This window comes from Manacus candei, unplaced genomic scaffold (assembly GCF_025592945.1).
Source record: "Manacus candei isolate 608988 ecotype Guabito, Panama unplaced genomic scaffold, ASM2559294v1 h1tg000043l, whole genome shotgun sequence".
NCBI lineage: Eukaryota > Metazoa > Chordata > Aves > Passeriformes > Pipridae > Manacus > Manacus candei.
Genome location: NW_026138091.1, coordinates 21,142,937 through 21,215,025, shown reverse-complemented (window position 1 = coordinate 21,215,025; position 72,089 = coordinate 21,142,937). Strand labels below are relative to the sequence as shown.

The 72,089-nt window shown below is 38.0% G+C and overlaps 1 protein-coding gene across 1 annotated transcript; it reads right to left on the bottom strand.

Moving 5' to 3' along the window:
• Positions 1-44,491: 44,491 nt before the first annotated feature.
• Positions 44,492-71,549, bottom strand: LOC127474606 (uncharacterized). The gene is made up of 2 exons (XM_051795617.1): positions 70,742-71,549; positions 44,492-44,795 (listed from the first exon to the last, which is right to left on the bottom strand). Exon 1 carries the CDS (start codon positions 71,523-71,525, stop codon positions 70,986-70,988), a length of 540 nt encoding a protein of 179 aa, XP_051651577.1. The 5' UTR covers positions 71,526-71,549; the 3' UTR covers positions 44,492-44,795; positions 70,742-70,985.
• Between the last annotated feature and the right edge of the window lie 540 nt (positions 71,550-72,089).

Below are 72,089 nucleotides of genomic sequence, written 5' to 3'. Positions count from 1 at the left end.
TTAAAACTTTTTTTTCTGAACTGGAGAATTTGAGACATTTAGTTATGATATCCAGTCTTAGGTTTAAAATTGCAGCTGAAAACGCAATATATATATATAATTTCATTTTTTTCTTGAAAAATAAAAATGTAAATAATAGATATCTTTCTGTATTTTGAGTACATAGTAAGACATGGAATTTACAAGGTATGCATAAGTATTTCTAGAAACAGGAATAGAAGTAACTTTTCAAATGGAGGTCGTGGAATCCTAGATTGGGTAAGATTGGAAGGGACTACAGTGGATCATCTGGTTCAAGTCCTAGTATTAATATAGAGATATTTAAGCATCAAATATATATGAATGCAAAGTCATTTTAAAAACTAAAGAACTCATTATATGGTCTTAGTTATGTACAAAACTTCTAATCAGTGATACCTAAATGAGTAGCATCTGAAAATAATTTTGTATTCCTTGTCTTCTAGGAGCACATTATTATATTTGCATAGTTATGGAAATGGCACTTGCAAATTGATTACTCATTTTAAGAAAATGAACAATATGATAGTACCATATTGGAATAATAAATCTAGAAATGCATAAATCAAGAATATGCATGAATTTTCAAGGATTTACATTAACTGCTCATCTTCCTACTTATATCAGATTTCAGTCATTAAGGCATGTGTTAGGTGCACAAGTGGTTCAAGTCAATAGCATCCACCTGTGGCCCTATAAATAATGCTGCTCAAACTTTAGAGATATTCCAATGGTAACTTGAAACAAGTTTTTAAGGTAAGCTCTATTTAACTAAAATGGCCACCTTTACTTAGCAAGCATTACAGAGTTTGTATTTCCCTATGCACTCTCCCTCAGTGCTGACTAATGCTGGTGGGAATCCCCACCCCCTGTGGGCTGATGTGTAGGTGCAGCATGTTTCTCAGGCCGGTAGCTGACTGGGGGCTGCTATAGTGCAATCACACTGAACACAGCAGAGAACTAAGACAAGACTCAGGATGTGTTAGAGCTTTAAAAGCTCTTGTAGAGATGGATCCTGCTCTCTCCAATGTCATAACTATCCCTGCTTACACCTTTCAAATATTTAGATTCCTTGTTCTGAATTTCTCACTCTGAATTACTCTTAATAATAAGATTTCCTTCTGAAAGTATTACAGTTTTCTTACAGTGTTTATATCCTAAAATTTTCAATGTATATTCTAATATTTAAGATCAGCTTTACAAGTTGCATCTGGAAATACAATATGCAATGCATAAATGAAATATCTACACAGAGGTGAGCATAAGAATATATGCTTAATAATGTTAAAGAAACTCCTCCAAATTAAAGTTTTATCTAACTGAACAGATTTAGGGCTAATGGCATTTCATTTTCATGGCTTCACTTCAAGAGTATCAGGTGTATTACACTACATTCCTGATGGAGTGTATTATCCATTCAACTTGCAATTTGCACAGCACAGGGTAGCTTTTGATTGAAAACTGCATGAAGGCATTCAAGAAAATAATTTGTCAAGTCAAATATCAAAAATAACATTTTGTGTCCCAAAAATGAAGAAAGGCATAGCACTAGCAATCTGCTGTAGCAGAACCTTGCTGAAGGTAGCAATTCATACTACAGTGAAATTAAGAATGTATTTCCAAATTGTGTTCATTCTAAATGTATGTATGTTTATATGATAATCACTATAAAATTCACAGAAAAAAACAAAGAGTTTAGAATTTATGTTTCTTAATTAAAAACCTTTTTGAGGAAAAAAATTTTTAATGAGCTAATAAGTATATGACAGTTATAAATATGTATATGATAGTTATAATAAGATCAGTTCTTTCCCAAATAAAACTTCCATCATCTCTTTAGAAATAATTTAATGTTAAATAAGCTCACATTTCACATATGTCATATTAGAAAGTTAAGGTTGTAGCTTATAAGGAGACAACGCATTTTCTCAGTATTATGAATTTTTATATTTATATCTCTAATTTCTCTTTTATGCTTTGAAATATTTTTGTTACTTCACCTCTGAAATTATTAGCCTTAAAAGAAAGAAAATTAAACATTCAGGACCTTTTAACTGTTTTGCCATAAAAAGGGGGGATAAAGGCATGAAAACCCAAATAGGGTCTGTAGGTTTTGCATAATCACGTAGGTACCTATAGGAAAAAATATTGGAATATCCTGAGCCTGTGTAATTATATTGGTGTACTTGTGAAGAGATCACCTTACAAGACATCCATCCAACACAAGAGATATAAATACTAGTACAAAGAAACCAGTTCCATTCTAATTCAGCTCTGCCCCGGCAGAACTCAGTATTCAGAGAGTAATATAAGATTTCTTCCTCAGTAACAAACTCTTAATTGTGGAGGAACGAAGACTCATGGTGCATACCCAGAAGGGTCAGAAGCAAACAGCCTGAACGGGTTCTCAAAATATTTATTTCATCTGCCTATGTCAAGTCAATGCCTCCACTAAATGGAACTTCAAGTAAATCCCACTTTAGTTGCTAGAGTGAAGTCAGACATTCTGTATGAAAAGTATTTAATTTCTAAACATTACTGATGCTTTCCTGAGTAAGTGGCAGAACAGAACATCTTCCTACAATATGCTCTATTGTTTGTGTAAATCAATTTTGGTATAAGAGCCAAGGGAACTATTTTCAGTGAATTATTTATTCAGCTAATTCAGCTCCTTTTTGTTCATGAACAGGCTTATTTTTGTAAATCTGCTTCACTTAGGCATTTATGCAGCTTCATTACAATAGTATCAGAGCAATTCCCAGTCTTTTAATATACATTTAGTGTCATAACACACTGGTCTACAAAGCACTATGTTTGAAATACCTTAATACATTACCATTATTACTAGTATGTAGTATCCAGAGTGGTGGACAACAATCCCTGGGCCATTCATAGTCTCTCCTTGCATCATACTAACTAGACGCTAAATTCAGATACCCAGATGTAGGACTATATATCCATCTAGATGGCCCAAGTTATTCTGCCCAGCCTCTAGCAGCCACTCCACAAGAGTGCAGCTTTTTTCATGCAACATCTGAACATGACTTAAGTGGTTCAAATGGCCCAAGCACCTGTGATCTCATCTGCATTGACTGTAACAGGAGTTCAACACCCTGGTTACAGACAGCCTCTAAAGGGAGATGTGGCATCTTAATCATAACTCCTCTGTCCTAATTGGGTTTGGGGCACATTTCCACACACACATGGCTAGCCAGTTACTGACCTTAGTGAAGTGTTTCCTTATACTTACATGTTTAAGAAACTGCTGTTTTTATTGTCTGAAAATTAAGCCATTAAGGGAGTCTAAAAAGAGGAACATCTAAAATCAAACTTTTAAGATACAACTGTGTTATCTCCTACTCATGCTGAGAAACTGGTTACCTAAATCACATTATTTCCATTTAAACCAGGCTAGTATGGACATCTTACACAAATGAAATAAAGGCTTACTCTATTTTCCTTCTTTCCAAATTGTTTAAAATATTTTTAGACTGCTGAAGACATTTTCAAATTTTGTATGGCTGTAATACATTTGAAATATCAACGTCTGATTTTTTATCCAATTTAAGGTAATTAGTAAATAAGTTAAAAACAATAATTTTTGAATGCTTTGCCAAGTCTAAAGTTGGATTTCTTTCCAGATCTGTTTTTAGTCACCCAAGCCTGAGTGCCAGTATCCATAAAATATCATGGGTAAAATTACAGTAGTTGACAGAGTGAAATAAATCCAGGGGTTTGGGCACATTACAAGACACAGAAAAGGATTTGGGAAAGTGTAAAATTTTAGGAGGGCAAGTCCCATTAAAATCCTTGACAAATTTCTTTCTAAATCCTTCTGAGTTTTTCCTGATTTTCTACCCAATATTGCCATCAATAGACTCAAATTTCTATTCACAACCTGTGCAAGAGGGCAAAATAATAAAATCAAGAAATAAATTTGAAGACTGTGAATTCATGGTAGAAAATGCCATGCTAATGTGTCAGAGACTGAAATGGTTGATGATTTATGCATTCTCAGGCTTTTGACACATAGGTGTGAAGTCCTGAAAAGGCAAGAACTGACCTTGGCCTATTGACACATCTGATGGGCAATTAGGAGGTGTGAAGTCCTGAAAAGGCAAGAACTGACCTTGCAGGCTTTTGCCTATTGATACACCTGATGGGCAATCAGGACCCGCCCTCCCTCTGCTAAACTTGAAAGGCGGGAACCAGGCGAAACACAAAAAGACACAGCACAATGTGCCTCTGGTGGACTAAGCCCAAAAAAGGAAAAACAACCCCTCATGCCAGGGAGGCGCCAGAGCATGCTGAGGGTATATAAACTGACTGGTGACTTTGAGAATTTGGGAGTTCTCCTTCTCCCCCACCGCCTGCGAATCAAGACCATCGCTCTCAAGCATCGCTGGATCCAGTGGGCGGTGACTATGTCCATCTCTTTTATACTCTCAGCTTCTCTTTTCCCTTACTCTCATCCTGGTTTTCCTCTCCCCTAAACAGTTTCTCCCCCCCCCCAAAAGGGGTTCTTTTCTTTTCTCTTACTCTCCCTGGCTCTTATCCTGCCTTTCTCTCCCCTATGTATTTTTCTCCTCCCCAGAAAGGTTATGACAGCACCCAAAAGTGTTAGCTTACCTATTGATTATGACAGCACCCAAAAATGTTAACTTACCTGTTGATTCAAAATTGTTAAAATAAATCTTATATATTTTCATACACCGATTATTTAGTGTCGTTTCGCTTTAATCCACCCCAAAGGAATTTTTGATAAAACCTGGGTTACCCCCCCCCTCTTTTCCTGGGGCGGGTCGTAACATAATGAAACATCATGAAGGAAAACAGAACCTGAAGGTTTAATAATGAATAACAGTCATAGACAAAATAAAATAATTTATCTGCAAGAATCCTGAACAAAGCGTAAGCTCACTGACATTTTCTATGTGTTTCCATGGAGTTTATGCTTCACTCAGTCTATAATTTTGTGCCATGCAATTAGGAATGATCTGTCCTTTATGACTTATTTTAGATGTGGTGTCCTTGCCTTGGAGATAAATGAAATGCCCCACCATTTGCAGGACTTTAAGAAGATACAAGGTACACCCACTGCATCCTGCAGACCAGAGGTCTTCAAAACTCACCTCGAAAAAAAATGGAAGAAACAGTTTGGGAAAAAAGCTTTCAAGAAGAGCTGAGAAGAGTGTCCTGGTCTAAAATGGGCTCAGCTTAACTCCACTTCAAAATACATGTTCTTAAACCAGTCCAGAAAAAAAAAGAGTCCACTGCTTTATCTGTAGTTGACTAGTGGATTCTGTTGTGAATAGCTGAGGGTTAATACTGTGCATCTTTTAAGATTGTTACCAGTGAAAAGAAAATAAGGACATTACTAGGAGATAAAATAGTAGGAAAATGAAATATCTTTTGTACAAAGATTCCATTGACAACCATTAGTATTATTATCCATGCAAACCAGGAAATGACTATCATTTTAGATACTATTTGACAGCTCTGATTTATTCCTGGAGAGCTCAACTTCATTCTCACCAATTAACATAGCAGATCCATAACCAGCCTTAGACATGCCACATCTATTCACAGGGAATTATCTATAAGCCATTTATTCCACGTCTGTCCATTCAAAGTAGCTGTATTTTCTGCAAAATTACAGCCTCTCAACATTATTCTAAGACCAGTTACCAAATACTAAAGGTATTCTGCTGAAAAACTTGTAGAAAAGAGAAAAATACCATTTATTTAGCAAATGTACATTTCATGGGCTGCAAACATATTTTCTGTACAGTAAATAGTCTTAGATCTCTTAAGGAAAGCTATTTTCCTTCTCTCTTTCTCCTTCCCTCCCTGCCTCTCTCTTCTCCCTCCATCTCTCTCTGTCTTCCCTCTAGCCCCCACAACACACACACACACACCCCAAGAGCAGCACCAAAGTAATTTATGGACATGAACAGAAAAATCTGAACTACTGCAATTACCAATACTGATTTGTGTTTGTAGCATCTGTCTGCCAAAAAAAGTCTACAATACTTTAAAAGCCCTTTTTCTATATTAATGAATTATCTCACCTAAAAAGACCTACTGTGAGATGGTTCTTGGCAGGCATATACCAGGATTCAGTGATATTATTCAACTCATTTCAGACTGAAATTGGAGAACATGATAGTCCATCTGCTTGAAACCTTAGGTAGATAGATTTTTTAGACCTTCATTGTCATCTGGAAAAGTCATTTATAAGATTGTAAGATATTCAGTGCCCATGGTCTTTGGCTGTTGCATCATAACTCCAAAGCACCTTCGGCAATGGTCCAGTATATCTCTGTTCCTTAAAACTCCCTACAGAGCAAATGATGATACCCTACATTGTTCCCCATGCAGCAAACTTTTCCTGAAAATTCATTTAGAACTGTTTAGCAAAGTTGGACAAAAGTGTAGTTCCCCTGGGCTCCTTTGTGTTTATGGAGATGAGCCTTTCTTTTTTAATCATATAGCATAGCATACAGGAATAGGATAATTCCTCTTGGCTGATATAAGGAGCTTTGTTAGAACAAAGATTTTAGTTTTTAGTTTCTTATAGTTTTCGGTTACTGTTATTTTTAAGTAAATCCAAATGTCATTTTGAAATACAGTCTGCACACAGTGGTTCTTTGACACGGGAAATCTAAAGGAGTCCGGGCTAATTTGCATATTTGAAGCCCAGTGGACCCAAAACTAAGTAACAACTCTTTAGAAACAGAAAGGCAGGGCTAGCAATGCTCTTTCGTAGGTGCTTATAATGGCTTGTGAATTGTTTGGTTCTTCCTACATACCAGAGTTATTGCACTGTCATTACAAGCACAATACAGCCCCATTTCTGCCTCACACATTATTATCACATTATAATCACTATACATGCGCCTATAGATGCTATATTTTGATGTTATATTTTGGTGCAAAGTAGCCATTTGACTCCCTTCATACTCAAACAACTAATATTCTTGCTCTGATATACTTGGAATTGTGTCCAGTGTGTGTGCTGAAGTAGGACTTGTACTCACATTATCAACAGAGAGTAAAAAGTTATTTACCTGTGTGCATCTAAATGCTATTAGCATGCAACTTCCAAAGTGTGTAAAGGAAGGTGTATAACAAAAACACAGCCCTGAGTCCTTTCATATGTGCAGAGATGATGGTAGCATACCTGACTACAGCAGAAAAAAAGGACAGAAGTTTGTTGAACCCATATAGACCAATGATCTCAAAGAGCTGTTTATAAAAAAAGCAAACAAATTCTCTTTGCTCTTCAAGTGCTTGCTTTTATGGTTTTTTTCTAGTTACTAAAAATGCACTTCCTAAAAGACTGCAGGCATGGGCTCACAGTCTAATTGGGAAAGGAATGCATTCATTCTAAATCAAGCATCCAAACAAGCTGTCCTAAAACCTTCTTCATATTTAATAAATGTCCCTATGAGACAGGTGTCTGTTGTTTGGGGGTTTTCTTAATCCTTTCTTTTAAAGGTAAATCAAAAGTGTCTGTTTTAACTTCCTTTCTATTTAAAAATGCTCATTTAGGAGCCTTTATACATCAGCTCATTGTGGTCCCATGAGATGAGCAAGGTCTGGACAGGTGTCTTTGTTTTGAACCTGATCTGTGTGCAGCCACAACATCCCTTCCAAACTTATTTTAATTCACAAATGACAAAATGTGTAACCGTTCACCCTTTCATCACCATCACACCTGATCACAAATTATCAATTCACTTTAAAAATTATCTTAAAATATAATCATATCTTGACTTCACTTGCTAATAAAATCCGTATTAAAAGATTTAGAGCACTTACAAAATTTCAGCTTACAGGGTAACACCAGCACTTCAGGTACTATAGGAACTTACAGTGTTTAAGATTGCATCAGAGCACATTAATTGAGCTCTACAGCACTTTTACCCAGTTATTAAAACACATAATAAATCCATTAGGAAAATACTGCATCTTCTTGACAAAATCATAAACATCAATTATACAACTCTCTATTATAAAAATGGCAAAAGATTATTAAACAAAATTGTTTAGTGAAAAGAAATTGAACCTCTCTGTTGAAGTTATTATTGCTTCGAGTCAAACTCTAGAGCAGACAAAAGAATTGCAAGTTTGTTTTTAACAATCTCAGCCAAGTGTCAAAGTGGAACAACCTCAGTAACCCTTTTAAAAGTAAAATCTTATATATAACACTAGTAAAAGCTAATATTCTCGAATTATCAAAGAAGATTGCTAACTTAACCCATAAAAAGACTCCTGACTAAGTACATACAAATGCCACTCTAAAGAGGAAGGCACTGCAGATTATCATGTGAGTAGCTCTGTTTTCTTAAAGGGGACTATTCCAGGGTTCAGAATTATTTAAGAAAATCTAAATATGTTGTATCTAAATTTTCATGGGATTTTAAACAGAAATTAATAATAAATCACAAAGGTTTTACCAGGATTGAAGTTTGTTTCTAATTCATTGATTCTCTTAAGAGTCTTAAAACTGCCTCCTAGTGAATTCAGGTGATCTTAATAGGTATTGCTGAGAGGTGAAAAACACTCAACTGTCTAAAATAGATTTCCCACTGCACTTCCACTTCTTTGGTGAATAGTAACATACAGAGCAACTTTCTGTTTGCTTACTTACCTCTCCTGCTTTATGAGTTGGGATCAATGCAGGGAAGAGGACTGATACAACAACAGGCATGATCCACTAGTAATCCTCGATCACAGTGGAAACTGCACATATTGTTAAGCCTTGGAGCATCCCCGTGTGTAGTCCAGGGCAGCATTCCTCAAAGCAGATGGCTGCCTTGGTTCTTGCAACCACTGTCAGGATTTCAAAGGTGGCAGCAAAATGAAAAGTACATACAGCTATGTGGAGTCACTTCCACAGAAACTCAGTGAGAACTGAAGAATTTAAAATCTGCATTCCCCTATTGTGTATTTGTACAAACCTCCACTCATAGTTACCCTTGGAGAAATGATCCTATGAAGGAATATGGTGAGAGAGTCTGTGCAAAAAAAAAAAAAAAAAAAAAAAAAAGAATAAAGAATTAAAAAAATTGTAAACCTTTCTTTACCAGTCAGAGCATCTAAATCTGAGGCTAAATCAAAGATGTAATGATCTGAAAAGCATGAATGGAACAGCGGCTGGTAGCTTTTCTGATTCCAACAAGTGGAGCATAGGCAATGCTCTATACAGAGAGCTGCTCCAAATCACACAGGCAATGCTCCATGAAACCCACCAAACTGAGGTTTCATACCTTCAGGTGATATGTTAGAACCATCATACATAGTATATAACTCAATCCTCCTGGGTAAAGTGTAAAAATACAAACTCTACTCTCCAGAAAAGCTATTAGAAAGGTTTGTTTAAACTTCTATCTAAATTCTGATCCAGAGCTCCCTTAGCATTGAATGTATGGATGTTAGATACACATGTGGTTTAGTGAAAAGCAAAGCTGTTATTATTTATTGCACCAAGAGACATACATTAAAGGTTATATCTTTTTCCACATGGAACACAGTTACATTTTGGAACTCTTTGTCACAAGATGTCTGAAAACACAAGGGGACTCCTCATTATGGAAAAAATCTAGAGCAGACAGCGCTATCAGCTGTTTTTAAGTTCAGAGTTTCAGAGGCAGCCCTTGGTCCAAGAAGAACCTACACTGCCTCTGGACCAGAGTCAGAGTCCCTTGGCTACTTCTTTTGAACTTGTACAAACATTGCTGATTATTAAACCCTGGGAAATATTTCTATAAAATTCAAGCAGATTTTTAAAACTACTCTGGTGTCATGTACATTTACTTATGAAAGTGTTTCCGGAACTGTAAGTAAGGAAAATGACCAAAAATAAAAAAGAAAATATTGTAAAAAAACCCAAACAACATTTTGTAACAATCACAGTGCATGAGAGAATATAGAAGTGTGGTGTGATGATGACTTTTCATTACTGTAATACCATAGTATCTCCAATGAAATTGTCTTACGAAAATGGATTAAAGAGAGTTTTGTAAACCAATTCTGAAGCCAAATGTCATTACCTGGGGGGGCGGAGGGGAGGAAGAGGTTGATTGATTGATTTAGGTATTTAAACTGTAAGTTTAAAGTAAACAGCAATTATCATCCTTTTTGAGCATTGTGAAGTTTCTTCTGTAAAGTTCTTTTCCTTTACATTTCTCCAAGACTTCACATAAACCTAGAGAAAAGTGAAAGTTTCAATTTCAAAAGATTGGTGTGATAAAGATTTGGTGTTCAGACAGGGGACAAAATTTTACAGAAGAGGAAGAATTTCAGATAATTTAAATTATTTCAGTGAAAGAGTTCTTCCTTAAAACAATTGTCTTCATAAATGATAAAATTCTGTAATGTTTAACATAATCTTTGAATATGCAACAAAACAATAAGAACGCCTGAGCCAAGAAGTCTACAGCAAATGTATCGTTGACTCACAGATTTAGTAAAATTGGTTATAATATCAAGATAAATAGAAAATTAAAATTAAAATTTTTAATTAAAATTAAAAAGAAGTCCAGCAGTAGCCTAGTCCTTGACTTAGCAAGATTGCTTAAACAACCTGCCACATCCCAAATGCAGAAGTGTTCCTAGAACTATGACAGTTCATCACTTTTCCACTTCAATACTTCACAGGGCAGTGTGAAAGTATGAGTAGTATGAGCATTTTTGTAAGCCAAGAATGGTAGAACAATTTAGTTCCTCACAGCAGTCTGGAAACTGTTTTAGAAAAAAAAATTCCATTAAATGCTTATTTGATCAAATTCTCTATTTATTTTTGCAATATTCATTATCCATTGTGCCACAATTATACACACTCAGACTACTTTCTTATGACACTATTGACCACTGTGCTTGTAAGATGTAGCAAACAATTTGTTTACTCTCCAACTCATTTTGAGCAAGCTACAGTAATTCAGTGTTATAAATCATGCTGTAATGTTCTGAATGTATAAAGCCCATGTACTTCAGAAGACAGCTTATACTTTACCTAAGTTACACTTGATTTATTCAGTAATTATAAAAAGGAAATATCCATCACATCAGTGATCATGTGTTGAACATCAGGTGCATCAGTGCATTTTTTTCTGAGGGAAATATTCCAAAATATGATAGCGGAGATTTCCAGAACTTATATTGAAATACTCTTTTCAATAGGAAAAAAAGTTAGTTAAATTCTGGGTGAAGGGTAAAGTATGCCTGGTTGTCTCCTTCCACAGATATACAGAGAGTTGCTCTCTGCAAACAGTAGTCATCTGACTGAACCGACTGTTTTGACCGGAACTCAGAAACAAAAAAGGAGAGTTTACAACCTTTGGAAGAAGGGGCAGGCAACCCAGGAGAGCTACAAGAATATTGTGAGGTTATTCAGGGAGAAAATCAAAAGGGCCAAAGCTGAGCTAGAACTTAATCTGGCCATGCCATAAAAGACAATAAGACATCAGCAACAAAAGGAGGGTTGATGAGAATCTCCATCCTTTATTGGATACAGGAAGAAACATAATGACAAAGGATGAAGAAAAGGTTGAGGTACTTAATGCCATCTTTGCATCTTTGCCTCAGTCTTTACAACCACTTGTTCTGGGGGAACCCAGCCCCCTGAGCTGAAAGACAGCAATGGGGAGCAGACTGAAGCCCCCATATTACAAGGGAAAACAAGCAGTGATCTGCTACGCCACTCAGACACAAATCTCTGGGGCTGGAAGGAACCCACCCCAGCATACTGAGGGAGCTGGTAGAAGTGCTTGCCAAGCTACTTTCTATCATTTACCAGCAACCCTACCTAATTGGAGAGATCACAGTTGACTGGAGATTAGAAAATGCGATGCCCATCTAAAAGAGTGATCTGAAAGGAGGATTCAGGGAGCTACAGACCTGTCAGTCTGAACTCAGCACAGGGGAAAGTCATGGAGCAGATCACCTTGAGTGTGATCAGACACCATATGCAGGCCCAGAGAGTGGTGGTGATGCAGTTACATTCAGCTGGTAGCCAGTCACTCGTGATGTTCCCCAGGGCTCAGTACTGGGTTCAATGGGTGATCTGGATGAAGGAATCAAGGGAAACTTCAGTCAGTTTGCAAGCAACATCAAGCTGGGCAGGAGTGTTTATGCGCTGGAGGGCAGGAAGATTTTAAAGAGGGATCTGGACAGCTGGATCAATGGGCCAAGGCCAATTTTATGAGGTTTAACAAGGCCGAGTGCTGCATCCTGCACATCATTCACAGAGACCCCATGCAGTGCTTCAGGCTGGAAGAAGAGTGGCTGGAAAGTTTCCCAGTGAAAAAGTACCTGGGCATGCTGTTTGACAGCTGGCTGAACATGAGCTAACAGTGTGCCCAGGTGGTCAAGGTGGCCAGTGGAATCCTGGCTTGTATCAGAAATAGTGTGGCCAGCAGGGCCAGGGCAATGATCACCCCCCTCTACTCAGCAATGTTGAGGCCATGCTTCAAATCCTGTTTTTAGTTTTGGGCCACCCACTACAATAAAGACACTGAGGTGCTGGAGTGGGTCCATAGAAGAGCAAAGGACCTGGTGAAGGGTCTGGAGCACAAGACTGATGAGGAACAGCTGAGGAAGCTGGGGTTGTTTAGCCTGGAGAAAAGGAGGCTCAGGGGCCACCTTATCACTCTCTACAACTACCTGAAAGGAGGTTGTGGTGAGATGGAGATGGTCTTTTCTCCCAAGAAACAAGTTATAGGACAAGAGAAAATGGCCTCAAGTTGCACCAGGGGAGGTTTAGATTGGATACTCAGAAAAATTTCTTCACTGAAATGGAGTACTGGAACAGGCTGCCCAGAGAAGTAGTTGAGTCACCACCCCTGGGAGTATTTAAAAGGCATGTGGATGTGTTGCTTAGGGCCATGGGTTAGTGGTGGACTTGGCAGTGCTGGGTTAATGGTTGGACTGGATGATCTTAAAGGTCTTCTGCAACCTAAACAATTCTATGATTCTAAAAGGTTGCACTCATCAAAATGCACTCATCAAAAAAGAAGACAGTCCATCAGAACTGTTGTTTTAAACTATTTAAATTAGCCTAGCCCTTTTTTTTTTTCTGGGAAAAAATGAGAGTGCTCACATAAGCAGTGTGCAGGCAGATTTAAAAGGGCAATCATCTTTGACAGCAAAACAAGGAGCTGAGGGCAGTAACCTTTACCACGAGCAAAGCCAGGTGGTTTGTCCATGCCACAAGCCTACAGAAACCTCTAGCGCTCCAGGAATGCTGACCTTCAATGAGGACAAATTTTGAGCAGTCAGGAGAAAAAAAAAAACAAATACCGCCACTGCTACTGACAAGAAGTAGACATAATTCATCCTAGCATCAAAGAGGCAGATGGTTCATCTAACAAGAAAAATCAATAGTATTTGTCATACTTAATGCTGACATATTTTAAACTTCTCTGTATTTACAGGGCAAAGGCCAGCCAAGCTATGCATATTTCATCTGCTGGAAGAAATTCTGACCTTACCATATTGCCCTTTTTCAACCTTGACCTTTTAAAACTACAGTGAAGAAGTAATCATCATTAAAGTGGGAGTAGATATTCACATAAACCATAACATAGTTTTAGTCCAATTTGTTACTTAATTCTTCTGTTTAGGAGTACTATGCTTTTGGCTCAGATTCCAACACCTAAAAAAAAAGTTCATGTTTGCTTGATTTTTTTAGGAATTTGCCTACTTGTCAACCTAGATTGTATGACTTCAGAAGATCAAGGTTATTTCTGGAAAGTGGGATCATTCCCTAATATTTATCCTGGCCACATCAGGTCTGGAAGTTCCAGCTGAGGGAGGGGTATGGAGCACTGGAGATTGTCAGGAAGAACATGCTGACCTGAGGTGATACATCATGAACAAGGCCAGATAATTTTCTTTTGAGAATATTTTTTTCAGTGGTTGTAACAGGGCATGTCAACAAAAGTCATGTATCTCTCCTTTGCCAAATGAATTACAATTTTGTTTTGGTGCAAGTTATCATAAAACAATAATCTCCATCAGCTGCTAGAAGACTTAGTCCTTTCGCTTCACTTCCTAGTTCTTCATTTTTTATTTGCAATACACGAGCTACAGATTTCCTCATTCCATTTTGCCTCTATTCTTGCAATCACTTCTGTCTCATTCAACAAATCGCTTCTGCTTTCCTTAATTTTCCTTCTTTGAGTTACTTTCCCCACTAATTTCACTCAGCTGCTGACCACTTAATCCCCCATCCCCCTTAATGTGTTCCAGATAAAAGGGGTGAAAACCAAAATAAAGTCTTCAGTTTGCCTCTTCTTTTGTTTATAATGCGTTCCTATGACCTATTGGAAATTCTGGATTTCATTTCACATATATGCAGCACAAAACAAGGTTTTGTGATAGTTGTTGCCATGTGATTTTTTTTGATGTCTGGGGACTGGTTCTATTAAATATATCCACAATACTGTTTACTCACATTAACCTTGGAGTGATAAGAAACTCTCAGCATCCAAAGGCTCAAGTACTGAAATTACAGGAGCAAAGGAAAAGGCAAAACCAAAATACTAAAATCAATAACTTCGATTGTCTTTTCAACTAAAGCTCACTCAAAATCTTTATTTGCTGAGAAAGTCTCATCTGCTGTATAAATCCTGACATGAAGGAGGAGCATGACTTAAACTGTTGTTGACTTTTACATAATCATGGTTACTGAACTACAGATCAGTAAAGAGATATCCATAGAAAATGAGCTGCTTTATTACCAAATGCTTTATTACTGAAGGTCATACTCAGTAAGAGATTTAGCATGTTTACCTTAAGTATCCTATTAAGATTAACTTACTAATTCACATTTTGACAATTTAAAAAGAGTAAACACAGTACCATATTTTGATAGTCAGGTAGCAGAAAGATTTTTAAATGCTTTTCAACAGTGAACACAATACCTATTTGTACCAGTGTAAGTTCTTTTGTCATACTGATTGGGTTCACAATAGATCCAAATTTCCTTCAGTTTTGGGCTTTTTTTTCTATGTGGCATGTTCTGAAAAAATTAATTCATAAAATTTATTTTCTAAAAATCATCATCAAATTTATGAAGGTGATCATTCCTGTAATAATTACTGGGGAAAATAACCGAACTGATCATGACTTGAGATCAGTTATAATACATTCCCCTTGTGAAACAATGCATTAATCTTATTCTTTATTTTGCTTATTTGTCACAAGAAGGCTGTATAAAAATGAGATAATGACCACGAAAATTTCAGGTATCAGTTTATTTACAATTATTTCATTATTACAAACAAGGACACTCAGAAGTTAATAACTTTGTAGCCAATGTAAGCTAGTAAAGCAATGCTTAGACTGCTCCAGAATGCATATAATAAGACATGAGTTTACCTTTCGTCGATTCTCGGATTACTGTTTTACTGTGTTTTAGAGCACAGAGCAATAAAAAAATGCACTAAGTATGATTCATTTTAATAAATCTCAAAATTACGAAGAAGAAAAATGACAAAGACTTATGATAGCTAATACAAATTTCAATCTATACACTTCATTTTAAACAATATTCTAAGCTGTTAACTAAGGGTAAAAAGGTGTTTCAGTAACGAGAACTCCTCTCTGAAAAGGACGAAGGCAAATAAAGACTGATGCTATGTGAAATACACAGGTCAAACTGACACAAAGGTACCCTCAATTCACTAAAAATGACAATGAAAACTGATAAAGGGCATAAAGCACACTTGTTTATACACATCCCTAAGCTTTCTCAATGTTTAGTTAAATATCAAAAAAAATCAAAAATATTTGCTTTAATAAGATTAATTTATTGATAGCAAGAGTGGAACTTTTGGATGGAACTCTAACTTAATGCTTTTTAAAAGGTTTGAAAGAAACTGATCCCTCTGGAGAGTGCTTTGCACCTTCCTAGTTTGGATGTCTAAGCCCAGTAGGATGAATTACGCTAGGGAGGTACTAATGTACATCTCCATTGACTACTGAAGGAGACCAAACAACAACCTTTGCTAAGGCAGCTAACTCTCAGAGAACACATTAGTAGAAATTAATGTCTCCCAGTAAAGATTTGTCTGCGTTGCATGTGAGGCTGCATTTGAACACAGGAAGACATAACTGCTCCAAGTTTAAGTTTACTAGCATGAGATAGCAGTAATGAAAATTTGCCAGCACAGACTCCAGCAAGAGGAACACTCTTGCTGGTCGCTAGCCTACATTCAAGGCAAGGCACCACATGAGCACTCTGCTAATGAGAATAAAATCAGAGCAGAGATATTTACCTGTCATATGATTATACCTCTGTTCCAAAAACTTGCCTGAAGTCTAGAGATGATGTTTTCACCTCAGATTAACATACATACAAAAATTTCTTCACAGATAAAGTGGTAACTCTTTCTACCTCCTAGAAAGAGAGAAGTACAACCTATAGGAAATCCTGTATTTTAACATTTAGAGGATAAAAAATTATCAGAATAAACCAACATTACCTAGTAGCTAGGTGGGATAAGCTAGCTGGGGTGTTGAATTAATCTAGTGGTCCTATACAATGGAGTGACTGCATCAGTGGAAAAAGGGAGAGCTATGGATGTCACCTACCTGGACTTCCGTAAGGTCTTTGATAGCTGCCCACAACATTCTTGAGGCTAAATTCAAGAGATATGGGTTTGACAGATGGACTGTTAGATGGATGAAGAATTGTGTTGGTGGACACATCCAAAGAGCTATAGTCAGTGGCTCAATGTTCAAGTGGAAACCAATAACAAGTGGTATTCTTCAAGGGTCAACACTGGGACAAATACTATTTATTATCTTCATCAATGACATGGTGGAATTGAGTGTGCAGTCAGCAAGTTTGTAGATGACACCAACTGAGAGCAGTCAATTCAGTTGAGGGAAGGGATGTCATCATGACAGACACAGGACACATGGACAGGCTTGAGGAGTCAACCCGTATAAACCTCAGGGTGCTGCAGCTGGATTGGAGTAATCCCCAGTATGAATACAGACTGGGGGATAAATGGATTGACAGCAGCCCTGAGGAGAAGGGCCTGGGGACACTGATGAATGAACAATTGGACATGAGCCAGCAATGTGCACTCACAGCCCAGGAAGCCAATCATATCCTGGGCTGAATCAAAAGAAGTGTGGATGGCAGGTTGGGGGAGATTATTCTTCCCGTCTGCTCTCCTGTCATGAGATTCCACCTGTAGTACTATCTCCAGCTTTGGTGTCCCCAGTACAAGAAAAGCATAGACCTGTTAGAGTGGCTTCAGAGGAGGGACATGAAAATCGTCAGAGGACTGGAACACTTCTGCTATAGAGAAAGAGCTGGTGGTGTTCAGTCTGGAGAATGGAAGGCTCCAGGGAGACCTTACCACAGCCTTTCAATATATTAAGGGGATTTACGAGAAAAACAAACTTTTTACTGGGGCCTGCAGGGACAGGACAAGGGGCAATGTTTTAAACTAACAAAGGGTATGTTTAGACAGAATATAAGGAAGAAATTTTTTACAATGAGGGTAGTGAGACACTGGAACAAGTTACCCACACAAGTTGTGGAGGTCCCATCCCTGGAAGTATTCAAAACCAGTTTGGATGGGGCTTTGAGCAACCTGGTCTAGTGGAAGCTGTCCCTGCCCAAGGACTTGGGTTGGACTACATGATTGTTAAAGGTTCCTTCCAACTCAAACCATTCTATGATTCCATGATAAGGGAACTCTGTGAGACATTGTTTGGACTAACCCTATCTCATGATTTAAGCCTAGCTGTAAATTAAGCACCACGCAGCCACTCACTCAATTCCCCGTTCTCCCCCTACCACAACCCAATGGAATGGGGAGGAGAATAAAAGTAAAACTTGTAGGTTGAGACAACAGTTTAATAATTGAAAAAAAAAGTAAAAATACAGTAATAATTGTAAATTATAATAATGATGATAATAAAAAGGGAAAAAACAAGTGATGCACAGAACAATTGCTCACTACCTGCTGATCGATGCCAGACCACACTTCCCAAACCCTGAATGACCCCCCCTTCTGGGCAACTTCCCCCAGTTTATATACTGGACAGGAAGTTCTATGGTGTGGAATATCCCCTTGCTCAATTCAGGTCACCTGTCCCAGCTATGCTCCTTCCTAGTTTCTCTGAATTGAAAACATGGTGTTGTAACAGCTACTGAGAAGTTAACTCTCTTCTAGTTGAAAGCAGAACACCCTGCTAGGGATATATAATAACTTTGTCGAAGAATTCTTGCTTATAAATAATGTAAGATATGAAATTACTGAAGTTAATATGTGCAATACAACAGGGGACAAGAGATCTGTCTATTTAAACTTTGCTCCTGAAACAATACAGCTACAATACACTTACATATTTTGTTGCACTTCAGAAGTAGAAGGGATTATTCAAGTCTGCTGTAATGGTCCTGTACATATCACTGTGATGGGTAAGAAGACAGTAACTAAGAGCTGTCTGGAGGAATCTGCAGCTGGAATATAAACAACATTCTTTGCTATATGTTTTTCCTCTATCATCAAGCTAAGAATCATATTTTCCTGCAGCTTGATATAAGTAAATAATCTTGTCTCAAGGAAATGAAGAGCAGACCATTCATATGTATTTCACTTCTATTCTTCCTATTTTAAATCATTCACAGTTACTGCCTGTTGATTTCTTCTTTTAGTAAGAATTTCTTATCTGTCTAATCTCTGACTGGCATGTATGTAGGTCAAATCAATTCCTTTGTTAAGCAAACTAGCTTGAAAAAAAAAAGGAAGACATATCCCTATTATGTAGCCTAAAGTACAAATAAGCCATTCAAGCAGAAATATTCCCTGAAGAAAGACCAAAAAAGGAAGACACAAATTATGTATGTAGAAAGACTAAAAGCAACATGAAAATCCAAGAAATTATTGTGAATAATTTTCCTAGAATGAGTTGGAGAAAGGCTAGAAATAAAGTATCATAATTCAGAGCTGTGTGTTGGGATTGGGATTTCTGAATAAAAATAATTGCTATTCCTTTATTCCTACTGCCTCAGCAGAAAGAGAGCTTCATTTGCATTCTTTGTTTGGCAACAGGATTTCACTAAGTGCTGGATCCAGAGTGTGACCATTACCATTTAGGGTGGTATGAAGGGGGGTAGGTTTGGTGGTTGATTTGCTGCTATCCACTGGTTCTAGGCCCTTATGTCCACATTGCATATTAACCAAAAAAGAAGTTTACTCCAGTTGATGGTCTTAGATAGACCTCATGCATAGGCAGGGAGCTAAGCACTCTGTAGAGGACCTTACCTCCACACTGCTCTAGCACTCTCTGGGGTGCTCTAGACAATGCCTTGGCACCAGACTTAGTCTCTTTAGAAGAGAAAGCAATGGGTGCTTGAGTATCTATCACAAAACGCTAAGTATATACAATAGGAATTGCCAGACAGGCATTTCGCTGGCTTCATTTTCACGCACACTCATTTCTAAACTCAGATCATTTGCTGAATTGCTGTAGGTTAGATTGTTGGTAGGAGGCCTCACTCCACCAACTTCATGTCATTAAGAGATTTCCCAGTAAGAAAAAATTCTGGCAGACAACCCCAACCCAACTGTGAATTTATGATTCTATAAATATGTATTTTTATATAGCTGTGTCCTCACTTTCATCTTGATTACTAATGTACTAGGAGCAGGCGTCCAGGTGTTGGGGCAAAGATTCTACTACAGCTGTGACAGAGACCACAAGGGAGCAGATATTTCCTTGTTGCCCACAAAGTGACCACAGTGTAACAGGTATCCACACTGCAGGCCGTGGAGGACCCCAAAGCAGAGAAGGTGGATATTTGCTGAAGGACTGAAGCCTTTGGAGAGGACCTATGCTAGAACAGGGAAAACTGTGAGAGGGAAGGAGAAGCTAAAAGGAGCTGTTAGGGATTGACCACAGCTCCCATACCCCATCCACCCTGTGACACTCGAGGGAGGAAAGAGATCAAGGATTCAGGAACAAAGGAGTGTACTCGATCCTGGGAAAAAATCAGAGAGGAGAAGGAAGGTGTTTTAATTTCAGGTTTTATTTCTTACCATCCCAATTTATTTTAAATGGCAATAAATGAAATTGCTTTTCCCCAAGTAAAGTGTGTTTTGCAGTGAGTGTAATTGGTAAGTGATTTCCTTGTCTTTATTTCAACCCACAAGCTTTTTTATCCAATTTTCTCCCTCTGTTCTTTTGACAAGGAGGGGAGAAGAGGGGGAATGAGATAGCAACTATATGGTCATCTGGCAGCTAGCCAAGGTCAAACCACTACAACCAGGCAGTTTCTTAAATTGAAATAATACTTTGAGAAACCCTCTATCTAATTCAAATTAATAATCAGTCTTACACACTCCCTCATACATGACAATGACCATCTGATTTGATTAGAGGTTCCTATTGTTTCAAATACTTTTTTCCCATAAAGGATGTTAATGGTTTTAAAATTAGCTTAAAACAAAAACAACAAAAATCATATTTTTTTAAAAGTGTTTTCTAAGGTGTGCACTGACCTTCTTTCTCCTGTCTTTACATATAGTTTAAAACCACAACTTATGCAGTAATTACTTCAAATAGCCTTTAGTAATCCTATAGTTCTAAAACCTTTTTCAGTAACACAGTGACTCTTATCCAATGCCTGATTTCAGAATAACAGTTAGGCATTTTAAGACTACAATTCTCACATCCTGGATACATTCAGTTTCCTAGAAAGCACTGCTTTCTCTCAAAATGGAGCTGCTGGAGCAGTGATGGTACTCCAGTTATAAGGAGCAAGACCGGTGACCTACTGCTCCTCTACTATAGGACTTTATTGACAACTGAATTACTCCTTAGCACAAGCACTCAATTTATTCCTCTACTTGTCTTCCTGTCCCTGGAATCTTACCTTTTTTTTTCAAATACTTTCTTAATTCCAAGAAGAGATGTGGAGGCTGCCAGCTCTGCGAACAGATTGCAGCATGATGTTTTGAGTTGACTCTTAAAAGACAGGGGAGTAGGTTTGACCTCTTTAGGGCAAAAAGATCAAATATGAGTTCACAATTTCTGCATGTGTATTTTGAGAACAAAGCCATCATATACAGAAGTTGTACCCCACAGGCCATTGGTGACTATGTTATGAACTTGAAAAAACTGAATTTTGAACTGTATAATTTTTGAAAGAAATCCTCATTCCCCTGATCAGGATTTTTATTCCAAATAACTATACCTATACTTTCTGTATTTCAAGTTCTGGTAAACTGCAATGGAGCAGCTCTTGGTTTTCAAAAAAATGAGGAATTGAAAATAAAGAATTCTCTCTCATAGGTTCCATTTTATGCAAGGTTTATATAAATGTGCAATTCTACTGTTTGTAGACTTATATTACGCCAGTGCAAAACTTTAGACTCTTTACAGGTGTTTCAGTGGACATGTTTTTACAGAATTACAGACATACCAAAATGCCAGACACATCAAGTGCTGCAAAAACTGCTTTGATCTGTACTCTGTTTCACATACCATACCAAAGTGCAAAACCAGCAAAGCCACAGTAATGGCACTTGACACTATGATCCCAAGTGAATTTACAGAAAACAGCAAACCACATAGCAATGCTGCTACTACAGACTGCTATATATCATTGTGAAAAAATGTCATTAACATCATTCTACGTTTGAATGTTATCATTTCATCATGGAATCAAGCAAGTTGCAAAATGAATCTGTCTCTTTTTAAAGACATCAATTTGATGCCTTTTCCAGATTCTGTTTCAATAATGTTGACATTTCTAACCTCTGCATAAGAGAGCAGATGTGTTCTGGGTTGGACCTCAAATACCCCGTGGAGGGAGACCTAAATAGGTATGGTTTTTTGAAAGTTAATTTATTGCTTTTATGTTGCTTCTTGTCGAGGTTTAGGAACTGTATTCCCCAATTTAGTGCTCCCACTGAGGCTCTTCAAACCATGTGCCTCTCCCTCGCTCCTGCTTCCCCTCCCCCTGTGGTAGCACACAGAGGAGAATTGGAAGCACAAAAGATAAAGATCACAGGCTGAGATAAGAACAATTTACTGGAAACTTCAATGAGATAAGAAAATAAATGGTAATAGCAACAATAGTAATGACAGAGGGTAAAAGAAACAAACAATTCACATGGAAACCTGCCAACAATAGACTATATCCAACTGCTCCCTCCGCCACACTGCCAACCCGGAAGAGATTCCCTTCCCCTCATCACTGGCAATGACATGAGGTGGTACAGAACAACTTCCAGGTCCTGCCCATGCCCCCTCCTGGCTACTGCCAAAATTAACACTGTCATGGCTGGAACCAGGACACTTCTAAAGATGAAGAGTCTGAGTGAGCATCTTGACAGATTAAACAGATGGACAGGTCCACAGAGTAAACAGTTCCCAGATGAATGTTCCTTGCTTTCCAGTTTACTCCACAGTTATGAAGCAGTATTCATTCAGCTAAGTGATAAATATTAAATGCCATACAAATGAATGACAATACAGAATTTTGAGAGCGTGTTCAGGCAGTCAAACTGCCTTCAAATACTAACAAAAGTTGATCAAGAGTTTACATTCAATATGTACAGATTTGGTTTCTGAGTGAAAAATAGGGATGATATTGCTTTGTTGACTACATTGTACATACACATTACATATCAAAAGATCCAATGGTCTTTACTATTTGCGTGCATTGAAGTGCCTAATTATTCAGTTGTATTCATCTAGACACTTCTGTATGCCTCTGTAGGCAAAGAGATAAAAACAATGATGTTTGTTTCAAAGTGTATCTACACTAAAAATACTAAAATCACATTTTCTTTATCACATCAATGACATATAAATTTACTGAAAATACTTTAAATGGAGATATGGAGTTTGAAACAGCTCCAGATTCTCCCAGAATGATATTTACTCTTTAAAAGTTGCATACATCTGAAAATGGACAAATCTCTGCTAGCTGACAGACACACTCTACTTTGCCAGGCCCCATATCATGACTTGTATGAGAGCTTCTTAACCTATATATATTTCAGAATCACAGAATATTCTGAGTTGGAAGGACCTACAAGGATCACTGCGTCCAACTCTTAAATTAATCGCCTATATAGGGATCAAACCCGTGACCTTGGAGTTAGCACCATGTTCTAACCAACTCAGGGTCCATTTGCATAAGCACTCTAAAATACAGCAAAGTCTCTGCCCCAAAATCTTTGGTATACAAGAAAAATACTGTGACAACGAAGTGTTAATAGCCTTAATTATAGTTAATTGTAGTCAGATGTAACTCAAGCAATTTCTTGAGGGAGCAGTATAAAATGCTTTCCTTTAGGAACACGTATAGATCAAATTAAAATTATTGTGAATTGCTTAGAAAATTAACATACAAAAACCCCTAAAGATTCAGTTGAATAATAAAAATGATCAATGCATTACTGGCCAATGTATGTGACTCCCTTTCTCATCAGAAGGCAAAGAATAAACTGATATCTAGGCTACCTGAGGCAAATATGGTCAGTCTTCACAGTCAAATATTAAGTGAAGTGTAAATTCCAAGAAATTGATTAAACTTGCACTAATATTTTTGGTACTGAGGAATACTTTGCAAACTGAATTTCAACATTTCATTTATTTGTATATCCACATTCTTGGTTGGCATTTTGGGGTGAAAGAGGTGATTTAAAACCTAATATAAAAATGCTGATAATATTTCAGATATACAGTAGTATATATTAACCAATGTTTTTCACACAACATGTGGAAAGACTAGGCCAGTGAAGAGAGCACAAGTTGGAAGTTTTACTATGCATGTCTTTAACCTACCAGTAACTCAGTATGTCAATAAAGAACTGTCACAGGACCTCTGGGCCAATTTCTTCTGATGCCTTCACTGAGAGAGACAGTGGGGCAGATGGCTCACAGGTGTTAAAAATCTTATAGGAAAATCACGTATGATCATAAAGTGCTTATATTTATTCTCCTACCTCGTACACGGCATGAGAAGAACTCGGGCAACTCCTCCTTCACTTCTGTAGAATCCTGCAAAGGACAGTAGTAGGGAATTCCTTCATTTCATGCACACACCACACTTCTATGAATCCACACTCAGCTTACAGCTAGACTGCCACAGCAGAATATCCATAGGAGTCTGTAAAGAACTTGTTCTCTTTGAGAAAATCTAATTGTTTCCATACAGCTCCAAGGCAGACACTTTTTCACAACCATAAATTTTACCCTCTCTGCCTCACCAGAAACTTGGAACTGGGGCAATTAAAATATGAATCTCCTTCAGTGATTTCCTGTTGTGGTGCCCTGGGTTGAAACAGTTTATGTCGCTTTGCCAGAAATAATCAAAGGCTTTAGTCTGCTCATGCTCTCTCTCCATTGGAATCTACATGGTTAACCATTCCTTGCCTCAACCAGTTATTCCAACTAGGATATATTCAACTGGGACAACAGGCACTGGAATGCCTCACTCTATGTAGCAACTCCAAATAACTCAATTTCCAACAGCTATTTGTGTCTGCTCTCCAAAACAAGATGCAGCCCTAGGCGGGTCTCATAATAACACAGAATATTCAATGTTCAGCATGAAGTCTAAAATAAAGGAAAAAGATCAATCAACCAACTACCGCAACTGCAGGACATGACATGTATTTGTTGAATAAATAGATCAAGATTTTAAAATAGATCAAGCTCTTAAAAATAAGGGGGAATGTGGAGGGGGGTCCTGGGAGAGGGAGGTGGCAAGGGAGTAGTTAACTTGCCAACTATTTCTCATTTCTTAATTTTTGTCTGTTCTGAATCCACAGTACTGAAGAGAATTCATAGGTATGGGAGAATCATACTGTTTGGTTCTCCTTGCCCCCCTTCCTATTCATTTTGGTGATAAAATTCAAAAGCTAATAAAATCAGACAGATTATAGCAGCATTGATGAATGGCCATGTCTGGATTTCCTGTCTGGAGACTGGAACAGGCAGTGTCTGAGAAAGAAGACAAGGCAGTCACTGCATAGAGAGAAAAGGAATATCCAGTAGATGGATTATGTCTGGCTGCTCCCTATATTAATACTGATCTGTATCAGGCAGTGATGAATACATAGAAGCACTCAGAAATACTAATAGTCTCACCCTTTAAGTTCTAATTTCTATCCTTCTATTTAACATTAAAAATGCTCTGTGATCTTGTCATTGATGGAAATGGTTATAATGAAGAGGCAGAGCTCTTGGGAAGAAAGAATATACTAAATTTAATGAAAAATATTAAAATCAGCTTGAAAGGTAGACAAGTCATAAACTACAATCACAGAATATCAGAGAAAACTCTTTCCCCCTGAACAATTTATATTCTTATTAAAATGTAATGTTTAAATCCTAAACCTAAGGATATTTTTAGTTATCAAGGCTATAGAATAAATATATTCTAAGCTATTAAAAATACTAAGGAAGACAGGACATACTAGATAATGTGTAGACAGTAATGTAATCAATTAAACAACATTCATGCTGCACCAGAGTTAAGCTCAGTGTTACAAAATCTCTAAATCTCCATTTTCCTGGATATTTAACTCTTTCAGAAGTCTCTTCTGAGAAATCAAAGAATGTATATGCAGTGGCTGGCAAACAGGTCAAAAAAATCTCACCCTAAGCCCTGATAGTGTCTAAATATCCACTAAATCAAACTGGAAATAGCAGCACCCCTCCAACAACCTGGAGGGATCAACCAGTCTGTAGCACCCACCAGTAACACCTATCCAGGATGAAGTAGGGGAAATCATTTGGATTGCAGGGGTTTGGGTTTTGACTCTCAGACTTCACAGTTCTTGTTGACTATTCTGTTGATTATCTTATTTGGAGTGATAGAGGGCAACAGAATAGGCTCTAGCCTAGCTCCACGTTTCCTTGTGAGTTCAGCTGCTTCGTGATACTCAAGCCATTTTCTCTTTTGGCATGAAAAGAAGTAGGGTGACATTTCCTCCTGAGGCACACCAAGATCTGTGCAATAGTGATTAAGGTATCAGGGCAGGCTTTTAAGATCTGGCTGCTGAAAAAGTGTTGTTAAGTGGCACTTCAAGCTTGACTTGGTGGCTAAGGAGAGCAGGCAAGAATGTAAGTGGCCACAAATGTAATGTAAGTGGTATCTATCAGCCAAGACAGTGACATATATTAACATAACTGAGTAACATAACTACATAACATAACTGAGAGTGACAATAAAATTACTCATAGTGGCTAGATCTGAGGATTGTAGCCACCAGGTGGCTGAAATCTGCATGTCATGGATCTGCATTGTCATTGCCGCACCATCATCTGCATCCACCAAGATCTGCATTAATCAAGAAACTACTTCTTGGCCAAACTTTCCATTATTCTGAAATAATCCACAGACAGTTGTATAAGGGGGTAATGGGAAAAGAGAGTTCTTTCATTTGTCCTCTCTCCTCTTTTTTCTGGAAATACACGTAAGCTTTCGTCTAGGTCACGCAATAAAGAGGAATAGAAGAGGCTCCCACATCTTCCCTGGTTCCTGCCCATGTCAGCAACTCAATGTTGCCTGGATGCTTTCGCTGAGCCTGAGATCCTATCCCTCACCTAAGGGTGTTTATAAACATTGTTGTGGGCTAAGAGACGACATAAAAATGTGGAGGTAGGTCACCAACTTTATAAAGCAGATAGTTTTGTTGCAGTTTGACTCTTCCTGTTAAGAGAAAAAGGTATGGTCTTACAAATCTATATCTCGAATGCAGGATAATCTTCTAGGCTACTTTATTCACAAAGAGTCATATGGACTATTTTATTCAAAGCAAATTCCAGCAACTCAAGGATTGTTTTGAACACAGTGTCACAAATTCAGTGTCCCAAGAGCCCCCTAAAAAAGACTACTCTAATCACAAAATACAACTTTTAAACATAAATTTTCACTGAAGTAAGGCTTCATTATCTTGAAATACAAACGACATTTATTTTTTCTTCATTCCATCTGTCATTTGCCACTTTTAACGTCAGATTTCAATCACACTGGAGAAGTTAGAATTTCATGCCTAAAAACAAGGAAAAGAAATTAATATTTTTAGCTATTTCCATTACTCTGACAGTGATTTTGTATGTAACACCAGGAAAATCAGTGTCTGCTCTGTTATTCTCTCATCTCGCTGTAAAGTAGTGGTATCAATACACACTTGTTTTTTTCAATGTTTATTTGCAAGTTTACATTACATGAGCATATGCAAAATGCTTTGACGTTTCTGGAAAAAACATCGAAGTCTGTAGATGCCATCTTCATATATGTAGATATCCAAATGAATCATTCTTCCCTTTATTTTCTTTTAATGCTAAAAATAAGAGGTTTATACTTCTCTTGTTAGCAGAGCTTCACTTTTACATTGAAATCATTATTATTACACACATGAACTCCCAAAAAAACATTCAAGTGTTTTAAGAAAGTTTATCTCCTTTCCTACAATCCACACAAAAGTTTTTTTAATTTTTCAATTTTGAGGGGAAACAAAGAGGATTTTCATTAAGATTTCAGGATACTCAGAGCTCTTTCTAATTTTCTGAAGAAGGAACATTGTAAGCCTTTTTCTCATTTGAACAGACTTCAGGTATGAAATATGTTTTATACAATAACTGGAGAAAACTTTGATACTTTTATTAATAATGCTTCAGTAGAAAATATAGTTCAACATAATATTCTGAATAAGTAAAGTTGTTAGTGTCAGAAATTTTTATGAAGCCTTTCCAAAATAATTTATCTGAAAATGTTTTTAAATCTAGACATTAAAAAAAAAAATCAAAACAAGGCACAATATTAATTCCAAAGGAAAAAAAAATGTGGGGTTACATCTCTGTTTTAATGTCTTATGGATAGTATCATATCATTGCATGCACAGTTTTTATCTTCTGCATTTCATCCTGATTTTAAAAGCATTATATTTTATGTATCCATAAATTTAGAAGCATAGCATTAGAAAATTTGAGTATGAAATTTTTTGAAGTAAACTGAATAATTTGATAAGGGAGACCATATTTTTCAATACATAGCACAAGTTATTTGTTAATTTGTATTTTAAAAACAGCTCTGCCAGTGTGGATAGAATTTGTTTTAATAGCCCTGAAAAGCCCATGATTTATGATCTCTGCCAAAAAGAATTATGCATTTTTACAGTTCCTATTCAGATCAGCATATTTCTAATCTCATAATGGACTATGGAAATTAATTGCTTGGATTTCTCCATTTTGCATTTCTATTTGCAAACCAACACATTTCTTTAGGAACATGAAGTTCCATATGTGTCTCTTCATTATGTCAACAGTAAGACAGAACTTTGTTTGTCTAAAGCCCTTTACAGCTGTCTTCTATTTCCAGATGTTTGTACTGTTGGGTATTATATAGTCTCTGAAGAATGAGGTCTCTAAACAGTTATTTCAGGTGTGTATGCCATCAAAAACAACACCTATCCTAAATATTCAGAAAGGTCAAGGCAAAAACTAAATTAATTTCTGCAGGGTTTGACACATTCAACTGTAAATCAAAATCAAACACTTAAAGGTAGTTCTTATCTGCAGTTTATCCTAATAGATCAATAACATCCTTCTTGTTGTAGCTGAAAACTAGAGTTGAAGTTCCAAGTTTTCTCAAGTCAATATCAAGCTCCCTGACAACTTTACACAGAACTGTGTTTAGCAGAAACCATTAATTCCAGCATTTCAGAGAGGTCCAATATTTGAATGTCTGTAGAGCTAACAAATCTAAAACAGCCACCCACATATACTTATCAAGGAGGAGGGGCTTTATGAAGGTTTTTTGTATTTCCTACAAATAGTTCAATTTTAGCAGACATTTACCTGGACATAAATAGACTCATGGACTGTTTCTACAATGTGGAGTTACCTATAGCATTAACATTGGCCTACAATTCATTGCACCAAAGGAAGATCTGGACAGTGTGTTCTTTGTAAATTCCTTCTGCACTATCCAGTTGCTCTCAGCTGTTCATTACTATTTCAGCTCTTCAAATCAGATACAACTGCTGGTTTTTTTGGAGGATCCCAGTGTTTGTATCACTGCTATTGCATGGCTCACTGCATCCGAGTGAGGTATGTGACCAGTGGCCATCCTTATTCTTCCAGAGAATGTTAAAAGGAACAAGTCCACCACAAGCAAGGAAAGAAAGCAAATATTTTTAAACTGTCATTCTTAAAAATTTCTTTAAAATTCTTTAAGCTGTACTTTTAATTTTCAGACCCCTCCTCACACAAGAATTCTTTGTCCAAGTCTCGGATGCATCTGCAATACTCTTCTCTGAAAGGCAACCACCCGTGTAGTATGTCAGGCACTCTGGTTTGTCTGTGACAAGATTAAAGAGGGGCAGGAATCCAACTGGAAGGAAAGCTGAAATCAGTTGGTAGAACCGTCTGCTGTGAAAAATTCTGTGGATGAAGAAGGACCACCCTCAAAAAATGGTAATCACAGCAGAACTTTAGCTAAACACAACAGTTATGCAGGGTGATAATGCTGCCGCCAACCTAACAATGGTAAATCCAATTGTTTCTATGGAACTCTCATTAGGACCTAGGATAATAGAGACAAGTGCATGCTTTCAGTACACTTTCACAGAGCACAGAGGATAGTTTAAGCCAGTTCATCAGCCTGAATAATTTGGATCCTCACTGTATTCAGCACTGTACTTACCATTTTTCTACATGATCTTTTTCATTGTGTCAGCCTTAAAGACATCCTTGTTTCTTTTTTTTCTTTTTCAGTAAAGAATTTTCTGACCTTGTTGCTACTCCAATCACTCAATTTCTAAAATCTTCGAAAAATTAAACTCTCCTCCAAACTCAAAAGTTAATGAAACTTGAGGACATCCTCTTAACTAAGTGTTGATTTTAACTGTTCCGAGAGTAACAGCAGTACGTAAAACAGCAGAAAAGAATTAAACTGAAAACAGGAGGAGGTACCTCAGGGCACCATTTGCAGCTCAAACTCAATCTCTTCGCAGCTCTTCTGTGATTAATAGAAGACATTCACCTTTGGTTACACTGGATTTCCAGCCCTTATCCATCAATGAAAGAGGTGCATTAAACAGCTATATTACTTTTCTGGTTTTGGTTTTAAAAGCAAGCTCATGGAAGGGAACTATAGTAAATTCAGAGAACCTATATTAGCATGAATTTCAAGATAATTTCATAATCTTTGTAATTTCATCATAACTTCATAAGTCATCCTAAATCAGGAAAAGATAACACAAGGTTTTGTGAGGATAGTCAAACAGGCCAGATGAGAGTCTCAAAGGAAGTGGTGGAAAAGAAATGGTTGGATTTTTGCATCACTATGAGTCCCTATCACGTCAGTAAAAGGACAAATGCTGCCTCCACAGAGATGCAGCATGAACAGAACAGTGAAAACAGCACAGAGGAAAACAGAGTTATCAGAAGGTCAGTGCAATCAGCAACAGTAAGATAGTGAGATAAAGGTCCCTCTTGCCTTTCGTGCACACAATAGGAGAGCTGTGCTTCTGGAGCGTAATAGTCCTTTCCCCACTTCATACCTAGTCATAGGGCTCTTCAGCTTTCTGTGGTTCACTGCAAAGACATGGAGGCCTGAATAATACTCTTGTCCCTAAAGATAAGAAACAATAAAGAGCTGTTAAGTCATAAAAAATATCCTCCATCCATGGCTTGTCACCGAGATACATATGGAAAACTTCTGCTCTCCCAAGGGAACAGAGAAGAGGCAGGAAAGGAGAAGCAGTCCCATGTGGCTAAAAGAGGAGAGAGCACAAAGGGGTGAATGAACAACAGACTTCAAAATAAGTGCTGTTCATGAAAAAAAAGAAAGAAGAGCCTTATCATATAACACATATAATGTAGACATTTCTGAAAAGGGAGCCACTGTAAAAGATTTTGGGTATTTCTTTTCAATCTAGGATTGCTAGTTTTCAATTAGTCAACATAGTTGAAGCTGTAAAAATGAGCTATATAAAACTTAAAGAATTATACAATCATTATAACAAACTGTTTCCACCCTTCCCTGTCCCTGTCTTGGACAGCTTTGAGGAAATACAATACATGAACATAATCAGCTGCACCTGTAAGTTGTTATATTTCATTTGTGTTACCTCTATTCACTGGGTCCTTGCTTACAAGATAAAATTGGACAGGTTTATTCTATTAGAATTCTTTAGCCAATATCAATTTCTAAGTCTTTCCTCTGCTGTAAGCTTTGTTTTGAAAATGCACTCTGCATTAACAGTATTTTGGAGGAAGGAACATCTAAATCAATAAGGTGAACCCAAAACACCTCAGGTTTTGTGCATTCATTTTTGGCTAAGTAACTGGAGAGCACGGCAGAGCTTTTTTGCATGCCAACCTCTTTTATCTTCAAAAAGATCCACAAATGGATTATTTATAGATGTGACAGCAGCCCTCTGAGTAAAGCATAAAGGGCAGAGATTACAAAAGATTGATTTCCACAGCTCATTACTGCCATAAACCTATAACCCAAGCAGATGCACAGTGGAGAATTCTCTTCCTTAGGTCAGCTGTTTATTTCTGGCACGTGCTTACAAATCTCTGGGGAGGATTAAAAGGATATTCATATAGTAGTTTGAAATGGCCAGTAAAGAAGTCCTGTTGCTGTAGTTTCCTCCAGGGTTTGCCTCCATTTCATGAATCGTGTAGTTAACCCAGAGAAGAGATCCATTTCTACCTGCAGTGTAGATCATAGGCATTGTTATCTGTGGAAACACCACCAGAAGCCTTAAATTAAGTGCCTTCTCTACTGAATTCACAAACTTTAGGAAAATCAGCAGAATGAACTTACAGGTGGAGTTCTAGTTACTGCCCAATTCAATTTGGTGAGCAAAACACAGAAGGAGTTTTCTTTTCTCATTTCCATAAGCAGCGAAAATGTATAACATAAAACACCCTTAAATCTAAAATAGTGTAGGCTTTGACATCACTTCAATTGCTCACATCATATAAATTCTTTTATGAACCTAAGACAGTGAACTATACAGAACAGGAACAACAAAATGACAGCCAACAGTGCTGGTCCCTGCTCTAAATATACATGTAGTAGAACACCCTAATGATTACATATATCTGTTCAAGTCCTCATTTTCATCTTGGTGAATCTCTCATCTTTCCTATTTGATAGAGCTATAAATACTTTTGATAAGAAAAGTATTAACTCTATCAATTTTAATTGATTCAACTTTTCAAACAAGTTCAGTTGCTCTCTTTGCCTATTTGTTCCTTAGCAGCCAAGAAAGCCAAGAGTAAACAACTGAAAACGAAGCTCCCTGCAGTTTGTAGGGTCATTCTTTTACTAGATCAAAACTAGTATCATTAAGTGCTCAGGCACTTCTGTCAGCTGACAAAAAGATATTTCAATTCTCTTTTTAAACTGAATCCTTAATATACTGCTTTGTTCTTGCATTTGTTACAGTTTCTTCAGTCTGCTCAGTTCAGGCATTGATTCAAGAACTCACAAGGTACCATTTTTCTTCATTGTATCCTAAACATAAGAAGAAATCAATGCATTCAGCTTTCCCTTTCTGAGCAAAAGAAGCAGTGTCTAAGTGATACAAGTAGTCTTCTGTCAGTCTGCTGCTGAACCATCACTCTGCAATGCTACAAACACCTCAAACACAACCCACTCAGCAACATAAGCAATTAAATTGAAAGTTAGTAGATATTCTTCCATCTCCACTTTGAATACAAATCACAGCTTCTAACTTAGCAGCTAGCCACTTGATACACATGCACACAGAGGAAAAGAAAAAAGACCAAAATGGCAACTGCTTTTGTGGCCAAAACTGTGCAGCTCACTCACATTCCTATGGAGAGCATCAATCCAGTATGAGCAGGGCTCTTCTACTTCACACAGAAGCCAGTTCTTAGTTATAAGTGTTTTCAGAGCAAAAACAGTCAGGATGCTTTACTAAAAATAATTATCTGAGGCCCACTGCATTTTGGCTCATATTTCTTGTGCTCAGACAGTTCCTCATTATTATTTCTTGTCTTCTTAATAAAAAGTTTGTAGGCTTTGAGGGGCAGTAGGTACAGGGAAAACAGGAAGGACTTGAGATATCACTCCAATGTGCCCGTATGTGACAGCTGTGAATTTAACTCTCCTCTTAACCTAGCAAGTGGGTATTCAACAGTTATGGACATTAAGCTCTTCACAGTCACTTTCTTAGCCTAAAATTTCATTACAACTGCTACAATTAGGCAACGTGCCTTCAGTAGATGTACTTAATATAGTGCCTAGGTGGCTTTGATCAAAGACTTTATTATTTCCTGTGAATAAATGTATTCAGTGTGGAGAGAAGCATTACTATCTTGATTTCCATGGCCATGTGCCTTAATATGTATTAGCTGGGTGAAGTTAGCTCCTGGTTGTTCCTCAAATTTGACAACCAGTTAACATATACTAACATACCAACTTGTGCTTGTGGCCTAGATATTTACAGGCTGGTTGATATTCTTTTTTCCTCCCTGTTTCTCTCTATTCCTTCTGTGTCTGGAGAGATAACTACTAAAGTCACATTGAAAGAATAAAATGAAAAAGGACACTCAGGGCAACAGGTAGCTGGTTCATCTCTAAGAAATAACTGAGCCTGAAAATTCAAGATATCTCTATCAGGAAAGAGCCAACATTTTATACATCAATACTTTCTGTTCTGGTAATCCTTGTAAAGGTAATATTTAAAAATAACATTCTTATTTTGAGAATTCATTTGGACAAATTGAATTGAATTGATAAAAATACATTAGATTGCATTATTGCAGTTACATTTGGAAATTAAAGGCAAACCTATAGTTAATTCCAAACATTTAGACTAATGGAAATCTTTTAAAGATTACTATATGCATAAGAATATGGTAAGTCAAATCACTGAAATAATTTCTCCATGTCAGACTTCCTAAATAAGCTCTTGTACAAAGATATAATGAATTTTAATTGCATACAGAAAATGTCTGAAATCTAACCACAGGTATAACATGTTGTGCCAGCTACCTCAGACCTGCTTTTTTTTTGTCCCTGGCATATCATTTTGATCACCCTGTTAAGAATAAGTTGATATGCACAAAGAAAATAATTTTTCTTTTAAATTATTAATTAAAAGATTAACACACACCTTCCGATCTTCCCTAAGAGCAATGTTCCAATATCTGTACAGCTTTTAATGAGGTGAGCAAGAGACATCCAAAAACTATTCTTTTCTCTGGTCGTATTTTTAGTGTTAACAAGAAAAATTAGCATCCAGTGAAGTACTACCCTAGGTTGACATATGGAAATACCCTGTTCCAGAAATGTAGAGAAATGGCTAGAAATGAGGACTGCTCTGTTGGACATTTCAAGTGTCCCAGAATAACTCCTTTATTGAATATTCAAGTCAAGTAAGAGATTGCTATATACTGCTACCATTCCACACCAATCCCATATTTTACCACAGGTTCATTGTTTCTACAGGAAAAATTAAACAAATCTGCATTTTTTTCAGTTGATTTGATATGTGAAATATCCCCTTTTTTTCAAGAGGTATTGGGAAAACCTTCTAGACCAAGAATCCCAGCTCATGGCATGTGTAATTTCATATGTCCACCTTCAAAATACCTAAGCAGCTCAATTCTTCCAGTCTGGGTATGCCAACCCAAAGGGCAATGCCAAATATGCACTCTTTTTCCTTTTATTTGGGCTTCTCTTTTGAAACATACACTCATTTCACAACATCCCCAGGGCCATCCAGTTACAGGTTGCCTTTCTAGGCATATCTGTCCATCTCTAAAATATTACTTGGCTTGAGCTTACAGATAGAAAAAGGCAAATCAGATGTTAGCCAATAGAGAAAGACATAAATAAGTTTTTATACATATTATGTTACAGTTCTTACACTGTGGTCATGACTGATACCTTTTCTCCTCACTTCTCAAAGTTGATTTTTTTTTTGCATTTTAAAAGAAAAATTTTTAACTACGGCAAAAACAAAGAAGTCATTGAACCTCTTTTTTTTTCTCTATGAATTACAATTGCAGGAAAGATATAATATCATTTTGAGTCAATCCTCTGTGAAAATTCAGAGTATTAAATAGGTTTACTTTCAGCATACATAATTTTAAATTGCATAAGCAACAGATGGGAATAATGGGTCATTTTAACCATGCCTCTGTGTGTGGTTTTAAGTGTTTTATTTCTAGTTACAGAACCTCTAAAACTGAGGCTTTATGTAAGGAATTACATAAAATATCAGATAGTTATATTCACCACAGGAAAGAAAGTCAAGAAATAGATATGATAATAGGATGATTTAAAACAGCATGATTTCTTGATATCAATTTCATGATATTGATACCTCTGTGTTTACAGTCTTAGTACATGGAGAGGAAGAGAAAAGTCAGGATGACAGACTGCAGCAAGCACTCCCAGTGCCCAGCACCCAGGGACTCAGACCACTATTAATGAGCTGTGGACAGGATCTGATTTGCCCATTCCTGCCATACAAAAAGGAAGAGGACTTAATTAATGACAAATTATCACTTATCTGATAATTACTCTGAAAATTACTTCTGTAGTCTTAAGCTGTTCTTACTGTTTTGAAAGGTAAGAACTGTTACATATTGACCAAAAAATCCCAACGAACCAAACAACAACAAAGACCCCATAAAATATTGGTTTTAATCTTATTATGTAGTAGAAAGCCCAAAATAGCAAAACAACAACAAAAATAAAAGCTGTTTTGGCAGATAGGTTTTTGGCTGAACTCAGACTTTTGTTTAGATTCAGCTACAGAGACTGCCTTCTTTGTGTTATGCTGTATGAAATTCTTATTCTGCCATTAAAGCAGTCTGGTGAACTAGTAATTAGAGCTATTAGCCTTAAATGTCCTTTGAATTTTGTACATTCAGTCAGCACCTACCCCAAATTGTGCTTTGATCTTTGATGCAAATGTAAGAAGCATCCTCACATTCTCCCTTGAGGACCATAGTGCTGTCACTTTAACTTTATGGTTGATGCTGCCTGGGGTAAATATGGTATTGCTCTCAGATACAATAAAGGAAGAGACCACATTGTGCTGAGAAAAAGAATTAGATTCACAGTCCCTAAAAACTCTTGAACTTTAAATGTCTTATTGGGTATTTCAAATATTTTATTTTGCACTATATTATAAAAAGAAAATAATTTGAATATTTGTTATTGTCCACAGGTACAATGCAATGTTTCACTTTGCCACAGAGTCCCTTTGCCTTTAAGAACAGTTGTATGGATGACTTATTTCTAAAAGATTCCTTAGAGAACATTTTGTAAGACAACAATTCTAAATTAAAACACAGTTATAATTTATATTGAGTCCTCCTAATCTTTTATGGTCTGACTCCTTATTAGAGTTACTATTAGCAACTCCCTGCAGAGCCTCTTTTTGTAATCAAAATGACAACTCATATCATCACCAGTAAACATTGTTTGAAATGTAATACAACACTTCTTTGACAGAGGCAGAGGCAATTTTAAATTTACAGCCTAAGTCTATACTGTCAAAGTAAATGGAAAAGCTCATCAAATTCAGAAGGTTTCTGATTAGGATAAGAGTTACGTAAATGAATAAGTAAATGTTTCAAGTGGCAATTTTATACTAATAAAATCAAATCATTCCTTTGTGGATTTGCTGTTCTAGGGTGTGATCCTGTTTTCCAGTGCTGTTGATGCACTCCTTCCAATAAGCCCCTAATGTAAAACACACAGGCAACTCCATGGGCATCTGTTCTCCTCCAGTAACATCTGCTTGACTGTCCATACTTAGATTTCTGCTTGATTTTCTGTGATGTCTCCAGCTGATCACTCCAGTGCTCCTTTCTGCACAGAGGAACTAATATTGCCACCGGTGAGATTGTTCATCCTGACAGCTTAGACTTGCTTGTATCCTGATGGCCATGGCACACTTTTGTGAAGTGGGATTTCAGAATTCATGATTCTTTAACAAAAATTGTGATTTCAGTCCTAGGTTTTCCACTACTAAGTGCTCTACCCACTGTGTTACTTGATAGTCAATGTTTCTTTACTATAAACCAAACTCATCATCCTCCGTGTGTAACTCATTTGCTTGATAAACCTCTTCCAATGACTTATGCATAGTTTACTCACTTCTCTTACTGTTTCTGAGACACAACAGATCTTGTATTGGGACTTCATATTTCTCAATAGTGATATGAGAGCAAGAGAACAGTTCACATTGCAACTTTAGCCCTCAGTCACTTGTGGGTACCTACTCTCATTTCAGTCCATAATACATTTTGGTGCAATCTGTCTGCACAAGTGCTTCTGTACATGGCAGACAAGTGCGATATTGATTAGTCCAAAGTTATAGTACATTTGATTTTAATATAAATGCATGCAGCTGGCAAGGAATTTTCAATTTTTTCTATAAGTAAGGAGCTTGATCACATGCATCTGCAGGAATGTCATTTCCTCCCCAGTGACCTGAAGAAAGTAGTTTTATAGCTCAGTAAAAAATATTAAAGTATGCATTCAAAGAGGAAACAAAATTTTTAAAAAAGCAACAAAGACCACTGTTACAAAATCTGTGGAGGATTTTCTTTTTTCTCCTTTTAAAAGTCAACCTTTGCTGTTAACAATTATCTTGTTCCTTACAGTAAAGGAGCTGCAATAAATGTAATTTTATTTTCCCTGAAGACAGTATCTTCAGTAATAAGGATGATGATTTTATGTGTTTATATTGGGACAATAATCTCAATTTCAGGAACCACTTTTTTAAAATATACACATTTAATATAAATTACAAAATGACAGTATTATTATATATGTCATTAAAAAAAGGAATTTACTGAAAAGCATTTATACATTGTGTCTCACAATTACATATTTCTTATACTAACCCTGTTGCCTACATCTTCACATTTTCAAGAGGTGTGAATTTGACAGATCAGATGTCAGTTCAGAAAAAGTACACTAGAACTTGCAAAAGGTTGGATGCCATTCTGGCTACACCGATTAAAGACTGACACATCTTTGAAACATGCCAGTTCAAGACTGAAGATGACAACAAAGAAAAGTATGAAGACATGGAAGTTGTGATTGATGGGTGGTACATTATTCTAAATTAATACTTAAACTGGGAGCTGACACAGTGGAGTAAAACAAAAAATGTTGTATTTTGTCTGATATGCTGCCCCTCACAATAGCATACACTGAAAGTTCAGAGAAAAATGCTATGCCATTTATAACAAACATAAAATATCATGTTAACTGTTTATAAATATCTCCTTTATAACACAAATCACACAAGCAAATGCCATCTCAATTTTCATAGTTGATTGTGTGCTACCATTTACCCTGTCAGACCCAACCTTATGAATCTGACAGCTTTAGTACCTCTGTACCCTCTGCACAGCTATCTGCAACTCAGACACTGCAGTTTTTTAAGGTCAAGGATGCCAAAACCCAAATACCTCCTTCTCCACTCTTCCATGCACACACCTTTCACTTTACCCCAGTCTCTAACTTCTCTTCTAGCACTGTCTCCATACGTTTATTTCCCAACACCCTTTGCCTACATCCTTTTTATTTTTTGTCACCTCTTTTTAATTTTCCTTCTCCAATGTTTTAAGACATCAGGACCAGACTGCCTGCCCCATGCTTGTCAAGCAGTTTCTCATGCAGGGTTGGAGTGAGATGGGAGGACATGCACTGGCAAGGGGACTTCACCTATCAGAGACCAACTGGGCAATCTGACCACTTTTTCACATCACCTACCTTTCATTCCATCTTCAGATCCTTTCCTCAAGGCAAAGAGATTTCTCTTGGATTTCTCTTGGTTCAGCAAGCCACAACTTGTGCAACCCTTCTCTTGGATTTCTAGCTATAGAAGTGCCTCCTAGGACAGATCCATGTTGCATATCAGCAGTTGGCCATGTCTCATATGCAAAAATCAGTACAAATCTCCTTTTAAGCATCTTTATGATTCTGTCATTTCTCCCCTTTACATCCTAACCCACATACACAATGCCTCCAGCCCCTTAGCATACTTCTATCTGCAATATCCTGTGGCATTTTAAGTTATGCTCTGTCTCCAATGGCAGTGTTGGTCTTTCTAAAACAGAATAGGTCTCCCCAAAACAGTCTAAGGTCTCTTAGTAGAGTCTTAAATAGAAGAACCCAAGGCTTTAACTCAGACAATGTGCTAGGGATCATAATCCCTACATCTTGTTTCTCATCTGAGAAATGCATTCATTATTTTATATTTTGAGGTAAAAAATAAGCATTAGAAGTAGGAATCAGTTTCAAATATCAAAAACCCAAGTTATGGGTTCCAAATTCAGTAGTTTTGAGATTCAAAAAAATTTTATATTCATTTCTCTTGTTAAAGAGTCTTTGTTTCATCTTTTCATTACCAATTCTCTCCCCATTTTAATATCCCTAAAACTTGCAAAGATAGGAAATACATTTTCTTTGGTCTGCCTGTGTGAATGTTAATCAGAAAGAAATGTTTTGTATGTGTTTTTTCACTAGTAATCACTACATGGTCAGTGCTAAGGCTACATATTTTTAGTGGAAATACAGAATATTACAGAATGCTAAAAGAACAGAACCCGAGTATTCAAATTATTGGAATGCAAAAACTGTGAAAGTCCCACACACATAAGTACTAAAACCAATTCTCCTGAAAAATGCAAATGGACATGAACATATGATGAAATATACTTCCATGGGTGCAAAATCTGATAGCCAATTTATCTGTTTGGGTAAGATTTGTTTTTATATTCCACTATTATTATCTAAGGTAGGAATTTTATGAGGGAAATAAAAAAGCAACCATTAAGATTCACTTACACTGCAATGAGGTGCCGTGCAGACGCCTCCACTTTTACATGTGATTGTTTGAATACCGTCCTAGGTCCTACCACAGTTTTGGTAAGAATTAGTAAGCCATTTATTTCTCTGATGAGTATATGTCACTGAATTAAAAAAAATGTGCCAAGTTAAGCCACTACCAAAAATGTAGCTCTGCCTCTTACCTGCCCTAACAGTGTATTTCCTCCTCTTCTTCCACAAGTCCTAGTATTCATGTGCCCACTGAGCCTCCTGATCCAGCTGTGAACTAAGGGTTCTTTTCTGACATGCTATAATTAGTTTTTAGCTAGATCAGCAGTTTGATTCAACTAACCATAGGGTGCCAAAAGGCAATGCCAGTACAAAGGTGGAGGTGAAAATACGTAGTCAAGGATGGAGAGGAGGATCCTATCACCCCTTTGGGCAGCATCATAACCTCTCTATTCAAACTAAAGCCATGATACTGCAGGTTAGCCACAGGCACACAGGGTGCTTCTTCTGTCTGTGCACACTGGGTATTCACTTTGATACCCTCTCATACAAGACAATGTGTAACAGATAATGCCTTTTGAGGAAGCACCAAGGAAGGCAGTAGGTTTTCAAAGCCACAAGGGAAATTCCTCAGAGTAGCCTGCCTGCAAGTAAACTGATGTAAAACCCCTTCTGCTTTTGAAAGCTAAGCTCTTTCCGGCAGAATAATTATGGGATGTTGAGTATCCCAGCCCCAACATCAAAAATGGAGAGTCAAAACTGTAGGAGTAAGCCTATAATTTGAGCACTGGAAAATGAAAGGATTTCCTCTATTTGCAAATTCTTTCTTCAAAAAGGAGGGAATAATCAAAGCAGTTCATCAGTATAGTATACATTATTATCATAGTTCCTACATGTTCTCTACCAATCATAATTTCAGTAAAACCCTATATGTAAGACAAGGACTTCTGCAACTCTTTTTTTAGTCATCTCCTACAATCTAATTCTTCCAAGACTGTCTTTTTTTCATTCTGTAAGTGACATTTATTGCAATTCTTCATAAACCCCTGAGAATTGGATTCCTTTCCCCTGGAATCGAATAAAATATGTGCACAGCCTGTCAGCAGGTCACATGTATCCTGCCAACCTACATCTAATAGATTTTTCACTTTTCATCAGTGGATTTCAAGACAGTATGTAGTCTGCCAAATTTACTAAAAAGCTTTGCTACAATATCACACCTTCAAAATGTGCAATCTGTCAAAGCCATAGCTCAAAATGTCTGCTACGATGAGAGTCTTTGAAAAATCTGCTACGGTGTTGGCATTCATTCAGAAAATAATGAGTATATCAACAGAGAAGGAGGGCAAAGGAAAAAAGTTGTTGGGGGAGGGGGAAGAAGTAGAGAGAAAAAAAGATTAATCCTAAATGTAATTTTCTAGCACCTGAAGAAACTAAAGGAATTCTTTTTGCCAGTGTAATCCAGTTTCATACAAATTCCTCCAAGATGACAGCATGTTAATAGACAAATAGTCTGAGTGCTACATTTAATAACACTAATGAAAAGATAATTTATCATAGATTTGACTGCAACCGTACATAGCAAAAACTCAATATTGATTCAAACACTGAACATACTTAGAAAACAGGAGAAGACAGAAAAATTGCTTGCACTTTTACTGAACATTATATATATGGAGAGTATCATAAGAGACAGGTGGAGACAGTAGGGATGTTTTTGTTATTAACTGACATATGAACAAAACTGAAGCAATTTCAGAAGACTTGCAAGTAAAGACAAACTTCTGTTCCAAAATAGTCAATAACACTCACAACAAAATAGTCAAGGACTGTGAAATGAAATTCTGAGAACCTTTCTTCTCTACTTTCCTTCAACCCGCATTTTAGAAAATCCATGTTTACATTCAAATAACATAAAAAAGGGCAAAAAGAGGAAGAAAAAGACCATTTAGAAAACACTAAAATATTTGCATATTAAAAACAAGTTCTTATGCACCTACTTGAACAACTGACAACACAGGCAAGTGTTCCTGAACATAATGCTAAGTTAGTGAAAGGACTGTAGTACAATTTTCAATTCAAAGTACTACAGAAAAGCTGCTTGACTCCATTCCCTGTATCTCTGAAAACAGGGTTACAGAAAGTTGCCTGGATATAGAAAGTCAGTGCATTCTTAACACCACACCATTAGCATGTCTTAATCCAGTCACTTCTAGAAGCAAACAAGGAAATTGATAGTAAGAATATCAAACAACCACAAAAAATAAACCAATCAAACAAAAAAAAGCAGACACACAGATACAAAAAAAAGAAGAGAAAAAAAAACCCACCACACAACCCTCCCACACACAAAAAATTAAAAAATTAATCAAACAAAAACAAATGCTCCACTGTGAAAAAAGCTTGTGCAAAGTTTGCATCAACCAAGAAGGCTACTGAGCTGATTAAAATCAATCAAAAGGCTCACAATGGGCAAGAGACAACTGGAATAAACAGGGCTTGTGAAGTACCAGGGCTTCTGAATTACCTTGCATTACCAATTTGATTTTTCTCTATTAAAAATTTAAATATTAATTTTGTAATAAAATGTGGAGTTGTTGTTCATTTTAAGAGCCTTGGGTCTTATTTGGGAATCTCACTGAACAACTCACTTGGGGTATACCAAACCAACTCTTGGAAGAGATCTTTACTGAATTTGTGAGTACATTGGAATTGCTCTTAATTTAGTGAATAAAAGTACGTCAGTCCCCTTTTCATACAAATAAAAGAAAAAATTATGGAATCTTTGAGATTATGGTTTTATGTTGAATTGTTATGTCCATAAAAGCACTAAAAAGTGTCCAAGGTAACTGTGGAAATGGAAGCCAAATTCTTTGGCTGCCTTCAAGAGACAAAATTCAGAAGTAGCTTGCCATTTTATAAAAATATTTAAAATATTATGATTTTCATATCTAATATATTGAAGTACCTTTCTTTAATCCCTCTTTCTTTCCCCCCTCTCACTTCCATACAAATATCTTGAACGGGGAAGTCCCACCCATAACTTTTTTTTTGCATAGGCAAAGCATGTGAGAAAAAGTCCAATAGAGCTATTGAAATTGCATGAGTGCTTCATAATTTAGCACTATGGCCACAAACCAATGTTCTGTTTTAAAGGCTTCAGGATAGTGATTTCTTTCCAAATGTAAGTATGATAACTTAGAGCAGATCACAGAAGATTCCGAGTTGGAAGGGACCAGCTCTGAAGTGAATGGCCCAGACTGGGGGCAAACTCACCACCTTGGCATTTTAGCATCATGCTCTAACCATCTGAGTTAATCTCAGGGTCAAGTAGGTAAACTTGTATTCTATAGTATTCTATAGACTATTAAACAAATGCAGTTAGAATATATTAAATATATATATATATAATTTTAATGTAGTCAGCACCATGGAACAACATTATAGCCATGTCTCTTGAAGCTCCTACAGACACTTCTATTTTCCAATAGAGATGGTCTATAAGGTCCATTTTCCCCATCTTTCTCCTGTAAAGAAGTTAGGAAGCATGTGGCCTTCAGTTCTTTCACATACATCACAGTTTTGTCTTGGCAAACTTAGTAATCACATTTGAATGTTTATAGGTTTTTCCCTGTGAGATCTTCAGAAGGTATCTTAGAATTTTGTTAAACTGTGCTTTCGACATAAGTGTTTCAAAATTCTTTAATAGAAAGACAGAGAGATCACTCAGCAGCTTAATGAGATTTAGAATTGCATTTCTCTTTCTCTGTAGTCCATCAAAAGTAGGCCTTGATGATCAATCTCTGTTCTGCTCCCAGGCTTATTATATGTTGTTTTATGTCAAAGTTCTTTCAGTGATTGCCTCCCACAGCACAGTGTAGATGGAGATTCTGGATTGTAATTAAGATGCTGTAATCTTATATGTTCTTCTTGCAAAGTGTAAAAATGATGCAATACTTCGCAAATGAGTTAAGGCTGCAAAGATTCAAGCACCCATTGCATGTGAAAAATTGTCAGCAGTTTTTGTTGACTTCTTTAAGTTAGGAGTGTTCAAAAGGCTGTAGATACAGGATCAGCAGCTGGAATTTTATATGTGCACATAACAGTTTTAAACTTGACCAGAACAGAGCTTTCAAAAGGAATATCCTGATCATTCCCATTTACAAATCAAATCCCCTTTGATTTGCAGAACAGAGCAGTCTCAAAGTGTCTGAACTCCACTTCCACATAAAATATTTTGTCTGGAATTTTTTTTTGAGATCTCCTAAGCTTCCATACTGACATGATTAACTGTGCTCCATTACAGCCTTTCCCACTCTTAAATGGTTTGTTCCCAGCTGAGTTTCTCTACTGTCTAAAGAGAGACTTCTCAATGCACGGCAAGGCAGTCAACATGCATGAAGATGTTCTTTGCAAAACAACCTCTTTATGTTTTATCTTTAGAACTCTAGGAAAGGAGGTAGAATTTAAGAATCAACTCTGATGTTTGTATGGATGATGAAAAACCCAGTAGAAACAAAATTGAAACGATCAAAAACTGAGTAAAAGAGGCTTAGGGCCCTGAGGCACCAAGCCTCAAGGAATTCTGGGCTTACCAGAAGACTGCAGACTGGATCTGCTCCTTTCCTTTATCCTTGAAGCAGAATCCCATTCAAATTAGCTTTTGATGGGGAGAAAGAATTTTTATGGGAGAAAAATATGCACTTAATATTATAAAATCTTCTCTTTAAAGTGATTTTTTGTTTCACTAACTAACTCACCTCTACTTTTAGTAGAACTATTTGGTTGCATACTCTGGAAGGAGAGAAATGTAGCTGAGCTGGTCCAGTTCCATAATCAGGAGTTAACAGAAGTGGGATTGTTTCTGGGTCCAAATATGGGAGGGACAGAAGTGCTTTTGTTTCCTTGCAGTGGAATCCTGCAGGAAAGTTAAATAGCAGAGAGAGAACCCAATAGAGAAGTGATAATTCTACATAGGCTACAACCCATGAAATGCACAAAGATGTACATACATGGGGATTAATAACAGTCTCCAATTTTAGGCACCTAATTTAATGAACTACTCTCACAGCCAACAGGAATAGAAAGATGGCTGTTTCCAAGGTGGGCAAAAAGAGATTCCTTGATCTAAACTTCCCCTAGAGCTGATTCTCTCTTGCTCAGTTCCTGCACTGACTACAGGAAGAAAGTGCAGAGAACATCCAGCTCCCTTAATATTGAGAAAAATATTTGTAAATATTGTAAATATGCACCACTGTGCTTTTTCCAATCTCATAGAAACTGAGGATATGGAAGACAAGCTGTCTGTTTTATACATTATCTAAAGTAACCATTCTTCTCCTGGCTTGTCAGATAGTCAGTCCCATGAAGTTTTATAGAATTGACAGTTGTTTAGAAACATCACAAAAATGAGGAAACTGACGGTTTTTTATTATTTATCCCTTTCTTTTTCTAATTTATAGACTGTATACAGTTTCTTGAGGAAAAACCCTTTTAATTTAAAAAAAGTTTTGAACTCTTTGATTGCAACAGCCTCAGCCACAAACTCCACACCATTTTAAGAGAATGGTATTTAGTGTAGAATAATTAATTCAGAATTCAGTTGAGATAACTGGACTATTTTCTAAGTGCCTACAAACAAATTGATCTTCCACACGTTTTTTGAGGATTCAAAGGAAATATTTAAGACATTACAAAAAAGTGAGATTGTGAAATTACTGAAAGATTGAAATATTTGTGGAAGTTTTTTTGCAATATTCATTCAGCTCTAGTGGAAAGTTCACTTCCAAACTTTTCTAAAGTTGCACTTTTCTGCACAGTCTTAAATTATGTAATTGCATGTAATACTGGTACATATGACTGCACACTGGGAATTCAAAGTAGTCTGAAGTTCAACTGTTCCACAGAAAAGACTTTCAAGAGCTCAGATAATTATTTTGCAATGAGAAGTCAAAATATGTGCTAACAATGACACCAGCTCCAAAAAGACATTACATTTTAGAGACTGAATAAAATATCTAACAACTGTGGTCTTATATAACCAATCGAGATGTCTGCTTAAAGTAAGAGCTCTTTAAAGTGTTATTAGTGCATATAGTTAAAAATGACCCTGATCTACATGCAGAAAAGGTTCTAAGCTACTATTATAGCCTACTACATTTTCTTCCTAATTCCTTAAAGAGTCATTACCTATTATATCAAAACAAATTCTTAGCTGAATCAATTATGAAAACTAGAAACATCAAACATGCTGCTTATCATAAGACCAACAGTGCACTTCATCAAATTATCTTTATCAGACAAATGATCATTCTGTAACTTCAGCCCAAGCTGTGCAGTCAGCAGAAATGGGACAAGTATCACCACAGAGAAAGCCCATTCCTAAATAACTGTACCCCATTGTCTGGAAAAAAAAATTAACTAAACATTTTATTTCTTCAAACAGGAGAATTTCACAGAAGCATCAGTAAAGAAGACAGGGAGATACAAAAAACAAACTGTGGCAGATCCAGCTCACTTCCCTGGACTGCCCAAGTGAGAAGCCAAGACCTTATCAAAGCCAAAAATCAAGCCCAGATATGCACAAACACATATTATGTTATGAAATTAATGTTATAGCATGCAACAATCTGAAGTGGTAACAGCATTGTTATTAAATGTATGCAATAGATATTGCAGAAGTTTATTTGGCTACATTTCCGAAGTGCAAGTACCCTGAAAGCATCTTTGAAACATGACTTCAGAAATTCATATGGCAAGTAAAAAAACTGTTTTCCCTAACTGACTGATGCCTACAAGCAGTCTTTGAAGTAAAATTTTATTTTCAGTATAAACATTTTGTCAACTGCTTCCTTTCTTGCTTACGCACAGTCATGAATTTCATGACATATTGCCCCATATTGAAACACACGTCTCACAAACCACCTGGCCTGTATCTTATCTACTCATGGTTCTTTTCACCTATTACACTACCCATTGACACAAGTGTCCATGCAGTGGTTCCATGTAGTACCCTTGCATCCCTGCTCATGTCCAGCATTCCGTGCCAGCCCCGGCAGTCGCAGTAAACAGCCCCTCACAGTGAGCAACCAGGTGGCAGCTCCCAGTCACACTTCCCTAGGGTCAACCCCACAGGATAGGAAGCAGTACCTCTCCTCAGTTCCCAAGAAATGCTAGAAGCAACAACCTCCTTCCCAACCTCACTTCTAGAACTACCAGATGGATCTACAATATTTTCCCTTCAGGGGACTTTAAGCATTAGATGTGCCAAAAATTTCACTAAAATGCAACATTGACTTAACAGCTCAAGTCTCTGGCGGTTTTCCCCAGGAGAAACTGGCAGGATCGATTCCAGGCTGTTCTTCCCATTACACAACATTGGGATGCTTCCTACACACACCACTGAGTCACAAGGATTCCTTAAACTTGCATTACTCTTCCTACTTGAACAAGATGTCGGTTTTAACATCTGATAATAACACAGAATTATTTTGATGATTCAGAGTGTGGAGGTTGACTCATAACTCATTTTACACTATTGAATTTAATACAAATTTCCAGAGACAACAAAAGTTTTATGAATGTGAGTTTCGGATTGGAAGAAAAGGTCTCCTGGGAAATGTTTAAGTTATCTACTTGGATTTTATTTTTTTCCAATTAATATGTTGTTATTAAACATTCACATTGACCTCAAATGCTGGTGGGTCCTGTGGGGTCAGGCACTGACAGTGGTGAGGGCTCCCCAGGAGATCCATTCAAGCAGGGCCCCACAGCCAATGCATGTCCCACCCCAGCCAGGAGCTGGACAGGTGGGAGCAGCCTCAGCCCCAGGCATCAGGCATCTCCCTGGGAGCAGAGGCCCATGGGTGGGCCCAGCTCAGCAGGGCCTTTGGCTGGGCAGGGCAGGGCTGTGGGGAGCTGGAGACCAGCAGAGTCACTGAGGCAGGGGATGATGGCCCCAGGGGGCTGGAACAGTGTCCTGGCCCATGGCCAGGGAGGGGGGAGCCACAGGGGCTAAAATGGAGCCCTGGGCAGGGTGGTGAGTATATATAACTGCTCAAAGGAGGGGAAAAGCCAGAATCAGTTCTTCAAGGCTACATAGCTATGCAAACTCCTTCAAGAAATGTTAACGAAAAATTGCTGCCAATCCCACATGCCTAGCTGCCCAGAGTCTCCATTGTATAAAAATCAGATAACAGCAGCTATGGAGTTTCAAAATACAAAGGTACAACACATGATACATTGAAATTGGAAGCACTGCACAAGAACATGAATTTTGCATGGAAAAGCAACACATGCAGATTTGGAGTGATAGTATATGTGCACATATATCCAACAAACCTTGTTTTAAATGGACATAAATTTTCCACAGAGTGTTGACACTTGCTCTCCCAGAATGCCTCAGAAACCACACAGCTGCCCAAAAAACAAACAAAACAAAACAAAAAACAAGTGACATGCTGATGGAAAACTGAGTGGTTTGGGTTGGGATTTTTCCTTCTGTAAACCAGATAGTAAATAGTTCAGAGCAATTATTTCGTAGACTGGAACAGTATTTCATTATTGCCTAATCCAAAGACATCCACCAGAAACTTTTCAACTTGCAGTTTAAACTTGTGAGTGAATGTAAGATTTACCAAATGGGATACAAGCCCTGCTCTCCAGCCCTGGTTTCTTCACAGGTCCAACATCTGCCTTTGGCCCCCCAGCATGCTCCCTCTCCTTCCTATACCAATGGGGCTACCCTACACAGTTCCACTAACCCTGGGCAGGTCTACCTAACACTACTGTTCCTCAGGCCTTCCTGCCTCTGCTGCCTGGGGAGACATGTAGGTCCAAGAGAGTTCTTCAATTCTCGCTTTTCGGATCTGCAACTGTAAGAGAGAGGAAACAAGAATGAAGTAACAGCAGCATAATTTGAACTTCATTTTGCAGAAGAGTATGGGAACTGATTTTCCCCAGGTTCTGGGCCCTTTCTTGTTCTCCTAGAGAAACAAGTAAATTCATGTATTTCTTTCTGATTCAAAAGATTCCTCTTTTAAGGGGTTGAAGACAGCAGAAGCTCTCTTCTGACTCAGCTATTTTCCTTCTGGTGACCCGAAAATGCAGAAAGCAGCCAGTTCTTGAGACTTTTCAGTCCTGTTGAATAACAGTAGTACCCAGCCCATCAAAGCTCCATTTTCAAGAGCATTACCCATCTATGAAGTGTTCCATGAACTTTCAGATATTACCCAAATATTGTAGGAGTATAGACTTAAAACCTCAGAATTAAAAAAAAAAAAAAAAAGAGGGAGGGGGGGCTTTAATGTTAGTCCATCAGCAACATTGTACAGTACACATTTGTAGCAAGAGTGTCACTGTTTCAAATTACTAAAAATGTTGAAGAGAGTATAATAACTTTTTTCTAATACACTAGAAAGCCTGCTGTGATGGAAGACAATGTTTCCTCAGCTAAAACACCTTTTGCAGTCTCTCAGCTCTTAGTTTTTCCTGTCTGTCCTTGACAAACCCCATGAATGACAGAAAAATTGAACTCTGCCATCAATTAACATTCACAATAGACAAACATATGCCCTATTAAACATTATTAATATGAAGAAAATCTTAAAAACAATTATTTGTATGCAATGGGAAAACATAAACGCCAATCCAGATATTTAGAGTTTGAGTGTTTGTCTACATAAAAATTATTTTAAGGCAAACAGAGTGGCTTGTTTCAGGAAGGGTCAATTTAAAATTAAAATACTTTTTCTTCTCTTAAAACTTGGTGAACAATATGATGCACAAACAATAGGAACAGAGACTACACACTGGTAAATTGGGTCCAGCATGTAATTTGCAAATCAAATTTTTCTATTTTTTCTCTTTACTCAACAACATAAAATAGTCACCCTCTTTAGTCAACGTATCATCACTAGTCTAAAAATTTCCCAACAAATACAAACTTTTCTGAGAAATAGGTACACAGATTCTCTTTCAGGAACATGGTGTTAATAATACCAAGGTCATGGGATCAACTCCTCTATGGACAATTCAATTAAGAGTTGGACTCAATGAACCTTGTGGGTCCCTTCAATTCAGAATATTTTGTGAAATTTCTATGAAATTTATTTATCTCAGGATGGAATCTGTGCAGCCTAAACCTACAGTTCATCTTAAAATATTTGGAGAAACTATTGTCAAGATACTCCACATTACTGTCTCATTTATTTAAATTCATTCTTCTAAGCTTAATACATGTGAAATAATCTATAATTTTACATTCCCAGGGAGAACTAGAATGACTTCGTGAAGTGTCATCAGTATAAAGTATATGGAATAAAAGACTAAGCATATATCAGTGCTGAATTAAAGAAGGGAAAAGTGCACTTTCAAACATTTCTGCTTTGACATTCTGACCTAACACCCATTTACCCTATAAAGAAGTGGTTTTACACTTTCACAGACTCTATAGTTTCCTTCAAAAATTGACTGATGATTTCATTTATTATTACTATTATTGATATTGTTGCTATTATTATTATTTTTAAAACTATATTCAGTGGCTAGAAATGTCTTTCTTCGTGGAAACATCAACTTAAGAAAAAAAAGTCAGGCAAGCAGACCACTAAAATCCAAAACTCTGATATAAATGTGTAACAGTGATTTTAGTTGAATCAATGTTGAGCTTGATTTTTGGTTGTTTCTTAATTTAATACATAATCAGAGTTATAAATACTCTTTTTCAGGAAATATTTGGTGCACTCATTCAAACCAACAGATCTTGGAATCTTGGAAATGGCATACCTTTGTGTTTGTGCTTTAAATTTTTCTTGACGGTCATTTGAAAGGTCCATAGATGATAAAAATATAATATCTGTTAATAAACAAATAAGTAAATAAAAGTGGGGGCCCCCTGGTGGTCTAGTGGTTAGGATGCAGCACTCTCACCACCGCGGCCCGGGTTCGACTCCCAGTCAGGGAACTTCTCCGGGCAGATGGAGTTCGTCAGCCCTGTAAGAGAAGGTCACTCTAAACAAACCTACGTCCTGAGGACCTCGCTGCCACCGTCCGAGCTTGCTCGGCCCTGGCAGATGAACCTCAGGATTAAAGGGTGGACTCAGTTCAGCGCACACTGTGTCTCACCTAAAAAATCCACTGCGCAGGCTCGAAGGGTAAAGACCTTTCCCAAATCTTCGTTCACAAAGATTGGTCATGATGATCAAATAAAAGTTGATTTTTATAACAGGTCTTATCAGGTGGACTTCATTAATCAATACCATCTCTTTCAATTATGCAAATACTCCATCCTTAAGTGTGACCTGCTGTTTTACAACATACGCAGATATTGCAGGTGGGAAGTTACATATTTATAAAAGAAAACAGTTTTTCTATCTACTACTTGTTTCAGAAATTGTTTTGGGAATCAGCTCTGGTTTTGACAAAAATGGATGCACAGCAGCTGGAGCAGCAGTGGATCCAGACCCTTTACATACCATACCTGCAAACAACTCAGGTGATTTATACAGGGATGCCTGTAAATATTTTCAATTCCTAAGTTCATAAAAGAAGATTTTAACTGTGATCATTTCTCATTAATTGGTGAATATATTAAATAGCCACTATGCCAAAAGACTCCTTTTGGCAATTACACCTTCCTTTTTCTAAGAGCTGATACACAAGCAGAAGCCTCCTGTTTGAAATAAGCACAACACTATTAATCGAGAAGGTATACAGGCAAAGGGAAATATATAAGAGCTGGAAATTTGTCTTTTGCAGGGAAATAAGAAAAGGTTTGTGGAACTAAAAGCAAAGGCATGCAGAACCCACATATTCAAGCAGGTGTCAGCTATTTGTTAGTGACTCACAGGATTGTGGTTTCAACATTGAACTTTCATCTGATTTATCTGTAAAAGCATCCACAGTAACACTAATTATTCTGTCCAATGAAGCAGACTTCTCTGCTGTGATAAGAGAGATGCCACTGTATCCTTCTCGATATATAAATACCTTGTGCATAAAGCAGTTCAGACAACCAAAGGTTTCAGTGTGAGATAATTAGGCAAAATTTCTTTACCAAAAGGGCGGCCAAGCAATGGAACAGGATTGCCCTGGAAATTGTTTGAATCACACCTGAAACTTTAAAAAATGTGTAGATATGGAGACATGGTTTAGTGGTGGACTTGGCAGTGCTCAGTTAACAGTTGGGATTTGATGATCTTAGAGGTCTTTTCCAACCTAAATGACTCTATGATTTATAATAGGAAGTTAGGCCACAGGAGCCCCAACATATTCTAATATTTTTATGGAATGCAAAGGCTGTGGACAGCAAGCTGTAACATAGGTCAGCTGCAGTGAGACTGAACATTTAGAAGCATATTCTTACTCAAATCTATTCCCTTGAAATTTCAGAACAAAAGTAGTTTTTGTTCTGGCTCGCATTCGTTCTGGGTCCTTCACCGATAAGAAGTTTTTAGGATAGAAAATTCTTGCTCTATATGAAGCTTTGTATAACACACTTGCGCAGGTCAAATTAATCAAAGCAAGTGGAATAAGATTGCTTAGAGGGATTGCTCTGTGTGGATGTCATTCATTGAGGAAAAACAAAAGCTAAACCATGAGTCAGCCCCAAAGGATGCTGAAAAAAAAAGAGTTTCCCCGCAGGCCGGATTTGCATTTCTATCCCCTAAATAAGGCTTTTTCTAAAGGATGCAGTATGATTTCTCAGCCTTTTTGGTGACCAAAGAAGAGATAAGAAATAACAATAAGCTGGAAAGGCAGCTGAGTTTCCCAAGGCACTGCAAAAATCATGTAATTTTTGGCATTTAGAGAGATGAGTGAACTTGTTTAAAAATATATATATGTTAAGGTTGTTTTGCAGATGACCAGTTCTCAATTCCTTTGTGTAACCATGCCAGTGACATTCTCAGCTAGTTGGCTTAAAGCCTTTGAAAACTGTATGTCGAAAGATAGACTGTGTCTTGCAAGTGCAGGAACTGCACTGTAAAGAGAACATTCAGTATTTCCACTGTCCCCCATGCTCTTCTCACACTGGAAGACAGAAGATTTTTGATCCTTCCTCTGGAGACCCATAACAGATGGCCAATGCAATTCCTACAATAAAGAAATTACAAAATAAGACAAAAGCTAAATGCAAACAAAAGATACAATTGGTTAAAAATTTCCTCACTATCTCCTCTGTAACAGATGAAGGAAACACAGCAGTAGAAACAGACTATTATTCTGGGGAGTGAGACTAGTCCTTGGACACTTTTCAAATGCTCACTGAATGCTGTTGCTCCTTCCCCATGATCTCCTCTATATTTTATCTTTCTTTTCTCCTGGGATATTTTAAGTCCCACAGCCAATCCTTCTGTCTGCTGAAAGTGCTGTTGCTACTCAGGTAGACAGAAAACTCTATTTGACTTCAATGATTGCAATTCACCGTACACTGAATTCTTTCAGTTGCTGTAAACACGAATGGTGATCTCTTACTGTAAATGTGATAGAGAATAATTGAAGTTCTCAATGCTTCACATGTTGAAACTACATACTTTCAACAAAGCTGGCTGAGAATGGCAATGTCATAGGAAAAACTGATTGCACGGTTGTGTTAGCCTGGCAATTTAAAGATACAAGTGAGTCCACTTGTTACTTTCAACACCCTCGAAATTCTACCAACTGTGCAAACAATATGTCTAATGGCACTAGACTAGCAGAGCTTGCTTGAAATTAGATATGTGTTCTGAATAAGAATATCATTGGAATGCTCGTAACAAAACAAGAAAAGAAGTATGATATGACCCCTGCTATCTTCAGTGGAATCAGAGCACCTGTGAACCCAGGTCCACAACAGTATCAGCTCCCAGGAACCTGAACCCAGTTCATATTTTGCAAGAAGTTACAACCTGTGAGCTAAATCAAAACTGAATATCCAGGAACACTCACTCTGGTCTTATGATATACTATTACCTGAGAGATAATAGTTCATGTAATTAGAGTCTGAATGCATAGATTAAGACGCTGGGCTGCAGAGCAACATTTAGTTTCAGCAGGACCATGGCTTGGATTACATTTCCCTGTGGAAAAGAGGCATTACACATTACTGCAAGTGGAATATTTAGGGCATATATAGATGTAGTGGGTTTCTGTGGCTGGGTTTTGGTAGCAGGGAAGGCTACAGGAATGGCTTCTGTTAGAAGCTGCTAGAAGCTCCCCCTGTCCGGTGGAGCCAATGCCAGCCGGCTACAGGACGGACTTCCTGCCGCTGGCCAAGGCCAAGCCAATGAGGAGTAATAGTAACACCTCTGTGATAACATATTTAAGAACAGATGGTTGTGGTGCAGAAAGAATTCCAGCCAGGGAAGAGAGGAGTGAGAACATGGGAACAACAAGTTAGACACCAAGGTCAGTGCAGAAGGAGGGGCAGGAGGTGCTCCAGGTGCCAGAGCTGTGGCTCCTGCAGCCCGTGGTGCAGCCCATGGTGGAGCAGCTGTGCCCCTGCAGCCCATGGAGGACCATCGGGGTGCAGAGACCCACCTGCAGCCCATGGAGAAGCCCATGCTGGAGCAGGTGGATGCATGAAGGAGGCTGTTACTCCATGGGTGGCCCAAGATAGAGCAGGGTCCTGCCAGAGACCTGCAGCCTGTGGAGAGGGAAGCCCATGCTGGAGCAGGTTTTTCCTGGGTAGGACTTGTGGCCCCTTTGGGGGACCTACGTCGCTACAGCTCATTCGTGAAGGACTGCACCCCATGGAGGAGTGACCCATGGGACAGCAGTTTGGGAAGAATTGTTGCCTGTGGGGTGGACTCACATCGGAGAGGTTCATCAAGGACTGTCTCCCATGGGAGGGACCCCACAGGAGCAGGAAAAGGACTCCTCTCCCTGAGCAGCGGCAGAAACAACAACTGACCAGAACCCCCATTCCTCATCCCCCTGTACCGCTGGGGGGGGGGGAGGAAGAACATGGAAGAAAGGGTGGGGAGAAGATACTTTTAAGGTTACTTTATTTCTCACTCTTTGTCTCTTATCCTGTTAGTAATAAATTTAATTACTATCCCCACTTTGAGTCTCTTTTGCCTGTGAAGGTAATCAGTAACCAACCTCTCCCAGCTCTTATCTCTACTCATGAATCCTTCGGGGTTTTTTTTTTTATCTCCTCTGTCCAGTTGCAGAGGGAGAGTGAAAGAGTGGCTTTAGTGGATACCTGGCATCTGGCCAGGGTCAACCCACTACAATAGAGCACACATTTACTCTGATAAAGTACAGATAGAGACATCCTTCATTCTTTGGGGCAGGGAAATAGTTGACTATTGGTAAGGGTAAACCTCAGACCGTATATATCTTGCAGCACTACAGAGAAATACAGACGATAAATAATGAGGAAAATATCTACATGAGTGAGTAGAAAAAGCTAATAAGTAGGATCCCACCTCTCCCAAAAGTAGAGGGATCTTCCTCCAGCATAACATGAATGCTGTCTGAAACTGCATGAACAATCCAACTTTCCTGGAATCTGCATTGTTCCCATAAGCAAACATAAAAGAGCAAGTCAGTTACCAATACAAGAGGGGCATGGCATTGCAACAGCATAAGGGTGAGAATTCCTCTCTGCATGGGAGAAGAAACGATGCTCACCTGAAGCCCAGCATCTCAAAGAGTTTCTAATACGATGGCGTATGTTTGCCAACTGTGGCTTAGAAATCCACTTCATTGTCAAATAAATGCCGTTGAGTGAGCTGTGGTCTTACTGTACATACCCCAAGTAGAAAAATTGGATCCAAGGCATTTCCCAGATGCTCTGCTTTCTCTAAAGACTGTCCTCAAAACCAAGCCTGGGACTACAACAATGTGAGTACACACCCCAACCCTACTGTTCAAACAGTTGTTCCATAAAGAACAGAATTCATGATTTGTAAGTCTAAAGGAAGAGATGAAGGAGGGCCCTAACAGTACAAACCTGTTGTACGCGTGCTCTGAAAGAACATGAGGTTTTGTCATTCCTTCCTAGTACAGCTGCTTTTGCATGGAACTATTACTGTGTAAAATTGCAGTATCAGCAGCAGGGGCTATCACCTATTGGCTGTGTGCTTTGGAAGGGAATAGCTTAATCACCTTTGAGCATCAGTAGGAATGTAACTGAATCACAAGCCATGAGAAACTGTCCTAATAAAGCCACTAAGTCCAGAGAACAACTGCAGTACTAGAAATGGATAATAAGGTGCTGTGAACTCACAGCTGATGGCAAACATGTTAAGCAAGGAATGCTTCCTAGATCAGTAATACAGATCTCTCAAGGAAAGAAAAGATTGAAAAATATCACTAAACTGTGTCATCATCCTCTCTGTGCTGGGAGGCTCCAGGTCCTTTAGGAAAAGTCTCAGAGTCACAGTTAGAATTAATCTGGTTAGGCTGATCACAAAAACCCAAAGGTAGGGAAAGCTGCACTCTGCTACAAGGTCACTATTTATCTCTAGATGCAGTGAAAGCTGTGCCTTATTTAAAGAAAGTCCATGGAAATTTAAGAATCCCAGTAGCACAGACAGAAGTTTCAAAACTTCCGAGAAAACTCTAACATAATTACACCTAGTTAGAGAGCCAAGAAAGCCAGGATTCATGTTTCTCAGAATATACAGCTAGACGCTGTCATTGGAATGCAAATCTGAAAGAACGTGGGTCCCTAGTTTTTCATAAAAGAACCTGTGTTCCCTACAAAGACGTGTCTCTGAGAAGGCACACTCTTGAATCTGGCAATAAACCTGTCTTCTTGAAGTAAAACGCACACCATGAGGTTTTATCCATAGTTTAAAATGCAACATAGTTCCAATTATATGCTCCTGAAAGAAATGAAAACAATTGTGATCGTCTGTGGTGAAAAGCTTTAGTAGATTAATTATGGGCTCTCTTTCCAACAAGGAATAGATTTGATTATATTTGGGCTGAATTTTGAAATACTTATCATGTTTCTACAAATATGAAATTCATATTTGCTCATGCTGTGCATTGAATCTCTGTTTGAAAGAGAGAAGCAAGAAATATTTATCACAATATGGGCATGTTGTTCCAAAACCCGCAAGAAAAACAAAAATATTACTCTGAAATTAAATGCACTACCCTAATCAGCCAGCTACTTCAAATTAAGTCTGAGAAAAACTGTACTTTCAATCCTCTCCTGCCTTTTCAGTTGTTTAAAAACAAGCATTATCTTTCATGATGTCTGCATTTTTAAACTAAAATTGAGTTTTAAAAATTTAATCAACAGCTAAGTATTATTTATTTGAGCTGATGTGGAGGAATACTTGCATTTGGGAACTGCCATCATTGTGTCAATAATAGCTGAAAACACCGGAGAACTTGTTTGGCAAGATATAAATCTTTAATCAACCTATGAACAGTTTTTTATATATTAATTCATGTTGAAAATGGTATTCCCGTGTCAGAACCACACAAAGTTCCATGTGGAGTACCATTACATGGAAACCATCTGCATGCAATCCAAGTTGCCATTGTTTAGCAACAGCCTGATAAGTGAGAGGTCCACTTGGACCTATATAAGAACTATTTCTTTTCATCACACCCTAGTTCTGTTGGACTGACTTTTTGACATTAAAAAAAAATGTAACAAGATTACACAGCACAGCTGGACAGCTCTTCCAGGCTTTTAGACAAAACACTGTGGGAAATTTATTGTCAAACACACCTGCCCATTACATTTGCTTGTATGACAGTGCACAGTCTTTACAGAGCTCCTACTTTGTAAAGCACCTTGAGAGAGAAGGCTGTTTTTGACACCCAGGTTCTGTTTCACATGAAGTTGATAAGATGATAAAAGTAAAAGCATCTTTCCTTTAAGGAAGGTTCGTAGCTATTAAAGCAGTGAACAAAGACAGTACTCGGTCTAAATTTGCTCAAGATCACCTACTGGGAGATGAATAACTACAAGGCACATTTATGTACAAAAGCCCCCATTTGTCTTTGTAGTTTTAAGATTTTGCTTTTTTTTCCTACCACTCCATTATAATTATTTATCATTCAAAACAGTAAGTATTCCTGCCAATTGTACTTGATCTCTCATCAGTCTATGATGTTGAGGTGCTGATGATGCCATGCCTGCAGGACCTGCTAAGGCTGAGTGAGATATTACTTTAAAACAGCTTGTTCACTCATGTTTGGTTGCTACCAGAAAGTTGTGACGGCCACTTGTGTCTGTTTCCTAAAGGCTTTAGGGAGTGCAGGCTATAGTTTTCACAGTGAGGTTTTACATCTTTCACTCTAGCTCTCTCAGAGGTGAACAGCCTTGAAGGAACCAACACGGAAAGTATTTGGGCTCTTGTACTTGCAATACAAGAGGATGCAGATTGGAGGAAATAAATAATAAGCACTTCCTCCTTATATCACACACACACTAACAGTACAGCTTCAGAGTATCTGAAAGATAAAAGATACTTGGAGTTAAGCTTATTTGCAAGGATACAGGACCCCTCCACTTCCTAGAGTCAGCTACACTCTTGTCTCCCACCTCCCAGGTGAGAATTTTAACTACTTTAAGGTATGCTTGAGTGTTGTTGTTAGTCTCTCCTACTGCAGTAGTTCCACTTTACATGAAATATCCATCAGTGTAAAGCAGAAAATAATAGGCAAGACAGCAAAATTCCTACACCTTCTCCACAAAAAGTTTAGTATTCTACACAATGATTAACACCATTAGGAAGAGTACTTGAGAGAAATCCACTCTGGAGTAACACATGCAATATTGATTGGTGAACTCTGTTGTGAGATATGGGTTCAAATCTTAAATTGCAAGAAAATTGAATCTGGGTTTCTCACATCTTCAAAAATTACAGCCCAGAATGACTAGGTAGGGAGCAGTAAGAAAAGAGTAATATTTCTGTCTGGCTGTTCAGTGAATAATGTTTTTCACTTCTTGTTTTTACCACAAATTTCCAAAAATACAGCTGTCAAAGCTTGTGTTTTTCTTTAGGACACAATATTTTAGTTAATTTAGGATTAAATTTGCTGATAATATTGAAAATTAAAATAAACCCCCAAACTATTTTTCCTGTTTTCATTTACAGGTTAAAAACAGGGAGCATGCAAGGATTAGGTGATTCAAGTTTTACTTCTATGAAAATACATGCATGAAGAAAACTGAAGACATGCATTAAAAAGGCTCTCACCTTGCTTCCCTCTCCAGCTCTCCTTGCATCTCTTACTTTGCTGCCTCACAGTTTGGGATAGTTTGGGACCCATTTTGTCAGCTACCTTTCCACAAAGACCTATTGGCACACTACAGTATCCACATGACTATTTATCCTGCCTCCAATCTAATTCACTTTGATGCAAAAGCTAAAAGAGTCATTTTCCAGCCCATCACAACACTGGAGTGCCAAAGACAGAAGTAATGGCTCATTTCTGCTCCCTAGTTCACAGTTCTGATACAGGACTGAGGCAGAAACAGATTCAGAGTGAGTTTAAAATGCAGAAAGCAGGCTCCAGAGATATCATAATTTCTCCTTCAGTAAATAGAGGCTGCTCCATCTATTACTCTCAAATCTAAATAGACTTCAAAAGAAACAACTGGGTGCCATGCAATATGCATGACTGAGGAGCAGATGTGTGAAGGAAAATTTACAGAATATATTTTATTAACACGTGAAAATTTCCTCTTTCATCAATCAATTACCTTCTACAACTTGTTTTTACTTTGAGAGTGCTCCCTGCAAGGCACCAAAGAAAAGACTCCTCATGGTGGGTTGAAATTCAACCTTAGTGTAGTGTTAAACAACAGTGTTTGTCATCATGATGATCCAGATAAAATCCAGATTACCTTCCTGAATTCCTTTGCCTTCACTGACTGGGGACACGCTGTGCAGGGAAGGGTCTCACACCCAGATCCCCCCACCATGTGCTGGTATATTGGCCAGCTGGCAAGGAGTATATAAAAACTTCTGCCTCTCAGTTCAGGGGAAAAACAACAAAACAGCTTCAGAAACTCTTCTTTCCTCTTACAGCTCCTTCTGCTATGTCAGTGGTGCAGGGAACATACCCACAGACTCACTGAAGGTACCACAGAGAGGTAGCCTATTTCCTTATCAGCTACTTGGGAACAGAGTAAAGACAGGTACTGAACCGAGAACAAGAAAAACTCATTTTTCTTATGCTTGTCTCTTACAATTGCTGGCAAGCAGCTGAGGAAGAAGCAACTAGATTTAAATATTTTGCAACTTTGGTCATATTTTTACCTATTTCTATGTTTAGTTTTCTAACATTATTAACAAACACAATGAAAAGCTTCATCATTTAACTCCATATTAAGCAACCATATCAGATCGCAGAATGGTTGTTCTATACAATTTTGTGTGCATCACTTTAAAGCTAGTTGATTGCTAGTGATCTTTTTGTTCTGTATAGGAGTCAGAGATATCTGTAGCTTTTGAACTCTAAAATGCAAGATTATCTCTAAAATCTGTTCTCCCATCCTACATTTCTTTTTCTCAAGACAGTGAAAAATAGACTGCAATAAGGTTTAATACTTACCATGAGTACTACATACATTACGTGAAAGTAACAGGTCTAGCCTAGATCTGTGACTTTCATAATTTTATTTCATTGTTCTTGTCTTTGCCAAGTCTCCAAAACAACATAAATTGATTTAATATAATTCAAATATTACATGATTAATATAAATTAACAATGTCTGAGGAAAAAAATAAGACCAGATAAACATAAAGATGACTCACTCTTGTTGTAATTTCTGTGTCAATGGAAAATACACCGGGCATAAATGTGGCCCCGTGACGCAGAACTTCCAGGAAATATGAAGCTATTGTAACTAGAGATCTCTGCTGACATATGAATTGAAAAGCTAAATAGAAATGAGGCAAATTCAGCATGGGCATAAAAGGAGTGAAGTCAGCTCTAGTAATTACCCAACTGAAAGAAAATAAAAGCCTGGATCAAAATAACCTAATGTACAGAGAGAAAAGGATGAAAACACGACGGAAGAACAACAGCATGATGACAGATTTGAGAAGCAGCACATAGTAAATAGGATGACTAAAATGGAAAGTGTTTTCCATGACATTCAGCACAGAAGACAAATCTTTGACTTCTGAGAAACTCAGTTCAGAGAGTGTTCAATGAACTACATCTTTCAATAAACATCCTTTATGCCCATTAATAACCAGAGTAATAGAGCTTCTGCTAATACCACGCTCATACATAAAATTGTGAAGAGCTGGCTTTTGATCTGATTAAATCAGGGTAAAGGTGATCTGTTCCTACATAATTGGTACTGTCATTTTCATCACTCCGTAAGGGGCAGCAGTACCAGTTCATCCTGGGAGATGCCCCACACTTCTAATTTAAACTCCCATTAGTGTAAAGTGTAGGTGGTAGAGTAGCGTGCAGAAGAGCAAAGGTCAATATGTATTTTACCACAAGTAAACCTACTGGCACACATTTTTCCTGAATTTGAGAAGAGAGTGTCACAATCACCATTAACCCAATCTTCTGCCCTGAGGGAGCTATGGGAACATGTCAGAACCCTCCTCCTTCCCTGCATGGGTTTTCTGCCTACAGAGAATGGGAGAAGGAGGTTGCTTACAACTTACCCCAATGTAGTTAGACATAGTCAAGACACTCACTTGATGCCCAGGACTGCCTGCAGCAATTATCCATTAATGTGCACAGATTCTACTGTGAAGAGAAGATAATTCAGGCCAGAGAAGAGTGGAGAAACTTTTCTTGAAGTTATTTTTAAGAAACTGGCATATTTTATTACACAATCTAAGGTTGTTCCTAAAGCAGATAACTTATTAATAGTGTCACCAACTATACTATAAACCCTTACTTGTCACATGCAAGCTATGACAAGTCAAACTGTAGATTCTTTTTTCTGATAATTTATTAAAGACAAGAAATGGATCATTAAAAACTCAGGTTGACAAGTTCTCCAAGAGCAGTGAGGAGAGGTTTAGGCTCACTTCCAGGCATGCATTTTTTTCTGCTCAGAATTAACAAACAAAAAGGAATGGGAGAATGAAGAGGGAAAATAAACCTAGATGTTCAAATGGCTTCTCTCATCCTCTTGACAAGGTAATTAGGTTATGGGTTGAGAATTCCCCTTTATTAAAATATGAGCCTGTCCTTTTTGCTGAAAGCTGAGTGCATACAGTCTCACCAAGCTGTATCCCTAAGAAACCACACCAAGTAATCATGAGTATAACCGCAATGTGAAATTCATAACACAAATTAAATTTCCACATACAGGCAATCCCAAAAACACAACCTAGATGCAATCTGTTTTCTCCATGTTTTCCAAGATGGGACTTAGACTTATTCTTGACAAGTGAGCTTTTCACAGTTGTGTTATTTAAAATATTGTCATCAGAGGGAACCAGCGCCTTGTGATAGCCCTGTATCAGATTTATATTCACTAGATTGCAGGTTTGCAATCTGAAATCATTAACAGCCTATACATGAATATCTTTTGGGCCTGTACAAACCACTTCAAATAGACATATTTTAGGAGAATTTTGGCGATTGTGAATGTATATCTTTCAAAGAACTAAAATTGTAGTTGCTGTGAATTACTATATGGAGTTGACTTCTCAAACAGTAGACTTCCTAAAAGATAAAGAAAACAAAGAGACATACAGAAAAATCTTATTGAAATTTTCACTGTGGAAATATTTCCATCTAAAACAATTACAATTGTTCTTGCTTGGCTTTATTGACATGATTATCTATCTGTTTTGATTGTCTGAACTACAAAAGAGTATTTAAGAAATATGGTTTATCTCTTGACTGCCCATTATCACAATAATGTTACTTAGTTTTTTTAAATATTATTAAATAAGGAAAAGAATATATTATTTTTGTCAGTCAATCCAAAACAGGACATTTTTGTTCAGCAGGAAAAGATCTATGTTATCTATGTTATCTATGTTATTATCTTGGTTGATTTGTTCTCTGCCTTATGTTTTGAAAGGAAGACTTGCAAACAGGCAGGGATTTAGTAAAAGCTATTTTCTAAGTAAATAAAAGTTATTTATTTCTCTGTGGTAACCACCTTGGAGAATTTTACTCAATGAATCCTACCTAGCTCGATGCTTCTTTTTACATGATAAATGATGACCACCTGTCCAAGCAAGGATCAGCAGCACAGCTTCTCTTACAAAGTAAGGCAAGGTCAGAAGTTTATGCATCTATGTTTATGAGTCTGAGATGGCAAACAGCACCCTCAATGTAGTACAAGTGCATAAGTTTGCATTCCTGACCCACACTGAAAAATTTGATGCAAGTGTTACTATTTAATGTAGACTTTCAACATTGCCAACTTGTAAAAATATGAACTATTAACTTAATCAGCAAAGAATTTAAGTATTGCCCTTCTGAAGACTCCTTTGACAGATATGGCTAACTAACCAACAAATAATGATCCTTACTATTTAATAATCTCTAAAACAAGCAGCTTGCAAACAGAGGAACTGGAGAGAAAAACAGAGTTTGGTGGTTGAGTAAGAGACAGACATAAAGTGACAGCCTCAGGATTAATAGGAGTTAGAGGACCAGTCCAGGCACATGTTATTCATTCAGAAAGGGAAACAGAACGAGGAAAGGAATTTCCCATCAACCTCCCTAATCTTCCTTTCTTTGTCTGTTTTTGCATTATCATAGCAGAAAAGAGGAGACAGGGGTTAGAAGAAAAGCTAAACAGAAGAGAAAGGGGAGAATGTGTTTTTAATTTCTTCCTATCCATGACAGGCAATACCACAGGAACAGTAATTAAAACAGCAGGTGCAAAGGATCAAAGCAGTCTAGAAGGACCAAGAGGGAGGTGTCAAGGGGATATGAGGGATCACCAGATCCCTCGTTATTGATAGGCCTTAAGAAACTCCACAGCAACGCAGTCTGATATTAACATAGGCTCATACAGGACAATAACAGCAGCTTCACCACTTCTGCTTACTCCAGGAAATCCTAAAAGCATAGGGATTTTTTTTTTTTTTACACATAATTGGGAGTATTTTTCCCACAGCGAATTAACGTACGGTTTTCTAAACTTGCTATGTGTCTGGTCAGAGAAAAATGTCTTACATAATTTGGGTCTAATTCTCAACAGAAAAAAATAAAACCTGATCTTTGCTTTTAATACAGATGTAGTGTTACCACCTTATGTTTTGGATCGAGTTTAAACCATTTTATTGATAAGGGCTTGAAATTATGCTTTTCTGTGCCAGAGCTGTCATTGGTCTGATTTACCAACGTAAATCTTCACAGCAACGCTGCTGCCTCCTTGTATACTCTCTTTCCCACCATCCAAACTCCAACTCACTGTCATTACTAGATATGTTGAAGGCAGCTGGCATGTCCCCGCAAAGAAAATAATTCTTTCCACCATGTTTCACCCATATCTTAAGCTCAATATTTCTATATTTCATAACTGGGCTATGGTGATCACAGCTGGAGCAGAAGGAATCAAGAGGATCTGACAAACTATTGCTCTGCTTCTAAACAGCACTGTTCATATAGCTCTGAACCACCAGGGTTTTGGTCTGAGCTCTCCTTGTTTTTAGTTACCACATCACATAAACAAGCACCTCTTGTCTGAGATTACTGCACAAACCTACAGCAGAAGATTAAAATGGAAGAGTCTGCCCTATACTATTTACATCCCTGCCATCTAGCAAAGGTTTCTACAGAGCACTTACTCTCTATTAACTCTATCTAGATACAACTGCTACGCTACTGTACAGGAGATGTGCGAAATGCACAGCAAGCAGAAGATAATGGAATGGTCACATTAAATTTAATAACAAAAGCACCTCCTAATTATAAAGCAATAGCCTTTATCTTCAACACAATTTTATCTCTATTAAAAATAACAATCAGTCTGTGTAATCCTTATGTGAGTAGTGCTGCAGATGAAGTTACACAAAGGGCTATTTTTTTCTGTATCTTAAGTAATTTATTTTGCCTACATCTAACATTTCTAGTATATTAACTTGCCAACATCTCCTGTGGTTTTGTCATCTAAAGAAATTCATGCCACCCTAGTCACCTCACCATGGAAAACATAACATAGAGAAACTGAGGTAGAAAATTCAAGGAAAATGTGACAAGAAAGAGTAGGTATATTGATAGAAATCATAAAAATATGAGGATTATTTTCCTTGGGAAGCAGGTGAATAAGAGGCTGTGGGATTAAAAAAAAATACCAAGAACAAGACTGAGAGATTCATTTCCTCTGTGTCAAACCAGAGAAGTAAGGATATTCAATCAAAACAGAATATCATCTCACATAATATTTACTCAAACTCTGGAACTGCATTTCCAGATGTCACAAGCATCAGGACATCAGCAAGCTTGAGAAGAAGACTACACGTTCAGAGGTAGCAGCAGATAATATGGAACAGAGCTAACAGATTTTCAGAGGAGATTAATCTTCATGTTTCAGGGTGTAGTGAAAAAGTGTCTTAACTTTTCTGAGGTTTCTGAGCTGGCCACTTTCATAGTAAGACTGAACAGCTGATAGGACCACCTAACTAGACTGCCAGGTTAGATTGCTCCCCAGATTAGTCCTCACCCGCAAAGTAGAAATGTTTAGACTGATATAAATTTTCTTTTTCCTGTAGAAATCTAGGCAAAACCTACAAATACATTCATTTTTCCATCCCACTGTTATATCTGCCCACTCTCCAAGCAGTGAGATTGAACTTTCTTTCCATTTGAATGGAACAAAAATGATTTGACAGATCAAAATCACATGTGTACACATAGGGAAGGAAGATACCTACTGTCACCTCCTAAAACTGCATTCGTAACTTCTGTAGAAACCCAAGAAGAGCTACATATGCAAGATATGGGACATAAAATACAGTGCTCTTCATCTTAGATCCATTTGGTCTGAGTAAAGCAGCCCCGTGTTATCATCACAAAGAGCTGGAGGGACATCTAGTGGGCTTGTTGACAATTAGGAAGGCCTTTGTGCCTTCATTTTACTGTACTGCTCCACATTTGAAGCGTTAATGTTGGTCTTCCCACTAAATGAGTATATGAAATATCAGAACAGTACTAAAATCCCTGTCATGCAAAACAGACAGCCAGCTATAAAACTGGCTATAAAACTATATACTGTCATCAACTCTAGATCTGTAGCCCAATTCTCATATCCAAACCAAGATACAATTCAAGGCAAATCTACAACTTGCTGGCACTATAAGATCAGAACTACTTATTTAAAATACAGATCTGAGGTATTTTAACTATAAATATGTGTAATACACATTGCTCCGACCTTCAAAAGGGGTATGTGTTTTAACACCTATAAAAATTCCTTCACAGGCTGCAAGCAAGAGATAATTCTATTTTTTTAATCTTTTTTAAGAGGGAACTATCTTCCAGCTTTACCCTAATCTTATTGGCTTCAAGAGTAATGCATTTTGGAAAGCAGAATGAGACATTCAGCAATATGTATTTTATAGAAACTTTATTCTTATTGAAGGTATGAATATTTACTTCCACTGGCCTTGCTCAATAATACACCCAAATATTTCCAAGTTTCTTAGGAATGGAGTTACAAGTGTACATACATATTTAGGGAATTGGACAGAGTAGAGTTGTGGAATGCTCTGATTCTGGGGAATAATCCTACCAATTTCAAGTATTTTTGAAAAAATCCAGGAGAGGGACTATATCTGAGAGTCTAAACATTTTTGGTACCCAAGTCCAACAGACGTGTTCCAAAATAGTTCATCAGTCTAACATCTGTATGTTTAAGAATATCGTTAGATAATTTTGTAATTCCCACAAATTCTAATTTAAGCTTCTTGATCTGAAAATGTGTTTCAGACATGCGCAATCAACTTTCTGTTTAAACAAACTCTTAAAGCATTTTAGTTTAAGAAGTAACTTAGGGAGAATCAGGCAAAAACCATTTCCACCTTTTCTCTACCTGAGTCTCAGCTTTTCTCTCTCTAGGTTTCCTTCTATAGTTCTCTACAGTTGAAAATACAGAAAAGTCAGACAAACAGTGAATTTCAGTAACATTTTCAGCTTTTTAAATTTGTAGTTATTTCATTCTGTGGTCTGTTTGATTCATGGTAAGTGGTCCAATACCAAACTAGGCAAACTAAAAAAAAAAAAAAAAAATTAGAACAGAAATTAGTTCTGTTGAAGAATCTAATAGCTGAAGGAAAAGGCCAAATTGTCTCAGACACAAAGATCTTAATTTATTGAGCCTTCTCAATATGCAAAGTTGGACTAAAATACAGCTCCTGAAAAGCATTAAAGTCTCAGGGCAATGGAAAAAAGACCATGAATAAATAAATATTTTATATATAGGGGAAGAAGAAATCTTTATTTAAAAAGCTAAAATTTAAAAAAAAAAATCCAAACCACATGTGTCTTTCTCATGATTTTTCTAGAACTTATCAGATGGCTCTTCAGTCAGTCCCTGACAATGAAAAGCCTACAGGTACAACCAGGAACTGTCTGGAAACCAAGTTGTCATTCATTTGAGTTCTCAGATCATATGTTTCCATCTGCAAGTTTTGTGCGGGCAGCCTGTGAGGACTTCAGGAATCTCAGTCAAATTCATGATCATTCCACTGCAACTCAACAGCTGAAACATAGTCACTCTGACAAAGATGGGATTCAGTAGATCCTACTTTTTCATGCACTTCATGCCAGTTGGTATGCCTCAGATTTGTTGTGAATGGTTTGCTCAACATCCACACCCATATTTCATTCTGGATGATGAGATAGAAATAGAGCAATCCTACACTGAATAATAAAGAGCTCTAAAAGGGCCTGCCTAAATTACAGTCCCTGTTGGGATTTGTTCTTTTCTTCCAGTTCTCACAGATATAACTCTGGTATCTCACTGCCTGCATCCAGTGATCAAAGATATTATTCTGGTCCTGGCCCTGGTCTGAGCATAAAATTCACGTCACATAGGTGAACTTCCAGCTGGCTGTCTGAACTCTGTGCTAGGAAACAAAGTTAAAAGGTTGAAGGGCCGTAGAGACTGAGCAATCTCCAATCAGTTTCTAAAGAGACAGCATATCCTGTCATAACAGCATTATGCCACAGGAAAGAACAGAATATCTTTATCTGAATAATGGTATTTTTTCATCAAATTTGTGCAAATACAATGAAAAGTGCTACTTCTAGGAAAAAAATTATTTCTTAAACATCTGCACTTTTCACTCCACTTGTGGTCCAAAGTTCTCAGTGTTGGCTTTGAAAAAAAAAATCACTAAGTTTTCTCTCAGAAGTTTCAGATCTCACAAGGTAATTTTCTCATTTTCTAGAATTGTATATTTTGTCTACAAAGTGATAAGTGAATAAAAGCAATATGACAGAAGGTAGACATGCAAACAGGAAAATCACACTTGGAAATTTTGCTACGTTGTTGGTTGTTACATGCAGAATAAATATTTTGTGCCACAACATTGGTGTGCTACAAAAATAAAAATTCTGAATTCATTACACACAAATAGGAGACTGGGAGCAATCTAATCTTCAAGCAATTGTGAATTCACACGTGAAAGAAGTTACTTGCCTTGAAGAAAGTGCACTTTTTCTGTTTGAATATGTCCCTTATGAAAAATTATAATTTCAGGTTGTTTTGCCCTACATTAATTCACCTAATGTTCTTCACATCCCTTGGTTGATTCAACTTCAGGTGAACTTTCACTTTTCCTCATTTCCTGCACACCTAGGCAGTGTCTTTGCTCCTCCAGGATTTAGAGGAATGGCCTGGCCCTCCTACCTCTTCTATGTTCCTTATGTTACTCATAAGCAATCAGCTGGCTCATCATGCATCCCAGGGCAAAGTTCATCTTCAGTATGTAAACTGTCCAAGAAGACAGCAAAACCTTCAGAAGACTGGCTTTCTAAAACACAAGTCTGCACAACCCAGAAACGAAGCATATGCTTCCTGTTGCACTGACACAGGATCATTGCAACTTCTACTGCAACGTGGTCTAATATGGGCCAACATTTTACAGACTATGAGAAGGTAAAAAGTATGGTTTCCTAAGTAGACAGCATCAGTCCACAGCAACTTCTGAGGTGAAAACACAGATTGTTGAGCAAGACACTTTCTTTCACTGACATTTTGACTAAATTCTCCTTCAAGTTCCTAGATTTGCTTGAATCCAAACATGAAAGTAAAGGTTCTGAAGTGTTTTCATGGTTAGACATAGGAATGGGGAGTAACATCAGGATTTGGCCAATGCAGTTCCTAGGTAAATCATATAGACCATATATATTACGGATCATATATATGCCTTTCAGGACTTCTCCTGAAAGATAGACAGGATCAAAAGTCAAGCCTGTAGCTAGTATTTACTAGCTACACAGTATTTATGGAAAAGTTATGATGAGGATTAACAGTTACCCAAAACCTGAAGCTGAGGTTTTTCTTGGATAAGGATCTTATGCTGTATAGTTTGACAGAGAGAGCCTGATTGCTATATTACAGTTAACTTCAGGGAGCATCCATTTAGACATTTGGACTGCAGAAGCAAATTGCTGCACTCTTTATTGCTAGATGTTCTAAATCCAAGTCCATACCTACAGTTTAAGACTTAGTTTTCATTTCTGTGGCTGTGAAAATACACAGTTAAATTTCTAAAAGGTTGCAGTGAACAAGCCCACACATACTATTTCAATGGTGAAGGTGGCTTATACCTGCCTGAAGATGACAAACGAAACTATTGCTAATCTCCCTGCTGAAAAAGGCAGTCAGCCAAAACACAAGGTTATTCCCAACGGATTTATAGGCCAGCAAAAAAAAAAATCCCCATTTGAGGGTTGCAATCCTTTTGACTGAGTAATAATAGAAGTATTATGTTTACCAATGCCCTTCCCATACAACTTCATGTTTTCACCTAACTCAATTCAACAACAAAAGGGGAAAAAAACCACACCATCTTATTTGTTTCAGTCTTTAGGATCCAGGGAGCAAGGAAAATCTTCTCATCTCCCGCTATCTTTTTCTTCTTTACATTTATTTTAAAAAGAAGTTGGCAGTGACCTCTGGAGACCATGCAGTCCAACGTCTCTGCCTAAAGAGCAGTCTCCTAGAGCAGGTTCCTTGGATGGTGTCCAGCTGGGTTTTGAAAATCTGCAAGGACAGAGAATTTGCAGACTGTCCCGGCAGCATGTACCTGTTTGACCATCCTCACAGTAGAAAAGTTTTCCTTATGTTTGAATGGGATTTCTCAATTTCAGTTTGTGCCAATTCCCTATTGTTCTTTCACTGGATTCCACTTAGCAGAGTGTGGGTCCATCCTATTTACTGTCATCGATCAGATATTTGAACACAGTGATAATAGCCCCTTGAGCTTTCTCTTCTGCAGCCTAAACAATCCCATGTCTCTCAGCTTCTACTTGCACATCTCTAATCCTTTAATCTTCTCATCTCAGTGATCCTTTGCAGGACTCACTGCAGTATGTCCATGCCCTTCTTGCCCTGCAGAGCCCTGGCCTGGACAGAGCACTCCAGTTGTGGTCTCACCACAACTTGAGTTGAGTCAAGGAGGGGGAGAAGGATCACCTCCCTCAATCTGCTGCTGCTACTGCCCCGTGGAGTCTGGGATGTTGTGGGCCATCCTTGCAAAAGGGTCTCTATTAATAATTTTTGTTGTATCCCAGGTCCTGTTGGCAGCACTGCCATCCAGCCTGTCAGCCCCTGGCTGTCCAAGTGCAGGGGGGACCTGCCTGGCTCACAGTGCAGACAAAAATTCCACCACCAAAGTTTTCTCCCTCTGTCTGTCCAGGGCTTCACAAGTGTGCTCACATTGCCCTTCCTTATCACCACTGAGGCAGCCTGCTGTGGCTGATAGTTATTGGAAAGCCTAGCATGGAAACTACTTGTTTTTCTCAGGAGTCAGGCCCTGTCGTGACAGACCTCAGGGGCATCCCCTGGGCACTGTCAGCCTGTTCTGCAGTGTTCGAACGTGCAGGGAACGCTGCCACAGTCCTTTCACACAGCTCCACTCCGTTTAACAACCCCTAGGAAGCGTAAATCCCAGCTCAACACCGAGAGACTTAGGGATACTTTCTGTTCGATCTTCTTGGCTAGTTGATGGTATAGCCGGGGAGGGAGGGCACACGTTCAGCCATGCCCCATTGATGGTATAGCCGGGGAGGGAGGGCACGCGTTCAGCCATGCCCCATTGATGGTATAGCCGGGGAGGGAGGGCACACGTTCAGCCATTCCCCCTCGCCCCCCGCAGCTGTTCACAGGCAGGGACACAGCGGGGTGGCGACGGGGCCCGCCCGGTGCCCCGAGCGCGGCGCTGGCCCGGGCCGGGAGCAGGGGCCCCGCCGGGGCGGCCGCCGCCGCCTCCCCGCAGGGGGCGCCCGAGGGCCGCGGCTCGGCAAGGCCGGGGGGCGGAGGCGGTTCCCGGCCGCGGTTCCCGATCTCACCATCAGGCCGTTTCCTGGCTGATTTGGTTTCCGTGACGGGAGCGGTGTCACTGGGGAAAGGGGTTCCTGTGGCTGCGCTGCGGTGACAGCCAGAGCCCCATTCTTTCCACAGAAAGCAGCGGCTGGCGCGCGGAGGCGGGCAGAGCAGCGAGACTTCTCGGTATCGGGACCTGCTGTTCCTTCCTAGGCGAGAGCAGCTGGAATCCCAGAAATGGCATTCCCCCATTGCCAAACGATGCTGAGCAAATTGAAATGAAGTAGAGAGTTGCAGGAGTCAAGGGTTGTCTCCGGGACAAAACCCCGCACGAGTCGGTGCGTTTGGGCACACGGAGTTTCTGTGGTTTGGAGGCGCGGGGGTGGCTCTGGGGGAGCAGCTGGAGAGGGCATTCCACGTGAAACACGACCTCCAGGAGTGCCCAGGGTCGGGAAACTGCACTAATCATCATTTGCATAAGGGTGTGGGGTTTTTTTAAGTTCCTTGGTGTACAAGCAATAAGCGAATAACAATTTGGTGTTATTTGTACACGAGGTAACAAGCAGAGTGTCCCATTCCAGACCATAAACTGTCATAGGCAAAGCACAGGCCAGAATTCAGATTCTCTGAAGTCCAGCCCACCTTCCTGTCGACACCAAATGCTAGTACCATATTTCTGCAGTGATTCACACCCTTCCATGTCATACAGTTTGATGCTTCTCATTGTACAACTCTAGCACGCAGCTTTCATTTCATAGCAACTCTGACAAGCTATTAACCCTACCTTACAATGGCAGAAAGGAACCATTATTAGCT

Coding starts and splice junctions, on each gene's coding strand:
- LOC127474606 (XM_051795617.1), bottom strand. CDS start 71,525: ATGGGGGAATGCCATTTCTGGGATTCCAGCTGCTCTCGCCTAGGAAGG.